The 60,122-nt window shown below is 44.3% G+C and overlaps 1 protein-coding gene across 1 annotated transcript; it reads left to right on the forward strand.

Annotated features, from left to right (window-relative positions):
• The first annotated feature begins 15,883 nt into the window (after positions 1-15,883).
• Positions 15,884-58,414, forward strand: scube3 (signal peptide, CUB domain, EGF-like 3). The gene is made up of 24 exons (XM_030781689.1): positions 15,884-15,941; positions 16,342-16,500; positions 23,670-23,792; positions 30,237-30,362; positions 33,957-34,091; positions 34,942-35,088; positions 35,357-35,473; positions 39,504-39,551; positions 42,965-43,081; positions 43,430-43,552; positions 44,794-44,910; positions 45,593-45,715; positions 48,338-48,454; positions 51,157-51,252; positions 51,372-51,488; positions 51,766-51,927; positions 52,340-52,543; positions 52,984-53,145; positions 55,526-55,693; positions 56,277-56,438; positions 56,592-56,789; positions 57,299-57,451; positions 57,920-57,999; positions 58,262-58,414. The coding sequence occupies exons 1-24, from the start codon at positions 15,884-15,886 to the stop codon at positions 58,412-58,414; spliced, it is 3,165 nt and encodes a 1,054-aa protein (XP_030637549.1).
• Positions 58,415-60,122: the final 1,708 nt, after the last annotated feature.

Below are 60,122 nucleotides of genomic sequence, written 5' to 3' on the forward strand. Positions count from 1 at the left end.
GGAAGGAAAAGCAGAAGAAGAGGAGAAAATGGACGAGTGGCATGTTTGAACAATGATTGAATAGAATCTTTTTTCTTTGTGATTCATCATGACTTAAATTCTTAAATGATGATACCTGTGTTGTATGTGTGCACCTGTTCTTGTGACAGTTTCAATAGTTTTGAGATTCCTATCTTGAGGACACGGGAGTGGATCTACTCCACACAATGCTGCTACTGCTAATGCTATTGCCCTGAACACAACGCTGCTACTGCTCTATAAACCAACGCTATTGCCGTGAAGATGGAGATGGGGAAACTGCAGCTAGCAAACTGTTTTGGATTTTAAATGGCTCTGTAATATTTTAAAGTTTAATGAAATAAACCATGCTCAAAATTAAATGAACATTTGTGCCAGTAATTAAAAATAATATAATTCCTGAATAAATTCTAAGCTTCCAGTAGGAGCTGTATTTTGATTGGACAATGTATAGTGCTGCGCTTGAATCCTCTCGTTTCGACCTCCTCGACAGACAGCGCTGCACGGTGCTTTGATACGAAATCGGGGTGTCAAATATTTGGACTTTATCCGTTTCGCAATTATGACACAGACAAACAAAATGCTTTGTTTCATAAAGAACCCATAACATTCCATTGCTGCATTACGTAACATAGCTTTGGGTTTGATCATTAAAACGGGGAGTGTCAAACCGCGAGTGTTCCATAAGCGCCAGGAGTGGTAATATTCGGCGTTCAAGTGCTCATTTTGCTATGAACTGTAACGTCGATGATCACGGTCGAATAAAATGTGTTGTAAAGTGGGCATGTGGAAAGAAACGGTGGTCTGCACGCACTGGTCTCCATCCTTACGAACTGACACGGAGACCGTTTTACGGCCGTAGTTACAGAGTACGGGGAATTAGCGATTTGAGGGTGGCCGTAAACGCGTGTGATGACCCAGAGTGAATGTAAACACAGTGTGCGCGCACAGGAAGAAGAAATGGCGTTTGGTACATGTGTCCCTGGCCAGACAGCACACGAATCTAGTATGTGCAGGTCTCTTCTATGCCCAGCTGTCAAACTATGTTGACGAATACAGATCATCCAAGAGAACTTAATTTATTGTTCAATAAAGTTTCAATTTGTGTGAATCACAACCTGTATATTGGCTCTTAATTCTTCCAAAGCAGAAGTTTCCTCAGCTCTGTTTCTTTGTCAGTGAACTGATTACTGTGGAGGTAGAATAGTTTGATGAGACATCGCACATATGGAAACTATGACACCCAAACTTGACATCAGATGTATCATTAGTCTAATTGTTGATCAATACTCAAACCATTAAATATTACAGTCAAATTGCTGTGATAAAACCTTGATATCTGTGTTATTGCATTGTGTTGAAGTTCCTACCTTATTCATCAAGGATATTTGTCTACTGTTTATAATATAATAACAAGCATATGTAATAATAATAATCTATTGGAATGTGGTTAATAAGTTTTTGCATTATGTAGAGGGCGTTTTATTACATAAACAGCAGATTAGTGCATTACACATTCTTATGAGTTCATCACATCGTGTTCAGTGATGACATTATGAGATGCTGCAGGTCTTTGAATATTAATGATTTGTCATAGCTCATGCATGCATCTGTCCTGATTAGACAGTAACACTGACTAATGAATGACATGAAGATCTGTGCAGAAAAGTGTCAGAGAAAAATGTTATCCTCACAGTTTATGTCTGTTATTCAAAAGTCCTGAAAACAGTTTCTTTTTCTGTTCAACATTCACTTTTTGTGTAATGACAGGGGTTTTCCGGTAGAGGGCGCCCTATGTTTGTTTGTTTTTTTACCCTTGTCTTTTTTTCCAAGGCTTAAGCTAGTTCTGCAGTTACATAAGATAGATGTGGTTGTTGGGGTGTGCAGGTAGTGCAGCGTTTTGCTCAGTGGACAGTGAGAGGGGAGGAAGAGGGGAGAAACAGAGAGAGATGCAGAGAGCAGACACAGTGTAGGGTGTGAATGGATGAGAGGGCAGGGGTATACAGTGTTTTTCACTCTGAGTGCTCTGTGTATTCCTACCCCTCTGGAAAAAAAAATCAACATTAAGTACACTACTGTCCTAACTTGACTAGATTTTACAACTGTTCTGGAACATTCTACAGACCTTGAGTTACTTATGCCTTGATTCTAACAGTGACTGAAGGAACAGTCAAATAAAAACAGCCCCTTAAATTAAAAACTATCAACAAGTATGCTACAGACTGGGTGCTTCATTTATGTCTTTGTTTGTTTTGCATGAATATCTAGCACTGGGCGCAGCACTAGCGTATGGTCCTCTGTCTTCATCTCATTTGACCAGAGCACCTCAAACTTCAGTCCGCTCTATTCAGTCAGTAAGGTCGTATATACAGGGTATTTATTTATTTATTAGTTTGCTAGATACATTGTTTTTCTTTTCTTCTTCTTCTTTGTTTGTTTGTTTGTTTGTTTTACCTTTTCCTAGGGTCTGGGAGATGGATGGGTTCTTAAGTATAAAACACAGTTCCTGACGTTGTGTAGCTGCAATACTGCAAGTCGCCACTAGGGTGGGCAAATCCTGCCTTCCCTTTGTGTGTTGTGGGCAAGAGAAAAGAGGAATATTCACAGACACAGTCTTTGATGTCATGTTGGCTCATGTTTCTAAGCAAGTTAATTAGCATGTCACTGTCAGGTACTTTAATTTATGAATCCATTACAACCAGGAGAGAACGGTTTATTCATTTATGAATCCATAACAAAAAGTTGAAAGATGAGCAGTTTATTAAAAAAAAAAAAAGTAGTATGCTCTACTTGCCAGCTCAAACCCAAATGAAATTAAATGAAATGAAATTAAGTGAGATAAAATTAATGAGCAACACTCACCTCATTTCTGAACTCACTCCAGTCCTGCATTTTAAACTGACCCCACACAGTACGGTTTTCCTCACTGACTTTCTCATGGGGGAGGAGGAGAAAGTCGATCGTAGGATTGAGCTTTAAAGGCCATCGGACTCTGAAGGCAGATGAATTAGGTCCAAGCTCAATCCAGTCTAACTGCCTTTTAGCTTTTAGCTTCTTAGCCTTTTAGCTTCTACCCACTGCCCAGACGCCATGAGCTGACACAAGCTATGACTGAATGTGCTGCTACATCACGGAGACAGTGGATTATTGTTTTAACATGTTATTTTACACATATGCTTCCCCGTTCACAGCATGGCACCTGTCCAGTCCTGGCACGGTGCAGTGTCGGACATCCAGAGCCCTGGGGTCTTAAGACACAGTGGAGTCATCTGTGACTGGAATATGACCGTACCAGTTAAGACACCAGACTGGACACAGGGGTTTGGTTGGTGCCCTGATGTGTGGTGTCTTTTCACACAGTGGGGTCTTGCTCCTGTTGCTATGAGAGGAGAGGACAGACAACCATTCTTTTTGTCTGGATTCAGCCAGGGATGAGAGATGAGGTGTGTGTGTGTGTGTGTGTGTGTGTGTGTGTGTGTGTGTGTGTGTGTGAGAGAGAGAGAGAGAGAGAGAGAGAGCAAGAGAAACTGAAAATAGACTACTCCCCCATTTTAAGGGCAGCACTGTGTGAAGAATTTCAGTGCTGATTTACAGTGGCAACTTAAGTGTTGTGTAATTACTGCCAACAAGTTAATGGACGACAAAGCCTCAGTCGTTAATTCTTTGTCTGAAGAATTAGCATGGGGTAGTCAACAGTACCTTAAATCATGGCCTTGAATGAGGGCACACCATATATACGCTATTTACTGCCAATGGAGCGCTGTTGTATGGGTTAATAAACTGTAATACTGAAACTCTGAATCATTTGTGAGCTATGCAAGACGCGCAGAGACACGCACGTCGCTGTCTAAAGCCCTTCAGCCGAACACGGTCCAGACGAAACGTCGAACCGAACTACAAAGGCCAAGGCAGCACGTCACCAGTGCCCCTTTCCTTGTCGGCACCAACAGAAGATTGAAAGCGGAGACATTTTCAGCATCCATATAAAACGTCTGTTGTCATTTAATCATTCTGTGCCTCGAGGTGAATTAGACATTTCAAGAGGTCTTTCGCTTTATGTCGCGCGCAGCTCACAGTGGTCCACTGATTGCTAATGGTCCCCGACTCTGACCCCTCGACCACGGAAGCCGTATCCACGGCAACTCTCCGCTTCTGTCCAACCGCAGCTGATTGTAAATTCCTAAGGAAAAAGCAACCCTCACACGTTCTGAGAGAGTGAGAGAAAGAGAGAGAGAGAGAGAGAGAGAGAGAGAGAGCTGGGGCACCGTGCGATTATTCATCTCTCCTCCCCTTTCCTCCCTTCGTCTTCACTTTCTCTCTGCCCTCCTTTAAATTGGAATTGGTTTAAGAAGGATATGTCCTTCTGCTGCGTGCAGCTTGGCACCCCACAAAACTCGGAACACTTTGGGTCGCCTGAGATATATTCACCACGACAACACAACCCCTTTCTTTGCGTTTTACTGTAAATAAATGAAAAGTTTGTTCGAAAATCCACAAATCGCTTTACTTTTTGTGTAGGCGTAGTGCTAATGGCGTTTTAGTCAAGCTAAATATTGATGTGTTCTTACACGTTATAATGCGTGCTAGCACTGGAATAGTTAGTTTCTGTCTAGTTGTCTTTGTACAACAGCCGTCTCGCTCTTCAGGAAGCAAATTCACACAAGGTAAGTGTTTCCACATTCGGATTTTCCTCACATGTGCACAAAAGATTACGAAAAGTATTCGAAAAAAATATCATGTCATTGTATTTTCTTTGATGTCACTTCTGGGTGTTCAGGAATCAGCAGTTTAGACCGTTAAACTATTTTGTAAAAACCAAGACAAAAACATTGATCTCTTTAGCATGTTTCAATTCAGTGTGTAACATCGTGAGATAACGTTAAACTGAATTGACCATTCGGTTTCAGCCACAGACCGGTCTGTTAGCTGCACATTTCCTCCAAATCAGTCTTGCTCTAGAAGTTTAAAATGTTTAAACTTGTATACTCCTGGTTTTCTTTGTATTTACGTATTTCTTGTGTATGCTGGTATAGACTCAAACATGAGATAATCTGACGCTTCTTAGCGGCATACTGTCAAGATTTCGATTCACCCGACAATTACCATGAATCAAGCGGGTTCCACACAGTTTGCAGTGTGCGTCCTGACTTGCATAGTCTAATAACTGTAACATCAAAGTTCAGTCTGAATATTTGGGCACGTAACTAACATCTGTGTTTGGTAAGAAAACGCTGAAATATGAGTTTGAAAATACAGACAAAATTGAAAAAAGGAGCTGAAATTAGTCTGTTTGACATGTTTGTTGTGCAGAGTGAGTTATAAAATAATACGACACTATCAGCATTTATCTCCAGCCAGCAATTTTTAAAGTGTTGCCTGAAATATTCCCCCAGTACCACTTGTAGCATTTCTTGCAAGTTGAATGAAATCAGCTCGAAAGATACCCAGAGTCTCTCTCTCTCTCTCTCTCTCCCCCTCTCCCTCTGTTAGTGTGTGTGTGTGTGTGTGTGTGTGTTTGGTGATTTTCCATCTTGGGTGGTCTGTCTCCCATTGTGGGAAAACTTAATATTTACACTCTGCAATTAGATGTATGTCTCCTGTAGCATGTATTTTGTGTTTTTGAGATGAATTTGTTACTTGTGTAAAGAACTGATTTTGAAACACAAGAACTGATATTGATGTTCTATAGATGCTGGCAAGACATTGCTTCTGTTTCATCTATGGCAATGTAATTTACTGGGTTCATTAATGTTAAAAGTGTGAAGACAGACATGTAGGTTTAGTACATAGACATGAAAGAGACAGAGAGAGAGAGAAAGAAAGGGAGAGTCAGATGGGGGGGGGGCAGACAGAGAGAGCGAGAGAGAGAGAGAAAGGGAGAGTCAGACAGGGAGAGAGAGAGAGAGGGAGAGTGAGGCAGGGAGAAAAGAGAGAGAGAGAGAGAGAGAGAGTGAGGCAGGGAGAAGAGAGAGAGAGTGAGGGAGAGTGAGCGAGAGAGAGAGGGAGAGTGAAGCAGGGAGAAAAGAGAGAGAGAGAGAGAGTGAGGCAGGGAGAAAAGAGAGAGAGAGAGAGTGAGGCAGGGAGAAAAGAGAGAGAGAGGCAGGGTCAGTGTTGCAGTCCACCTCTCTCATGTTGTCCGGGAATTCATTGCTAATGCGACACCACGGTAACGGGCTGTAGGGAGCAGACATGTCTCAGTGTGAAGTGTTGGTGTAACCTCTGCGCCCGCTCTCTAGCAGCGGGGAGACTGGTCCCACACTGGGCCCACACTGGTCCCACACTGGGCCCACACTGGTCCCACACTGGGCCAAAACTGGGCCCGGCATTTGGAACAGTGTCTCTGTGGGAATGACTGAACACAGTGTGCCAGTGAAGTCAAAGATGGTGGAGGTTAACACAGAAATGGAGCCTTCAGAAACACCGTCTGGAGGACGGAGAGGAGACACGGGTTCCCACCCCTGACCCCCCCATCCCTGACTCTGACGCGTGCCCCCACCACCACTGACCCTGGCGTTGTCTTCATGTGAAACAGCGGTGTGAACAGCCGTCTGTGGTCACTCTGCTGATGACTGTCTGATGAAAATCATTAAAGTGCTCTGAGCCGTTCACATTCCCCAGCCTGTTTATCTTCTGAACGACTGTCACTGAAACAGAGTAAACAAACATATTTTCATTTCTCTTTTTTTACCTGTTGTTTTCGTGCTTTTGTGAGTCTGTTTCAGTGGAGCACAGAGAGGTGGGATCTTTCCGTCAACCCACCCCCCCTCCCCCACCCCCCAAACATGAAATATATCTAATGTAGTCACTGGAGAGCATATTCTTCCTTTAATCACCGCTTAGTGGAAACATCTTCAGCAAAATGACTTTGACTTTGACTTTGGCATGGTGTTTGGTCTTATAAGTTTAACCATATTTCTCTCTGTCTTTCTTTCTTTTTATCTCATTTTCTCTGTATCTCTCTTTCTTTCTCTGTCATCTTACATATCTGGCTGTTGTCTTTTTGGAACGTTGTTATAGCTCTGTCATTTTCCCTGATGGGATCTGACAGATGAGAAGATGTTTGATTTTCGTTTGGGTTTTGGCCTGAGCTCTATTACCTCCCGGTGCAGATCTCACCGTGTGATTTTGGGCAGCGTCACACTGAAAAGATGGCCCACAAATTTTCCTCACTAACTCATCTGGATTTTTCCACGTTTGTTTTCATTATGGACAGACAAAGTGCCCCAGTTTCAGCCAATTAGTCTGTAACTTGACACAACTCTCATCGTTCTTCACAGAGTTCTGTGGGTAACATGCTTTGTGAGATTTATGCAAAATCAATTAGATTTAAGGCCAAAAAGCTACAATTTAGTTTCATAAGACCTCAAAATGTTTTTCCACATGGGTACAACGTTTCTTTAGAGTTTTTTCGAAGACTTCAGACAAGATTGAACAGGAGTTTCTTGAGAAATGACCTGTTTTCTCCCCACCGCGTTTGTCAGAACTTGGCCGGCGTTCTCCTGTGGACACTCTGACCGGGCCAGACCACCCTGGCCCGTGTGGCAGTACGCTTTGACTTGTTTTTGACTTTGCAAAACTCATTTAGAGGATCTTACATTACTTTTCTGATGCCTAATTTCTTTAGCAGCTGATAGTTCTGCAGGGCATGCGAGAGTACCATGGTACCCTTGTCCTGACTGTCTGTGTGAGAAGAGATGTGTTTTACATCTGTGATTCACAGCTAAGCCTTGGCTGTGACATACTTACTGTCATGTAAGAGGGTTTGTTGCTACTGCACATGTGCGACGCTGGTTGGTTATGCTCATGGTACTGTCTTGAAGAAAAGCTGCCTGTGTGAATCAGACAAATTAAGAGTCACTCATTGTTAGTCGGAATGGCTGATCATTTCAGTGTTTAATAAAGGCAATTAAACGCCACGCTCACCAACAGGAGCCAAGGAAGATCCAAGGAAATGCAGTCTATCTATCTATCTATCTATCTATCTATCTATCTATCTATCTATCTATCTATCTATCTCTGTCTATCTCAGTGTATCTATGTATACTGACATGAGAGATGGAAGGGATCGATGTTGATTAGAATTCACTGATGTAAAAATGTAAATTGAAACATAAATGAAATATCTTTGACATAACATATCTTTTTTTGGGGGGGGGGGGGTTCAGATTGTGGAACAGAAATTGGCAGTTGTTTTTTATTTTTATTTTTTTTAGCACTCTGTAGCTCTTGTAGGGCTTTGGAAGGTTTCGTTTTTCTTATTCCATTGAAGCGACTCTCCAGACAGTCAGAGATGAACTGGGCTCGTAGCAGACCATCAGTGCGGTCTGTTAAACCACTTACAGACCCTGCAGACGTTTAATTGTGTGTTTTGGACCTCTTTAACAGTCCTTAAATGATTATTTCCATTTTTAGGAAGTACTGTAATTTTTTAGGAAGTGCTGTAAAATGTTTGTAACCATGGTAGCTTGATGGACAGCACCTTCCCTAAGTTTATTTGATGGAGAAACATCAGCTGATGTCATCACTGTGAGAAAAGGCAAGTATGTGTTATTAACAGTGCCGGGAACAGCCTGTGTGGCCTTTTACATGTGGTGTAGACTTTGGCCATCTCATGGTCATCATCATATCCATGGCCTGACTACACACCATCCTTTTCTCTGTCCTGTTTGTCAGTTCACATTTGAGTGTGTTCCACAGCACCAGAGTGAACCATAGATGCAGCGCTTTAGAATTCAAAGTGAATCATAGATGCAGTGCTTTAGCATTTAGCATTAGCAAAGTGAATTTTTTATATTAATCCACACGCGTCTTTCTCCATCGTAAGGTCATTGTGTCGTCAGCCTGTTTGGTTGGGTGCAGTAATGTCAAAAGCATTCAGCACAAAGGAGAGACTGAAAACCCTGAAAAGCATCAGTGTTTCACTCACGTTACTGAACTTCATCTCAGATCACGTATTCACCACCCCATGTCACATATTGGCTGCCAGTCAAGACGAGCAGTCTTCTGATGTCTGTGATCACAGACAGGTTACAGTCTCTCAGCTGCTCACAGACCACCTTTCCACAGCTCTCATCAGGAGAGACATGTTTGATGTTGGTCTGTAATTGCCAAGAATGAACTCACAGAACACAGGATTCAGCGCAGCTGTTTGTCTGGGAAGATTCCCTTGAATTTTGTTTAACACGGAGGGGGGGGGGGTTCTGTCTGTGAGGTACTCTTGTGAGGTTGAGCCTCATTTAATGTAAAAAGGAGGTTGAAGTGACAGCCAAGGGAACAGTGGAGGGTTGTGACAGTGGACTGTGTGCTGTGGTTGGTAAGACATTTCTCTTGAAAAGGGCAGGCAGACACCTACTGCGTTTTCACATACGCCCCTGGACACACCACACATCTGCAGAGGCCAGATTCCGTTACTGTTCAGTGGTTAGAAACAGTGTTCTGGCTTTACGGCCATTTTAACTGATTGTTTTCGAAAGCTGAGTTTGTCTGTCTGTTTATTTTTATTACATAACCCCATGGATAAGGTGGCAGTGAAGCACACAGTGTTGTGATCTAAGACGGCAACCTCACAAATGAAAGGTTCGTCAGGATTTAGACTCACTGATTCAGTCAAATCTCATGTGACTGTTTTTAATATTAACACTTTAATATTAATTACTCTTCCGTCTCTACCTGTCACATTAGCTGTATGCAAATTAAACACAAACAGGAGAGAGAATTGAGATTTAGTCATTCCTTTGTTTGTTTGTTTGTTTGTTTGTATGTAAATGATTGAATGATATTCAGGTTTTTTGTACTCTCAGAGGGCTGAATCCCTGTCCGTCAACGAAACCGTTTAAAAAGAGCAACAGGCCGAGTAAAGCTTAACGCTCAGAGATGGAGCTGAGTAAAGCTTAACACTCAGAGATGGAGCTGAGTAAAGCTTAACGCTCAGAGATGGAGCAGAGTAAAGCTTAACGCTCAGAGATGGAGCTGAGTAAAGCTTAACACTCAGAGATGGAGCTGAGTAAAGCTTAATGCTCAGAGATGGAGCTGAGTAAAGCTTAACGCTCAGAGATGGAGCTGAAATGAAAGCATGGATATAAACAATATCAAACTCAGTACTTATAGAAAGCACATATGGACATGACTACATTAAAAATACAGTATTCTTTCTGTGTAAACTTCAGTGATTGTGTGATTTTCAGTCTAGATGAGTTTAGAACTGTGTAGGGATCTGAGTCAATGTTTTTCCCTCTCATCCTGTCACTGCCATTTATACACAGACTCACTATTCAGGTTACCGAATGAGAGAATATAACGATACAGTAAAATAAATTCTTTACTTTAAGTCTTCATTCTAAAGTGGTATAAACTCATTATGAATTTCTTTTCCCATTAGGTTCTTTATAAGCCTGTGTCGGTTAGATTTGTATTATTTCTGTCAAATTTGATAGTTCATAAAGTGAACAGAGGATTTCCCTAGATGACCAGTTTGTCCCTGTCCCAGTCAGTCTCAGAGGTCAGAGGTAAGACCATACCTGACATTAGAGGATTTTGGCACTGAATATGAAAAATATGAAATATATTCAAAAAAATGTTTTTAAAACATTGTCAGGGAAATGTTGTAAACTCTGTAAAAGCACAGTGCTGATTAATCAGGTGACGGAATCGTGTGTGTCACGCTACGTCTGCACCATCACCCCCCCCCCCCCCCCCCCCCCCCGGTCTCTCCCACATGTCTGTGCTCCTCCTCCCCGCCTGCTGTGTCCTGGCTGGACAGGCACTCCTTGTGGAGTAATCTTTAAATTGTTAAAGTGCTAACCTTCTCTCACACAGGGACCTGTTTACGCCTCACACTGACCTGCTGCAAATACATCTGCAAACTCTGCACAGTATCCTTGACTGCTTTGCACAGTATCCTTGACTGCTTTGTACAGTAACCTTGACTGCTTTGTGAATTCAGATCTTAAGAAAATCATGAATGCGTAACAGGAGGGATTAACTTTACTGAAGACTTACCGTAAACCCTAGCCCAGCGGCCCATGTAGCCTTACCATAAACGTTAGCCTAGTCTGTGTAGCCTTACCGTAAACGTTAGCCTAGTCTGTGTAGCCTTACCATAAACGTTAGCCTAGTCTGTGTAGCCTTAACGTAAACGTTAGCCTAGTCTGTGTAGCCTTACCATAAACGTTAGCCTAGTCTGTGTAGCCTTACCGTAAACGTTAGCCTAGTCTGTGTAGCCTTACCGTAAACGTTAGCCTAGTCTGTGCAGCCTAACCGTAAACGTTAGCCTAGTCTGTGTAGCCTAACCGTAAACGTTAGCCTAGTCTGTGTAGCCTTACCGTAAATGTTAGCCTAGTCTGTGTAGCCTAACCGTAAACGTTAGCCCAGTGATGCGTTTTGCCCAGTACGTGTCGTTTGGGATGATCCAGTCTCACTGTGTCTCAGTCATGGACTCGTTCCCCTGAGGATGTCCTGTCTTTCACCACGTTGACCTCATTTGTCCTAAACGACCTAATGCAGGACCTCTGTCCTCATCCTCTGACTACATCAGATTCATTACTCGTCTGTTAACAGCATATGACACATCAGATTCATCACTCGTCTATTAACAGCATATGAAACACAACTCATTTACATTCTGCATCATTTGTGGTCTCCACACAGATTCTGTGAACAGCTGGACGCCGGTGTTTACGGTTACGTTTTGAGTTTCCGTCCATGTTCGGGGGCTGCGCACAGGCTAGCATTCTGATTATACAAATACATGTGGATTAGTGCATGCCTAAACCTGGCCTCCCATTCACAGAGAACGGAAACCTTTTCAGCTTTTCCTCACAGCGCTGTGAGAGAGAAAACACTCTTTAATGTGCACGGAAAGCATTAAGCTGGACATTTGTGTCATGAGTGTCTTTTTAGACATGTCTTTACTGGTCTCATGATAAACCCGCGGTTTAATGAAGCTGAACTTTTTTTGTGTCTTCTGGAGTCTAATCTGTTGCGTTAGTTACAGCGTTAGTAAACCATTTTTGCTGTTTGAAAGATTGGTTCGTGTGATTTGCTAAAACAGTAATTTACTTGTTTTGACTGACTCACAAGAAAAGCAGTTTCATCAGAAAATGACGATTAAATGTTAATTATGTTGTGCTGCATTGATTGAGTTTTAGCATCAGGACACCTTTTGGTTCGTTCCAAACAACGAATACGTCCACCTTTTTTTTTTCTTATCATAACCACCCGAACACTTGGCAGAGAATCAGAAGGTCTAGACAAAAATGCCTTTCTCTCAGGCTAACCTTGGTTTAGGCATATGACATATTTCTAGGTGTGGCATTTGAACTCTCCCTTTTATGGCTGTGTTTTCTGATTTCTTATTGTGGCTGCACACACACCGTTCTCGCCCCCGGGGGAGAGAATCGGGTTTTAGATCCGTCTGAAGTCTGTCACTTCACAGTCTCATTTTCACCCAGAGCCCAAAAGAAGCACAATATCAGCAAATAGCATTGCAACAGAAATGTTCCAGAATGCTTCAGGGCATGCACACACACACACACACACAGATTATTACTGATTCAAAATGTAAACAACAATATGCTTTTCCTCAGGCTTCAGGTAGAGTGTTTGTTCCAGAGCAGAGAACCACAGCGGAGCCTCAGCTCCGAGGACAACAAAGGCTTTGGTGCATTTATTCCTCTCTGTGTTGACAAAAATCAATGACATACTGATTTTGTGGTTGAATGTCAGAGAGGAACATAAGGTTTGTTCATTGTGTGTGTGTGTGTGTGTGTGTGTGTGTGTGTGTGTGTGTGTGTGTGTGTCTGTGTGTGTGTGTGTGTGAGCGTGTGTGTGAGCGTGTGTGTGTGTGTGTGTTAAAGACAGAGCAGGAGAGAAGAGGGTTTTTGGTTTACACGCAGCCTGTGTTTACATTCCTTCAGGCTAATGCAAGCTTCAGTCTGTGTTATAAATGAAAAAAAACCCTTTGAGGAATCTAGCTGAAGAAAACAAAATGCTTCATTTTGGTGGAGCTTGTCTGGTATTGTCAGACATTAAGGCTATAGGGATGACACTGATCAAAACAGAGCCTCCTCTAGGGGAGGAGTTGTGAGAACAGCACCTCCTGCGGGGAGGAGTGATGTCTTGAAATCAGGCCCTTACTGTATTTACTGCTATAGTTATAATCTCAGCTGTATACACAAACCAATCCATCCAATTACATTTCTCCTTTTACTGTCTTTCACTGACCAGCCGAATAACCTCCCACCATATAGAACGTAAATATATGAATAGATCACTGTGTGGAACTTAAATAAATATATTAATATATTAATATCCTGTGTAGGGCGGCACGTTGGTGCAGTGGGTAGCGCTGTTGCCTCACAGCAAAAAGGTGTTGGGTTCGGTTCCCGGCCGGGTGGCCAGGGTCCTTTCTGTGTGGAGTTTGCGTGTTCTCCCCGTGTCTGTGTGGGTTTCCTCCCACAGTCCAAAGACATGCAGGTTAGGTGAATTGGAGACACTGAATTGCCCTTAGGTATGAATGTGAGTGTGTTTGTCTGTGTGTCTGCCCTGCGATGGACTGGCGACCTGTCCAGGGTGTTTCCCTGCCTTTCGCCCTATGAGCGCTGGGCTAGGCTCCGACTCCTGCGACCCTAATCAGGATAAGCGGCTTAGATAATGAGTGAGTGAATATCCTGTGTAGTGTCTGTTGCCAGCTATTTAAAAGGCAAAGACCTTTTTTGAGAAGGTAAGACCATTTTTAAAATGTAAAGGTGTAATAGCACCAGCTCATCTCCCCAGGGCAGTGGCACACAGAGGTTTGTTACTCTGAGAGCGTAACATGGGCCTCAGTGGTCATGTGGATCCACACGGCTGACTGGACAGCAGCATTAATGCCACGTGTGCCCAGTTGATGCTGTTGGTGAGGCCCAGTGAGACAGAGCTTGCTCTGCCCAGCAATATGCCCACTGCCAGAGAGTGCACCGCCAGGCCTCTGGAGGAGCCGACAGGCTACGTCAGACTGAGCTGAGAGGAGAAGCTAGTGGATCTGTGTGAAAAAGGGCCACAGGTAACAGGCAAGGAGGCCGAGCTGACGAGAAGTCTCTGTCTAAAACAGCGGAAGTCCCTGTGGTTCCATCTGGAGATACTTTGAGCTCACCAACAAAATCAAGAAGGCTCAGGAGGCTCTGAGTGTTCTAAATCAAGAAGGCTCTGAGTGTTCTAAATCAAGAAGGCTCAGGAGGCTCTGAGTGTTCTAAATCAAGAAGGCTCTGAGTGTTCTAAATCAAGAAGGCTCAGAAGGCTCTGAGTGCTCTAAATCAAGAAGGCTCAGGAGGCTCTGAGTGTTCTAAATCAAGAAGGCTCAGGAGGCTCTGAGTGTTCTAAATCAAGAAGGCTCTGAGTGTTCTAAATCAAGAAGGCTCAGGAGGCTCTGAGTGTTCTAAATCAAGAAGGCTCTGAGTGTTCTAAATCAAGAAGGCTCAGAAGGCTCTGAGTGTTCTAAATCAAGAAGGCTCAGGAGGCTCTGAGTGTTCTAAATCAAGAAGGCTCAGGAGGTCAAACCCTCAGTGTTCTAAATGCTCCGCCTTCTCCAAGATACTGTTTAAGGAATCAAGAGTTGTCCGATTACCTGTCTGTGGTTGGGAAATTTATCAACCTGTCATGTGTAACTGTTGTATCTACAGTCATACACTGCTGACATTATTTTCTTTTTTAGAATCTTCTCCTAGTGTTTACAAACATATATATATATATATACCTTTCTTAAAACTGCAACCATAAAATCAATGAAATTTTCTTTGTTCTCAGAATTACTGGCGGGTTGTTGGCCTACTTGTTTCCCAGTAGTGAACAACATTATGTTTGTTTTTATTGTTCATACCGTGTAACGTAACTGATGGTGCAGTACTAAAAAAACTACTGTAATTTGCTCCTCATGTTTCACAGTGCGATTCAACTGATGTCAGTCCAAAAAATCTGGCCAAAGAGGAGCAGTGACCCTCAGGAGAGAACACGGCTAACTGTTCCCTCTGACCCCAGACCGCAGATGGGAAATCCGTCTCACCCAGAATCCCAAACACGAACCCCAAACAGGGTAACGGTGCACCTCTGTACTCAGAGTGTGCTTTTCCCAATAGAAAGTAAACAATTAGTTTGAATACAGGTGAAGAAACGCTGCATACATTAGTTCTCCTTTACCTCACTACAGCCTTGGGTTGATCCTGGCTCTGACCCGGCCTTGATTTGGTTTGAATCATCCCAAATTGAAAGGTGATTTCTCACTGCAGTGGGAGTACAGTCCTCTGATTCACATGGCATGTGGTGTGCCCCAGGACTCTATGCTTGGTCCTTTGTCATTCTGTTTATACGTGATGCCATTAGGAGATATCATCTATAAACAAAGATTAGCGTCCACAGTTGAATCGCAACGATGAATCACAGCCTCCCCTGAGGATCTGAGCATTCTTATCAGCTGTAATTCTTTCAGAAATCTTTGGATAGCCCGGCATTTCCTGGAACTTGACAGAGATCGAACAGAGGTGCTTAATTTAGGAGTAGAGTCACATAGAGAAAATTTGGGCAAGTTTGTGGTCAGTTCCGTTTGACTCCAAGGGATCCAATAAAATAAACTGAGTGTTATCATGGGTTAGGAATTCAGTTTTAAAGTATCTATTAAAAAAACATTGGCAGCTTTTTATCACTTGAACAAGTTTTGATTTTGTAGAGAACGATACAGCAAAGCAGTTGAAAACTTGTATCTTTAGCAGATCAGTCCAGAGCAGCTCTGTTCTCTGTCATCGACCTGTAAAACTCTGATACAGGACTCAGCTGTTAGAGTCTCAAACAGAACTAAACCTAGAGATTGCTGCAGTCATATAATCAACGATTCCCAATGACTGGCCACTTTGCCTTTTGGAAGATAATCTGTGACGTCTCTAACGTTGAGGAAGGTGATCGGCTTTTATCAGATTAAACACAGATTAAACTCTGAGGTGTAAAATTTGCATGTGTGGGTAGACTGTACGTGTCTGTCTGCTGGAGACTGCATTCCCAGTTCTCATTATCGACTTGTTTGCCATGCTTGTTTCAAAAGGAGCAGTCTACCTGCCTTGACCTAGCTTACACCGTCACTCATTTTCGCTCTGATTGTTTCTTTCAGTGAAGAGACTGCAGTGCTGTGCTACAGAGAGCTGGTGATTAAAGGCACAGAGTCTGTGGGAGAGATGTGCAGTGAGACGGGTGCATGTGTTTACCGTAAGACACTGCAAAATGACATTGTAGGAATCAGGACCACATGACCCATGAACTTACTGTTTGTGTTTTTACTGTTGGTGTAACTGAACGGGACAGGGTGGCCACGCCACGGCCAGGCAGTGGATCTGAAGAGAACACAGCCGTGGGAATGCAGTTCCCTGCAGTTTCAAATCGTGTCAAGTCCCTGTGACCATGCCATGTCCCAGCAGATGGGCGAGGAGAAGGTTTTTATACAAACGGTTCCTGCTCTGGCTGGTTATTTTGAGCAGTTATATGGAATGCCATATGTCTGCCTTGTCTGTCTGCAGTGCTTTCTTTCTCTCATGCACTGAGAATACAAATAGATTATGACACTGTAAAAAGACAAAAGGAATGACAAACGACACCACGCGGCCTCGTCCTGCCACGGCCAGAAACTGCTAAAAACAAACCAGGCTGTTATGCCGTAATTACAGCGTTGGTCTCTCCTAAAGTCGGTTTGGTGACTCTAAAAAGCTGCAGTCAGTTAGTTAATTGCTACCTGCTGAGAGGATCGTGTCACACCATCAGTTCGGTGGGTAACGTCTGTAATGGCGCTAAGTGCTACCTTAAATAAATACAAACAGATTCAGGGCCTTTCAGGACCTTGTTAGTCTTTAATGTTGTTCAGCTGTCAAAAAATACAATTCATTTTTTCTTAGAGTCAAACTGTTTCATCACAGACAAGTGTTATAATGCAACCACCCAAGGCATTGGTCCATAAGAGAGGTTTCATTCGCTGATTTACCTCAGTGTCTGTGTGCGTGGTAATGGAAGGACGCCCTGCCCTAGCTCTGAGCGGAGTGAGAGAGTAAAGCTACGCTTGGCTGGCACTGAAATCTTCTCCTCACTCCAGCCGTGTGTGTACCGGCAGGGTAAACGCTGAGTCAATAGACTGGCATCTGAGACTAAAACCATGTAGCACAGGGTGCATGTGAACAGCCAATCAACAGGCAGTTTTAGTTTAATACAAAACAAAGATTTAGTTCACTGACATCTTAATGGGTTTGTTAAGTGCCTCCTGTAAGTCTTAATTTGCAAACAGTTTGTGGAGCCATTTGAAGTAAAATTGGTACACACTTACACAGAAACACACACAGACACACACACACACACTTACAGAGAAACACACACGCACAGAAACACACACACACACACACATGCACAGAAACACACACACACTTACACAGAAACACGCACACACACACTTACACAGAAACACTCACACACACACATGCACAGAAACACACACACACACTCATAGAGCAACATGGGTGCTACATGCTGGCTGACTGTTGTTTTTACCTCTTACAGTTCTTTTGTGGTGTAACAGATTTGATAAGAGACATGTTCAGTCACAGCTAATAGATTCTGTCTCTTTACTTTACCTTCCCACCAGAAAGCAATTACAAAAGTTACAGGAGCTGACGTGTGAGTCAGAATGGTGGGACAGACTTTTGAGTCCTCGACACGGAAACACTGATCCCCAGTCTGTCTCCATGGCCTGAGGAGCAAAAGTCTGCAACGCTTCCAGAGTTTAATTAGTTCATTTATTTAGAGTCCAAACAGAAAGTTTTTCAGCATAAAGTTTGTATTTTACAGTGTTTGCTTACCGGAGGCTTGTGCAGTGAATCAGACAGTTAGACTGAATTTAACAGAGTTTGGTTAAAGTGATCTTTCATTTCTGTTAAACTGAATTAAATTACAGTGATGGATTTGCCAGTGAGTACAGGATGAAGTTCAGAGACAGAACAGTGCATTTTTACATAGTTTATTCTACCAGCCTGGACTGTGAGGAAGACAAAACTGGGACATTTCATTTGAATGAATCAGCAGTTTAATGCACGTGTTTGGGTTGAGTTGAATGCATGGCTTTGGGTTGAGTTGAATGCACGGCTTTGGGTTGAGTTGAATGCATGGCTTTGGGTTGAGTTGAATGCACGGCTTTGGGTTGAGTTGAACGCATGGCTTTGGGTTGAGTTGAACGCACGGCTTTGGGTTGAGTTGAATGCACTGCTTTGTACATTGGGTTTTATACACTGGTTCTGAAGAGAAATACACATCTTTACTGATCTGCTCCAGTGGGTCTGAAGAGAAATACACATCTTTACTGAGGGGAAATGTTGGACTCAGAGAGCAGGATGGGAGTCAGGGGCAGAAAAAAAGAGCCCTGTTTCGATGGTGCACTTCACTTTAATGATGCGTTGGAAAAGAGCGAGTGGAAGAGGAATGACCCATCACTTGTTACAGTGGGAAGCTGCCAAGTCCTCTGAAGTCAGTCAAAAGCAGAAAGCAACAGCTCCGCACAAGACGAAGCCCCGACAAGCAGATAACGCTCTGGTACAAGGCCGTGAAAATGACAGGGCCTTTGGCGAATTTACCGGCAGTGGTTTAACCCTTCGATGGCCAGGTGGCCTGGTTAATATGACACACACTGTTCATTAAGAGTCTGAGGTGTTGTGTTTTATCAGTCAGAAGTGCTGGGGTTCTCCCTTCCGCAGTGAACGGCCTCAGAACATGCTACCACACTTAGACTCAGGGGGTCAGAGGAAACTGAAACCAAAAGTTTAACATTCTCTGGTTTTCATTCAGTCACAGATCAAACTGTGCTCATAACATGGCCATGTGTTTGAGATATGTCCCACTTTTTCAGGATACATCTCTTATCCTTAGTAATCTGATCTGATAAACAGGAGAAATGAGCCTCTTCTGTCATGCTTTCTGTTTGGGGTTAAGGCTTGTAAGCATCATGAGTAATGGCCTGTTTCTTGGCTGTATCTCTTGGTTTTCATCTAAAGCTCTTGTTCTGGGAAGAGCAGTGTCTATTGTACTGTGTCAGTAGGATGCCTGTCCGTGGCCCAGAATACAGCCTCAAATCCCCGCTCATCTCACACTGACGAGTCCACACACCATCAGCCTTTCATGTCCCTTCCTCTTTATCTTATTCTCTGGGCTCAGGTCTGTCCGTCCCAGAGGGGCTGAGACTGCTCTGCCATAGTTAGGGTTAGGGTTAGGGTTAGCATGATGGACTGTTCTGATGAAGTCATGTGGTCCCACGATGTGATGGACTGTTTTGGTGAAGTTCCGTGGATCTGTTGCGTGTTTGGTGGCTTTGGTGTTGATGAATGGCTTGGTAACATGGTTTTGGCTTTCGACAAATTGTCATTACAAATCTATTGCTGCATTTTACAGAAGAATTTTGCACACAAGGCTTTTTTTGACACATCACTCTAAAAATGCGTGTGTGTGTGTGTGTGTGAGAGAGAGAGAGAGAGAGAGAGAGAGAAAGAGAGAGAGTGAGAAGGAGATCTAGTTGAAATAGGGAAATCTTTGAAATCTTTTAACAGTGTAGCCTTCAACTACACTATCATAGTTTGTAAACATTTTAATTTAATGTGCTAACTCTTTAATCTAATAAGAAAAATGTGTTCAAGCAATCAAGGAAAACTTACTCTCCAAATCTTTATGTTTCCACCCTAAAAGCAAACAAAAGCTGCAATCCAAACCAAAGTAAGGTAAGCACAGAAAAGAGAATGAACAAAACCAAAGACAGGGAAGAGCTATAATTATCGGCTTTTTGCCCTGTATATATGTTTTCCTTTCAGAAAAACAAACCTTGGTAAATGTTCTGCCTGCTCAACTCTAAGCCTTCACATCATAGCAACTGTAGTACTAACAACTGTTGGTTGGAAAAGTTTTTTACCACCTGAAAGTCAAACGAAAATATCCCAAATGGAAGCAGGCAATATTTCTTTACGAGTCAAAGAGACAACACACACTGTGTTCCTTCATTAGCTGCGGGGGATTAGGGTGGAAACGGTGGAGATGCTAAATTTTGCCCTCACACTGACGTCTGCATTTCGTTAAGTTTCACTCTCTGCTCAGCCAGTCTGTGTGTCATGTCAGAGTGTGTGTGTAGTGTCAGAGTGTGTGTGTAGTGTCAGAGTGTGTGCGTAGTGTCAGAGTGTGTGTGTAGTGTCAGAGTGTGTGTGTAGTGTCAGAGTGTGTGTGTAGTGTCAGAGTCTGTGTGACTGCATGTTTTTGGACTTCAGATCCATCTCAGACATGACAGAGGATCTTCATGTTTTGATGACAGAGGTTTTTCTCTGTCACGTCTTTCTCAGATTGTCCTCACGGTTTTGGCCAGTTTCACTCAGCTACTACAAAAACTCAGTCAGCATCTTTTTTTACGTTATCAGTGTAGACAGTGTCACCGTGACCTGATGTAACTTAGGTCATAATAACGGAGTGGTTTTAGTAAGAAAAAAAAAACAAAAAAAAACAAGATTATTGTTCTTTTAAACATGTATCTGTCCTTTACGAAAGTGAGACTTCGCTGAGCTGAGAGAGTTGGTTCTCTGACGCCGTACGAGTTCTGTTCGAGTTGTAAAATATGGAACACTCTCAAAAGCTTTAACACCACAACAAAACAGCCATTCTGCCTTGACTGTGCACCAGCAGGGCTCCTTCCCTCTGAGAGAGGCTATTTCTGTGGCTGGGCTGGCGGAAGGGGGGAGAAGACCCAGTGAGGGGGGGGGGTTTGGGCAAACACAGAGCGATTCAGCTCACGCTGCAGCCCTGGTGTATGTTTGAACTGTGCACCTTGGGCCTCGCAAGCCACTTCCCTCACACCCCCCCCCCCCCCCCCCCCCCCCCCCCCCCGCTTCACTAAACATCACCACTTACCCCTGAATCTGCCCCTCACTAAATATACCATTTACCCCTCAATCTGCCCCTCACCAAATATACCACTTACCCCTGAATCTGTCCCTCACTAAATATACCATTTACCCCTCAATCTGCCCCTCACCAAATATACCACTTACCCCTGAATCTGCCCCTCACTAAATATACCACTTACCCCTCAATCTGCCCCTCACCAAAAATACCACTTACCCCTCAATCTGCCCCTCATCAAATATACCACTTCCCCCTCAATCTCCCCCTCACTAAATATACCACTTACCCCTCAATCTGCCCCTCACTAAATATACCACTTACCCCTCAATCTGCCCCTCACCAAATATACCACTTACCCCTCAATCTGCCCCTCACTAAATATACCACTTACCCCTGAATCTGCCCCTCGCTAAATATACCATTTACCCCTCAATCTGCCCCTCACCAAATATACCACTTACCCCTCAATCTGCCCCTCACCAAATATACCACTTACCCCTCAATCTGCCCCTCACTAAATATACCACTTACCCCTGAATCTGCCCCTCGCTAAATATACCATTTACCCCTCAATCTGCCCCTCACCAAATATACCACTTACCCCTCAATCTGCCCCTCACTAAATATACCACTTACCCCTCAATCTGCCCCTCATCAAATATACCACTTCCCCCTCAATCTCCCCCTCACTAAATATACCACTTACCCCTCAATCTGCCCCTCACCAAATATACCACTTACCCCTCAGTCCATCTGCCCCTCACCAAACATACCATTTACCCCTCAATCTGCCCCTCATCAAACATACCATTTACCCCTCAATCTGCCCCTCATCAAATATACCACTTACCCCTCAATCTGCCCCTCATCAAATATACCACTTACCCCTCAATCTGCCCCTCATCAAATATACCACTTCCCCCTCAATCTCCCCCTCACTAAATATACCACTTACCCCTCAATCTCCCCCTCACTAAATATACCACTTACCCCTCAATCTGCCCCTGACCAAACATACCATCTACCCCTCAATCTGCCCCTCATCAAACATACCATTTACCCCTCAGTCAGTCTGCCCTTGAACCCAGCTCAGGAAAAGCCCCCTCTGGCAGCCCCCTGTCCTGACACCAGCACCGTTTGGCATCAGTGTGGACTCCACAAAAGTCCGAATGGAAGAATCAGTAAAACCCATGATTCCACAGGAAAGGATATGTCCTGTCAATTAGTGTGAAATGTGAACTGTTGTCCCACGTGAGATGAGGGAGTCCTGTGTGTCCTGTGTGAGATGTGTGAGTCCTGTGTGAGATGAGGGAGTCCTGCGTGAGATGTGGGAGTCCTGTGTGAGATGAGGGAGTCCTGTGTGAGATGAGGGAGTCCTGTGTGAGTCCTGTGTGAGATGAAGGAGTCCTGTGTGAGATGTGGGAGTCTTGTGTGAGATGTGGGAGTCCTGTGTGAGTCCTGTGTGAGTTGAGGGAGTCCTGTGTGAGATGTGGGAGTCCTGTGTGAGATGAGGGAGTCCTGTGTGAGATGTGGGAGTCCTGTGTGAGATGAGGGAGTCCTGTGTGAGATGAGGGAGTCCTGTGTGAGTCCTGTGTGAGATGTGGGAGTCCTGTGTGAGATGAGGGAGTCCTGTGTGAGATGAGGGAGTCCTGTGTGAGTCCTGTGTGAGATGAAGGAGTCCTGTGTGAGATGTGGGAGTCTTGTGTGAGATGTGGGAGTCCTGTGTGAGTCCTGTGTGAGTTGAGGGAGTCCTGTGTGAGATGTGGGAGTCCTGTGTGAGATGAGGGAGTCCTGTGTGAGATGTGGGAGTCCTGTGTGAGTCCTGTGTGAGTCCTGTGTGAGTTGAGGGAGTCCTGTGTGAGATGTGGGAGTCCTGTGTGAGATGAGGGAGTCCTGTGTGAGATGAGGGAGTCCTGTGTGAGTCCTGTGTGAGATGAGGGAGTCCTGTGTGAGTCCTGTGTGAGATGAGGGAGTCCTGTGTGAGATGTGGGAGTCCTGTGTGAGTCCTGTGTGAGATGAAGGAGTCCTGTGTGAGATGTGTGAGTCCTGTGTGAGATGTGGGAGTCCTGTGTGAGATGTGGGAGTCCTGTATGAGATGTGGGAGTCTTGTGTGAGATGAGGGAGTCCTATGTGAGATGAGGGAGTCCTGTATTAGATGTGGGAGTCCTGTGTGAGATGAGGGAGTCCTGTGTGAGATGTGGGAGTCCTGTGTGAGATGTGGGAGTCCTGTATGAGATGTGGGAGTCTTGTGTGAGATGAGGGAGTCCTATGTGAGATGAGGGAGTCCTGTGTTAGATGTGGGAGTCCTGTGTGAGATGAGGGAGTCCTGTGTGACACAGCCACTTCTCATTCTTCACACACCAGTCAGGCGGTGCGTCTGCTTTAAACGGTTTTTGTTTTGGCTCTGCTCTTGTGGAATGTATGATCTGGCCGTTGTCCTGATTGACAATGATGAACTTTGTTACAGACAATGAAAAGACTTTCTGAATCATGTTTGCAGTGCCTTCATATTTTGTGACGTGTTTAGTCTCAGTGACTAAAGTAAAGACTTAAAAAAATTACAGACAGCTTCTTTTTTAAGAATGAAAACTAATCATCACTCCATAACCCAGACAAATTGGTCAGTGAATAAATCTTGTCTAGTCTTAGACCATCACTCACATCTGTGAACACAGAGGTGTAAAGCCATAACAAGGTTGGTCTTTCTTTGTGGTCTTTCCACACAGATGTGGATGAGTGTGCAGAAGCATTGGACACCTGCAGTATTGATGCCATCTGTCAGAACACAGCCAAGTCTTACAAATGCATCTGCAAGTCAGGCTACAAAGGAGACGGACACCACTGTGAAGGTACTGTGTCTGCTTTACCTGGAATGACCTGAGACCTCACACTCACATCAGATCTCATCACATCTATCAGATACAAACACACAGACCTCAGAAAGTCCATCAGATACAAACACACAGACCTCACATAAACTCCATCAGATACAAACACACAGACCTCACATTAACTCCATCAGACACAAACACACAGACCTCAGATAAACTCCATCAGATACAAACGCATAGACCTCAGATAAACTCCATCAGATACAAACACACAGACCTCACATAAACTCCATCAGATACAAACGCACAGACCTCACATAAACTCCATCAGATACAAACGCACAGACCTCAGGTAAACTCCATCAGATACAAACGCATAGACCTCAGATAAACTCCATCAGATACAAACACACAGACCTCACATAAACTCCATCAGATACAAACGCACAGACCTCAGATAAACTCCATCAGATACAAACGCACAGACCTCAGGTAAACTCCATCAGATACAAACACACAGACCTCACATAAACTCCATCAGATACAAACACACAGACCTCACATAAACTCCATCAGACACAAACACACAGACCTCACATAAACTCCATCAGACACAAACACACAGACCTCACATAAACTCCATCAGACACAAACACACAGACCTCAGATAAACTCCATCAGATACAAACACACAGACCTCACATAAACTCCATCAGACACAAACACACAGACCTCACATAAACTCCATCAGATACAAACGCACAGACCTCACATAAACTCCATCAGATACAAACACACAGACCTCACATAAACTCCATCAGACACAAACACACAGACCTCAGATGAAGGGGGAAGGGAACAGTGTTGACAAAAATGTCAAACTCTCTGTACAGTTCTCTCTCTGCTCTATTTAACATCACACAGTCTCTACCAAAAAATATAAAAATCTCTTTCTCTTTGTGTACTGATGAAAGAGAGAGTTGAGTAAACTTGACTGATTTGATTTGATTACTGATTTATATGAGATGATAATTGATTTATTCAGTTTGCAGTAAAGGACTACAGCAGGAACTTTAACTTTTGGGAAAATCTGCAGTCTGGCTCAGACAAATCCAGTAATAATAGTTTGCTGTATTTTTTGAACTGCCACATTTAAAATGCTACCCAGACTCAGAGGAATGGTATTTTTCCAAACTAAGCAGGAGTGGGTTTCCCAAAAGCACCTTACCACCGACAGTCTCATAATTTCCATACGAGGATCATTCTCAGATGCATGAATGTTCCCCAAAACCCTTCCTAGTTAACAAGGGACAGCTCCGCCGGTGTTAATTAATCTGCTGTGTTAATCTGCTGTCTGACCCACTCATTAGTCATAGCAAATTTCTGTACGTCTGTAGGCAGCTCTTACCTTTCATTGCCCATTGTGAGTCACCATAACCAGTTTATTAAACCAGTAATGTCTTATCAAACCTACAGTGTCTTATTAAGCCAATAATGTCTTATCAAACCAATAGTGTCTTATTAAACCAATAGTGTCTTATTAAACCAGTAGTGTCTTATCAAACCAGTAGTGTCTTATTAAACCAGTAATGTCTTATTAAACCAGTAATGTCTTATTAAACCCATAATGTCTTATTAAACCAGTAATGTCTTATTAAACCAGTAATGTCTTATTAAACCCATAATGTCTTATTAAACCCATAATGTCTTATTAAACCAGTAATGTCTTATTAAACCCATAGTGTCTTATTAAACCCATAATGTCTTATTAAACCAGTAGAGTCTCATTAAACCAGTAGAGTCTCATTAAACCCATAATGTCTTATTAAACCAGTAGAGTCTCATTAAACCAGTAGAGTCTCATTAAACCTACTAGGGCTGTCCACTGAAAGTCAACGAGTCGAATCATCTGTTGGAGACCCGTTAGTCGACTGAGATTCTTCAAGTCGAGCTGCTGTTTGTTTGTTTGTTTGTTTGTTTTTTTGTCAGTCTGTCAGTGTGCGTTACAATAACAGATAGAAGCTTATAAAAATGCACAGGGATAACATTTCAATGAGGAGTTATAAATGAAGGGGAATCATAAATATATTTTTATATTCTAGCAGGGCTAGCTGGCACGCTTGCTAAAAAAACCCCACATGACAACATGTCTTATAGACAAAAGTCTATAAGTGCTTGATTTAAACAGAAATACATGTGTGCTGCCTGTCTCAGTATTCCGACAAATCCATACGGTAGCTCGACATTATGCAATTCAAACAGGCCGCAGTTCAAATCTTGCTTCATATGCAGGTGTCTTTTATTGATTTTTAAATGCTCAAAAACTAAACTATTTGCCAAAACTAAAATAAAATTTGGGCTTTTTTGTCTAGAAGCAGGTGTAAATAATTATTTTGGCCATTTAGCTCCATTCACTCCCATTCATTGAGGCCTCTAGGTGAACTGCAGCCAGTTTCGGTACAGTGGTATTAATAGGGTGTAGTCTCTATGTAGATGAGTTCTGCTGCTATCTGGATCTGCTGTTGTGTTGATGCGTGACATAGTCACATAGACAGGTCCTGGCAGATAGCTATGTATGTCCTTGCAGGTATGTAGCCTTTCTTTGCAATAATGAAGGGTTATCATGTTTAGGAACCGATAAGCAGAACTGAAATTCAGTTTTTTTACAGGTACCTGGTACTTGGCATTTTCGATTCAGTTCTAATTTGGAACCGAGTTTCGGTTCCCAACCCTATCAATAGTGTCTTATTAAACCAATAATGACTTATTAAACCTACAGTGGGCAGCCGTGCTCTAAAGGTTAGAGAACCGGGCTTGTGACTGGAGGGTTGCCGATTCGATTCCCAGGCCCAACATCCATGGCTGTGTGCCCTTGAGCAAGGCACTTAACCCTAATGCTCCCCGGGCGCGGAGGAATGCTGCCCACTGCTCCCGCGTCTGTTGTGTGTTGTATGGATGGGTTAAATGCAGAGGACCAATTCACTGCTCGCTGTTCGCAGTGTGTGTGTGTAATCACTGAAACTTAACAGTATCTTGTTAAACCAATAATGTCATATTAAACCAACATGTCTGTGAAGATTCTCAGTCATCCAGGTCATGGTTATCCAAGAAAGGCTGAATCAACAGCAACTGGACTTGGTTTTAGATACTTGAAGACGTTTCACCTCTCAGTGGACAGTAACACCAAGTTCACACGAAAGGACTCCAGGAACGAGAACTTGGCTTTCTTGGACTGTGCCGTACACATTCAAGAAGACAAGAACTGAAGAAGCCTCTTGGATGAGAGGTGAAACATCTTCCAGTATCTACAAACGAAGTCCAGCTGCCCTCGATTCAACCCTTCTTGAATCAAACCTACAGTGTCTTATTAAACCAATAATGTCTTAATAAACCAATAATGTCTTATTAAACCAATAATGTCTTAATAAACCAGTAGTGTCTTATTAAACCTGCAGTGTCTTATTAAACCAATAATGTCTTAATAAACCAGTAGTGTCTTATTAAACCTGCAGTGTCTTATTAAACCAGTTGTGTCCTATTAAACCAGTAATGTCTTATCAAACCAATAATGTCTTATTAAATCAGTAGTGTCTTATTAAACCAACAATGTATTATTAAACCAGTAATGTCTTAATAAACCTACAGTGTCTTAGTAAACCAGTAACGTCTTATTAAACCTACAGTGTCTTATTAAACCAGTAACGTCTTATTAAACCAGTAATGTCTTATTAAACCAATAATGTCTTATTAAATCAGTAGTGTCTTATTAAACCTACAGTGTCTTATTAAACCAGTAATGTCTTATTAAACCTACAGTGTCTTATCAGTAGCCATGCCAAAGGTTTAATACAAAAGAACAAAAATGTGTTTATAAATGACACAGCACATTTTCATCACATGGAAAATATGTTTTTCTCCATGTTAGCTTTTATGTGTAGAAGGATGGATAAATAGATTAAATAAGTAGAATAAATAAATAGATTAAATAAATAGAATAAATAAATAGATTAAATAGATAAATAAATAGTCAATAAAACAAATAGTTGCATTTACATTTAGAGCCTTTCTTCCTGAGAAACTGCGTCATTTGGCTGCGTCACCCTGGAAACGACCGCTCCCATAAGGCTGGAAACGCTTCAGTGCAGAATGAGTGTGATTATTCAGAATGGCTTTTTGTTTACTGTCGTTCACATTACACTCTGAGGGGCTGATTTGACCCAGACCACACCCTGGAAGAAGAAGCTGTCTTGTCTGTAGGGTTCTTCCACACATGTGCTGCTCTGCTTGTTGAGAACAGACGGAGGGTTGAGTCGTCTGACTGTATGACTGGTCTCCTTAGCTTTGCCTGTTCACCGCTGTCCTGTGTCTGTAGGTTTAATAAAGCATGGCTAAGGCAGATCAGTGCTTTAATGTGCAGCTCAGATCGGTGAATCGGCTTTGGTTCTTTTGACCAGTACAGTTGACCAGAGCGGATGAACTGTGTTGCCAGTGTCTTGAATGCAGTGACTGGAATGTGTTTGTAAATGTGTCATTAAATCGATAAGGTTTACTATGGTAGAGAGATCACCTGTTTTAACTGGCTTAACCATTACTGTGTGTTTACAGTGGGGTGTGTGTGTGTGTGTGTGTGTGAGAGAGAGAGAGAGAGAGAGAGAGAGAGAGAAGGAGAGGCAGTTTTAATACCTTGGGTGTTGCAGAATGGTTGCTATGGCAATGTGTTCACAGTGTTCTGTCATTAAAGCATATGTTGCTTTGTCTCATGACAAATGTGTTTGGTTTTTCAAGCCAACTTAATAATGTTAAAAAACCATAGAAATTTGCCATTGGAATGGAAAGTGATATGAAAGGAAATGAAAATTTTATAAAAACTCTGATATGTCTGTAGGACTGTATGGTGGCCTGTAAACTTGTTCAGGCTGGTGAACAGCATGACTGATATGTGACCAGTGGTGAACAGTGTGAGTGATATGTGGTGCATGGTGAACAGTGTGAGTGATGTGTGATCAGTGGTGAACAGTGTGAGTGATGTGTGATCAGTGGTGAACAGTGTGAGTGATATGTGATCAGTGGTGAACAGTGTGAGTGATGTGTGATCAGTGGTGAACAGTGTGAGTGATATGTGATCAGTGGTGAGCAGTGTGAGTGATGTGTGATCAGTGGTGAACAGTGTGAGTGATGTGTGATCAGTGGTGAACAGTGTGACTGATATGTGACCAGTGGTGAACAGTGTGAGTGATCAGTGGTGAATGGTGAACAGTGTGAGTGATGTGAGATCAGTGGTGAACAGTGTGAGTGATATGTGATCAGTGGTGAACAGTGTGACTGATATGTGACCAGTGGTGAACAGTGTGAGTGATCAGTGGTGAATGGTGAACAGTGTGAGTGATGTGTGATCAGTGGTGAACAGTGTGAGTGATATGTGATCAGTGGTGAACAGTGTGACTGATATGTGACCAGTGGTGAACAGTGTGAGTGATCAGTGGTGAATGGTGAACAGTGTGAGTGATGTGTGATCAGTTGTGAACAGTGTGAGTGATGTGTGATCAGTGGTGAACAGTGTGACTGATATGTGACCAGTGGTGAACAGTGTGAGTGATATGTGATCAGTGGTGAGCAGTGTGAGTGATATGTGATCAGTGGTGAACAGTGTGAGTGATCAGTGGTGAATGGTGAACAGTGTGAGTGATATGTGATCAGTGGTGAACAGTGTGACTGATATGGGACCAGTGGTGAACAGTGTGAGGTGAACAGTGTGAGTGATCAGTGGTGAATGGTGAACAGTGTGAGTGATATGTGATCAGTGGTGAACAGTGTGACTGATATGTGACCAGTGGTGAACAGTGTGAGTGATCAGTGGTGAATGGTGAACAGTGTGAGTGATGTGAGATCAGTGGTGAACAGTGTGAGTGATATGTGATCAGTGGTGAAGAGTGTGACTGATATGTGACCAGTGGTGAACAGTGTGAGTGATCAGTGGTGAATGGTGAACAGTGTGAGTGATATGTGATCAGTGGTGAACAGTGTGACTGATATGTGATCAGTGGTGAACAGTGTGAGTGATCAGTGGTGAATGGTGAAAGCATGTCTGTTGATGAGAGACAGCAGGGGCTGTTCCTTTTCACGGTGCTGCAGAGAATTCAAAGGGAAGCAGGGCGGCTACACGCTCATTTACGTTAAATGATGTGGGAAGCGAAATGGTTTGACCTGCATCCCCTGGACGCGGTCCATCTCTGCAGCGCGTTCGATCGACACGCTCTGCTCTAAGGCCCTGTTGTTTCAGCTGGTCGCCTGAGAGTCTCTCGCAAGCCGATTTCAGTGCAAAGTGTCTGTGTTTAACTACTGAGTACCGCATCCTGAACCTGTCCGTTTTGACCTCATTGTGAGCCCTGATGTTACTATGATTCATCCAGATAAACATGCTGTCCCTCACTCTTCATGTCGTCCCCTCTCCTTCTCCCACAGACATTGACGAGTGTGCGAGTGAGTATAACGGTGGATGTGTTCACGAGTGCATCAACATCCCTGGAAATTACAGGTGCACGTGTTACGATGGCTTCCACCTGGCACACGATGGGCATAACTGTTTAGGTGAGTACCGCGTGTGTGTGTGTATGAGTGTGTGTGCGCATGTTTGTGTGTGTATTTAGGTGAACATGATGTGTGTGTATATGTATGTATGTGTATGTGTGTGTATATGTATGTATGTGTATGTGTGTGTATATGTAGGTGAATATGATGGGTGTGGTTGTGTGTTAAGATGAATAGAATGTTAGTGTGTACTGTGTATGTTATGTAATGAAATAAATTCAGCTTACAGTTTAGTGGTTTCCAGATAAACCAGTGAAAAACATGTAGCCTTCTGTCTCCTGTGTCTTCTGTTCCAGTGCTAATGCAAAGTTCTCAAAAGCAGTCACGATCTGATTGTCATGCACAATGAAAACAAATAAATAAACAGGCATTTTACTCAGTTGTTGACAAAGGGAATGTTGATGTTGTGTAATAAGGGCAGAGGTGTTTCTGTGGTCTCACAAAGCCACGCACACACTGCGCTCACACACACACACACACTGCGCTCACACACACACACACACGCACACACGCACGTGCGCATGCACACACGCACACATACATAAACACACACACACAGAAGCACACGCACACACACACACACACACTGAAGCACACGCACACACACACACACAGAAGTATTTGGGATTTGGGAGGAAGGAAGCCAGTGGTGGTGGAAGTTAGTCATGTTATTGTTTAGTCCAAAGGGAATAATTAATAATGCTGATAACAGACTGTTTATGTTTTTAATGATCTTAATGACAACAAGCCTTGTCCCCCGTCACTCATTAAAACATATCTGTCAAAGAATCTCTCTCTCTCTCTCTTTCTCTCACCCCCCACACCCCTCCCTACTGCCTTTATCTCTACCCGTGCTACACACACACACGCACACACACACACACACACACACACAAATGTAATTATAGGGTTCTGTCCTAAGCCATTTAGCATAAACTGCTTGGTTTTTAATGGCTCATTTGCAGAGCCATGTACACAGGTGTTTCTCTGTATTCAGGGATTTCATGCGTGTCAAACAGGCTGGGCTCAGCCTCTCTGTTAGATAGAGACTTACACACCGTGTGTCTGTTAGACAGAGACTTACACACCGTGTGTCTGTTAGACAGAGACTTACACACCGTGTGTCTGTTAGATAGAGACTTACACACCGTGTGTCTGTTAGATAGAGACTTACACACCGTGTGTCTGTTAGATAGAGACCTACACACCGTGTGTCTGTTAGATAGAGACTTACACACCGTGTGTCTGTTAGATAGAGACTTACTCACCATGTGTCTGTGTGTCTGTTAGATAGAGACTTACACACCGTGTGTCTGTTAGAGAGAGACTTACACACCGTGTGTCTGTTAGATAGAGACTTACACACCGTGTGTCTGTTAGATAGAGACTTACTCACCATGTGTCTGTGTGTCTGTTAGATAGAGACTTACACACCGTGTGTCTGTTAGATAGAGACTTACACACCGTGTGTCTGTTAGATAGAGACTTACACACCGTGTGTCTGTTAGATAGAGACTTACTCACCACGTGTCTGTGTGTCTGTTAGATAGAGACTTAAACACCGTGTTTCTGTTAGATAGAGACTTACTCACCACGTGTCTGTGTTTGTTAGACTGAGACTTATACACCATGTGTCTGCGTGTCTGTTAGATAGAGACTTACACACTGTGTGTTTGTGTGTCCCTCTCCCAAACTGAGAAATGGGTACAACCCCTAGCAACAACCAGCCAGCCAACACCTGCCTATCAAGGACATGGAAGCTGCTCTCTGGAATAACTGCAGACGTCGTCATTGAGTACCTGCAGTGGAAGAACTTCCTCTCCCATGAGCAGGAAGGAGCAAGGCAAACAGAAGATCAGCAGATGAAATCAACTCCCTTATCAACTCCCTTATCAACTCCCTTATCAACTCCCTTATCCAGACAGTTTGGACCTTCTCAAATGGCATCAGGATGAAGTTCAGGCTCCATAGATGTGCTAGACTCAGCCAGCATGGCAAGATCACTAGTACTGAGGGAATTAATCTGAACAAAGGATACATCAACCCTGCAGGTGTCAGGTACCTCGGAATATGGCAACATCAGGGGAACCTGTCAGAGGAGACCAAAAAAACAGACACAAGCGCTTACAAACATAGACTGATGAAGTCCAAGCTCAATGGATTGAACAAGGTCCAAGTGATTAACAGCTATGACCCCCCCCCAGTAATAAGCTACAGTGGAGGAATCATCTGATGAGCAGTGGAATACGAACAGGGATTGGACTGAGTGACAAGGGAACTGATGACCATGTAAGGAGCCCTCCATACAAGGGCAGACATCCACTGCCTCTATGTGACCCAGGACCAAGGAAGAGGAGGCCTCTGAAACATCTAAAAACAGCCATCAGAGCAGAGGAACTCAGTCTGGCTGAGTACACATGGTCCCCCAAGAAAGGCTGGGGCACAACCGTCCAGGCAATCGGCCTGAGAGGGCGGTATGAGAAACCCCACGAAGGAGCCAAGGCCTGGGGGACAGATGGAGGACAACATTAGGACTTGGAGACAGAAGACCCTGCACGGTCAGTTCCGAAAACAGGTAGAAGAACAAACCAGTGTGGAAGAGACACACAGATGGATGATGGAGGCGGGTCTCAAGGCATCAACAGAGGCTCTCATCACCTCAGCACAGGACCAGGCACTGAACACCATGTGACATACAGCAAGAACACTGAACGTCAGTAATGACACAGAGTGTACACTGCACAAGGAACAGGATGAGACAGTCACACATCTACTGACTTGATGCCAGAAGGTTACCAACCCTGAGAACCTAAAGAGGCAGAACAAAGACATAGCACCACTGGTACATAGGACCATCTGTGAGCACTGCCAGATCACAGTGCATCTGGAGGCCATGGCTGCATAAACCTGAGGGTAAAAATCATGTCAGACATGGAAATCAGAGCCAACAGGAAGATCCCAGAAGATCCCAGAAGAGCAGTGATCATCGACATCACAGTTCCAGATGACAAGAGTGTCACAGAAGAAAACCAGCATATACCAGGACCTGCAACCTGAAGTGCAAAAGATCTGAAATGTGAAGGACTAGGACATCCCAGTAGTGAACAGGGCCCTGGACACCCAATGGTCAGCTGTTCCACAGAACTGAACAAACAGCAAGGATCCTGATAGGAACTCCAAGATCCAGAAGAACAACAAACAGCCCAAGGAAGTCATGATGAATGAATGAAGAAGAAGAAGAAGAAGAGGAAGAAGAAGAAGAAGAAGAGGAAGAGAAAGGTGTGGCTCTTCATGCATGGAGGAGACAACAAGGCCAAAATAAAGAATCATTTGTATTAAATAAATAAATAAATAAATAAATGAGTATAATGAAAAATACAAAGTGAATGCGTGCATGAATATGTAAACACGTTTGGGGAAAAGTCATAATTTTAGTATGTATGAATAAATGTACATATGTTTTCATTCATTTAATAAAGGGTAAGAGTCACGGAGCCCAAAGGCCTAGTCATGTTCTCCGTGTGTGCATGGCCCTAATGTAATATCTGACTGCAGCGTGACGCATGCCTGGGGCTGTGTGTTGTTCTGCGGCAGATGTGGACGAGTGTTCTGAAGGGAATGGAGGCTGTCAGCAGGTCTGTGTGAATATGATGGGGAGTTACGAGTGCCGCTGTACGGAGGGGTTTCTCCTCAGTGACAACCAGCACACCTGCATACAGAGGCCCAAAGGTGAGCTCTGCTCCCCAACACGCACATAAAACATCGGAATGCATCTACGCACTAATCACCGAAACATAGACTACTCTGCAGTCCACAGAGCAGCAGACAGACGCTGACTGCCCACCTGTACAGCAGAAAACATGTCCCTTTTTCCAGGGTCCAGGGCAGCTGTCAGTCATCACACTGTCCTTGCTGTGTTGATGGGATAGGGAGGTTTTGGTCCTCACAATTAGATTGGCATGTGTTGCCAGTAAACATTTAAAACTTTAAGATTTTTTGATAATTATTGAAGTTGGAACCACTGATACTATATTCAGACTAATTTGGTGATGTTGGAGAAATGGCCTGGTTTGCAAATGTCCTTTTTGTTAAAAACAGAATAGGAAAAAATGAAAACGATGGCTGTTATGGGTTCTTGAAGGAAAAGTAATGTATTATAAGGGCCATGGATAAAAATCTGAGGCTATAAAGTAAAGACAGTGAGTGGCCAAACTTCGTTACAGGATAATTCCATTACAAAACAATTCCTTTATAAATAATTCCATTGTAGAACAACTCCGTTATAAAACAATTCCATTATAGATAATGCTATTATAAAACAGTTCTGTTACAGAACAATTCCATTATGAAACATTCAGACTGAGCCTTGAGCACCTACAGTTGCCCTGTCAGCCACATCCAATGTCACACACGTATTATATACAGATACAATTGCCATGAGCAAAACTTAATGACGCTGAAGTTGGTTTTGGACGTTGTTCTGGCATCAGTGTTAACATGTGCTCCTTTGCTGAGGGCGTAGGAGTGGCCTGACTGAAGCATTCCTCTCGTTTTCCCTCTCTGTGTCTGACACACTCAGTGCGTTTCGATGGAGCCAAGGACGGGCCGACATGCATGGTTAAAAACCACGGCTGTGCCCATATCTGTCGGGAAAACCCCAAGGGCGGCATCTCCTGTGAGTGCCGCCCAGGATTTCAGCTCACCCGAAACAACAGGGACTGCAAGCGTGAGTATTACCCTCACCTTCCTCCTCCTCTTCCTCCTCCTCATCTTCATCATCCTCATCTTCACTCATCCCCAACCTCCAGATTCACATCAGTGTCTGAATATTTTATCTGCACTATTTCATCTGCTTCATTATGCATTACAACATCTTCCCTCGCGTTGCCGTGGGATTCAGGAAGGAGAGTTATGGTTCAGCTGTGGAAACAAATCATCCAGGCAGGATGTGATGCGCTAACAGTTTGTACCTGTCATTAAACCTTCTTCAACAGTGACGTGTAACTATGGAAACGGCGGGTGTCAGCACATCTGTGAGGAGACCGACTTTGGGCCGCGCTGTGCGTGCCACATGAAGTTTGCTCTGAACTCTGACGGCAAGACGTGTGTGGGTGAGTCTCAGCTGATATAACACAACACAACACAACATAACACAACATAACACACAACGCAACGCAACGCAACACAGCACAGCACAGCACAACATAACACAACATGACACACAACGCAACACAACCCAACGCAACACAACACAACATAACACAACATAACACACAACGCAACACAACACAACATAACACAACATGACACAACACAACGCAACCCAACGCAACACAACACAACATAACACAACCCAACGCAACACAACACAACACACAACGCAACACAACACAACATAACACAACATGACACAACACAACGCAACCCAACGCAACACAACACAACATAACACAACCCAACGCAACACAACACAACACAGCACAACATGACACACAACGCAACGCAACCCAACGCAACACAGCACAACACAACACAACATGACAAACAACGGAACACAACACAGCACAGCACAACATAACACAACATGACACACAACACAACACAACCCAACGCAACACAACACAGCACAGCACAACATAACACAACACCACGCAGCACAACACAATGCAACCCAACGCAACACAGCACAGCACAATATGACACACAACGCAACACAACACAACATAACACAACACAACATAACACAACATGACACACAACGCACCACAACCCAACGCAACACAACACAACATAACACAACACAACGCAACACAACACAACATAACACAACACCACGCAGCACAACACAACGCAGCGCAACCCAACGCAACACAGCACAGCACAATATGACACACAACGCAACACAACACAACATAACACAACACAACATAACACAACATGACACACAACACAACCCAACGCAACACAACACAACATAACACAACACAACGCAACACAAAGCAACATAACACTACCCAACATAACACAACATGACACAACACAACATAACACAACATGACACACAACGCAACACAACCCAACGCAACACAACACAACATGACACACAACGCAACACAACCCAACGCAACATAACACAACATGACACAACACAACATAACACAACATGACACACAACGCAACACAACCCAACGCAACATAACACAACATGACACAACACAACATAACACAACACAACACAACATAACACAGCACAACATAACACAACATGACACACAACGCAACGCAACCCAACGCAACACAGCACAGCACAACATAACACAACATGACACACAACGCAATGCAACCCAACGCAACACAACATAACACAACACAACATAACACAACATGACACACAACGCAAGGCAACGCAACACAGCACAGCACAATATGACACACAACCCAAAACAACCCAACGCAACACAACACAACACAACACAACACAACACAACACAGCATAACACACAACACAACCCAACGCAACGTAACACAACACAACATAACACACAACACAACCCAACGCAACACAACACAACACAGCACAACATGACACACAACACAACCCAACGCAACACAACACAACACAGCACAACATGACACACAACACAACCCAACGCAACGCAACACAGCACAACACAACATAACACAACACCACGCAACACAACATAACACAGCACAACATAACACAACATGACACACAACGCAACGCAACCCAACGCAACACAGCACAGCACAACATAACACAACATGACACACAACGCAATGCAACCCAACGCAACACAACATAACACAACACAACATAACACAACATGACACACAACGCAAGGCAACGCAACACAGCACAGCACAATATGACACACAACCCAAAACAACACAACGCAACACAACACAACACAACACAACACAACACAGCATAACACACAACACAACCCAACGCAACGTAACACAACACAACATAACACACAACACAACCCAACGCAACACAACACAACACAGCACAACATGACACACAACACAACCCAACGCAACACAACACAACACAGCACAACATGACACACAACACAACCCAACGCAACGCAACACAGCACAACACAACACAACACCACGCAACACAACCCAGCACAGCACAGCACAGCATAACACACAACGCAACGCAATGCAACACAACATAACCCGCAACACAGCACAACACCACACAGCACAACACAACACAACACACAACACAACCCAACGCAACGCAACACAACACAGCACAACATAGCACGAAACGCAACACAACACCACGCAACGCAACACAACACCAATGCAACGCAACACAACATAACACAACACAGCACAGCACAACACAACACCACGCAATGCAATGTAACGCAACACAGCACAACACAACACAGCACAGCACAGCACAGCACAGCACAGCACAGCACAGCACAACACACAACAAAGCACAACACAACACAACACAGCACAGCACAACACAACACACAGCACAGCACAGCACAGCACAGCACAGCACAGCACAGCACAGCACAACAACAATTCTGTTAAAAGCCATAATATGAGTAGTGCACTCCGTGCTTTCATTCTTCCCTTAGCCTTTTAGCAGAATTTCTCCTCAGTCCCCTGGCACAGCGAGCACTGGGCTGCCTGTGCTTACATACCTGACCTGTGCTTACATACCTGACCTGACCTTGTGCTTACACACCTGACCTTTCACTGGCTCTGATAACTTTAGTGTTTGCTCATAAAGACAGTGTCATCCACTCCACCTAAATGCTGTGACTCCTTCAGTGACTCCCCTGATGTGACTCCTCCAGTGGGGAAACAGTAGCGAGCCTTTGTATTGAATGGAAAGAGTGCTCTGTTTTGGGGAGCTCCACTCTGACTGACACTTCAGGTTTATTTCTGTCGCTGTTTTTGCAAAATCAAAAACTCTCTCAAAGCAGCTTTACAACGATCGGTGCCTAGACCCCCAGTGAGCAAGCCCAGGGTGTCAGTGTCGGGGAAAAACTCCCTGATACAGTCACTCCTATATTACAGAAGAACATTTCTGACGGTCCCATTGTACATCAGTAGGAAACTGACAGAAAATGTTTTGATAGAACATTTTAAATAACCTTGTTTTAGTGTAGTTTCATCTCCAAGCAACAGAGAACATTCTAAGATGTAAAGCGAAATCTGTTTCTGCAGTCAGAATATCAGCCTCACTCAGCCCTAATCCACTCAAATCTGATTTTCCACACGTGGGCGTTTCTGTCCGTCGGCTGAAGTGATGCTTTCACGGTGGATCACCATCAGAGATCTTAATGGGAGAGAAATGCCCTGGTTAGTTTGACACATGGCAGAGAGAGAGAGTGTGTTTGGCTCACATGGCCTCTCCGAGGTGCCAGACGGAGGCAGAGAACCGTGTGTGTAACTGCTCGTGCCATGTCAGCGGGGAGGAGAGGCTGAAAAATTCATTAAAATTTAGGAAAAATCTCTGCAAATGAAAAAAAGACGAATATTAAACTCAAAAGAAAAAACTAGGCAATGGATGATAGTAGATGAAAGTGAACATTAACTGTGTTTACTCTTTTGTGTGTCTGTGTGTGTGTGTGTGTCTGTGTGTGTGTGTCTGTGCGATCTGTGTGTGTGTATGTGTGTGTGTGTGTGTGTGTCTCTGCGTGTGTGTGTGTGTATGTGTATGTGTGTATATGTGTGCATGTGTGTGTATGTGTCTGTGTGTGTGTATGTGTATGTGTGTGTGTGTGTCTCTGTGTGTATGTGTGTGTGTGTGTGTGTCTGTGTGTGTGTCTGTGTGTGTGTGTGTCTGTGTGTCTGTGTGTCTGTGTGTGTGTGTGTGTGTGTGTGTGTGTGTGTGTGTGTCTCTGTGTGTATGTGTGTGTGTGTGTGTGTCTGTCTCTCTGTGTGTGTATGTGTGTGTGTGTGTCTGTGTGTGTGTGTGTGTGTCTGTGTGTGTGTGTGTGTCTGTCTCTCTGTGTGTGTATGTGTGTGTGTGTGTCTGTGTGTGTGTGTGTGTGTCTGTGTGTGTGTGTGTGTCTGTCTCTCTGTGTGTGTGTATGTGTGTGTGTCTGTGTGTGTGTGTGTGTGTGTGTGTGTGTACAGGGGAGAGAAGTGTCCAGAAGCAGCCACCCCCACAGCTCTTACCTAACGGTAAATATGACACTCACCTGTACTGGTCCCATACACTCACCTGTACTGGTCCCATACACTCACCTTTACTGGTCCCATACACTCACCTTTACTGGTCCCATACACTCACCTGTACTGGTCCCATACACTCACCTGTACTGGTCCCATACCCTCACCTCTACTGGTCTCATACACTCACCTGTACTGGTCCCATACACTCACCTGTACTGGTCTCGTACACTCACCTGTACTGGTCCCATACCCTCACCTGTACTGGTCTTATACACTCACCTGTACTGGTCTCATAACCTCAGCTGTACTGGTCTTATACACTCACCTCTACTGGTCTCATACCCTCACCTGTACTGGTCTCATATACTCACCTGTACTGGTCTTATACACTCACCTGTACTGGTCTCATAACCTCACCCGTACTGGTATTATACACTCACCTGTGCTGGTCCCATAAACTCACTTGTACTGGTCTTATACACTCATCTATACTGGTTTTATACCCTCACCTGTACTAGGCTTATAATCTCACCTGTACTGGTCCTAAACACTCACCTGTACTGGTCTTATATACTCACCTATACTGGTCTTATACACTCACCTGTACTGGTCTCATACCCTCACCTGTACTAGTCTTATAATCTCACCTATACTGGTCTTAAACACTCACCTGTGCCAGTCTTATACCTTCATCTGTACTGGACATATGCACTCAGCTGTGTTGATGGTATAGTCTCCCGTGTCCTGGGCCTGTAAACTCAGTTGTACAAGTTACAATAGTGTTTTCTTTGACCATACATAGTATTGGCGGTCTATTTGGATTTATAATGCGGATTGAGTTTTCTGGCCATGTGACAGACACAGGGCATGACCAGTGCAACAGGCTAATGTACACAGAGAGCATCACCAATGGAACAGAGTAATGTATACACAAGGTAATGTATACACAGGGTAATGTATAGACAGGGTAATGAAGACACAGGGTAATGTATACACAAGGTAATGTATACACAGGGTAATGTATACACAGGGTAATGTAGACACAGGGTAATGTATACACAGGGTATCGTATACACAGGGTAATGTAGACACAGGGTAATGTATACACAGGGTAAATTAGACACAGGGTAATGTATACACAGGGTAATGTAGACACAGGGTAATGTATACACAGGGTATTGTATACACAGGGTAAATTAGACACAGGGTAATGTATACATAGGGTATTGTATACACAGGGTAAATTAGACACAGGGTAATGTATACACAGGGTATTGTATACACAGGGTAATGTAGACACAGGGTAATGTATACACAGGGTATTGTATACACAGGATGATTTAGACACTGGGTAATGTATAAACAGAGTAATGTGTACACTGGTTAATGCATACACAGGGTCGTGTATACACCGAAGATGACCAGTGAAATAGAGTAATGTGTCTCACATAGACATCTATGTGTGATTGTATTAAGACATAAAGGTCTGACAGATGGAGAGTCTCAGCAGAGTGTAGGGACAGTATGCGGTACAGCTTTTCACCACATTGTACCAACTGCACTGGCATCCCGTGACACTGCACAAACAGACTAGACTAGACTAGACAAGATGAGACTAGACTAGACTAGACTAAACTAGACTAGACAAGATGAGACCAGACTAGACTAGACTAAAGTTGAATTGTACAGAATTGAATTGAATCAAATTGAATTGAAAATTGTTACATCAGGTTTGTAGACCTAACACAGGTGGAAGTTGATTTAAACACTCACTATCTAAGCTGCTTATCCTGATTAGGGTCACGGGGGGTGCTGGAGCCTATCCCAGCGCTCATAGGGCGAAAGGCGAGAAACACTCTGTGTATACATTACCCTGTGTCTAATTTACCCCAGTGTATACCTTACCCTGTGTGTCTGCCATCACAGGGCAGACGCACAGACAAACACACTCAGGCACACATTCATACCTAGGGGCAATTTAGTGTCTCCAATTCACCTAACCTGCATGTCTTTGGACTGTGGGAGGAAACCGGAGCTCCCGGAGGAAACCCACGCAGACATGGGGAGAACATGCAAACTCCACACAGAAAGGACCCTGGCCGCCCGGCCGGGAATCGAACCCGAGACCTTCTTGCTGTGAGGCGACAGCACTGCGCCACTGTACCGCCTTTAATTTAAACAGTGGACCATAAAGCTCTTGGTTTTCATGCTTTGTGATTGGAGGAGCTGTTGGTATGACCTGAGATGTTTTGTCTGTAGAGACTTTGTGATTGGAGGATCTGTTGGTATGACCTGAGATGTTTTGTTTGTAGAGACTTTGTGATTGGAGGAGCTGTTGGTATGACCTGAGATGTTTTGTTTGTAGAGACTTTGTGATTGGAGGAGCTGTTGGTATGACCTGAGATGTTTGTAGAGACTTTGTGATTGGAGGAGCTGTTGGTATGACCTGAGATGTTTGTAGAGACTGTGATTGGAGGAGCTGTTGGTATGACCTGAGATGTTTTGTTTGTAGAGACTTTGTGATTGGAGGAGCTGTTGGTATGACCTGAGATGTTTGTAGAGACTGTGATTGGAGGAGCTGTTGGTATGACCTGAGATGTTTTGTTTGTAGAGACTTTGTGATTGGAGGAGCTGTTGGTATGACCTGAGATGTTTTGTTTGTAGAGACTTTGTGATTGGAGGAGCTGTTGGTATGACCTGAGATGTTTGTAGAGACTTTGTGATTGGAGGAGCTGTTGGTATGACCTGAGATGTTTGTAGAGACTGTGATTGGAGGAGCTGTTGGTATGACCTGAGATGTTTTGTTTGTAGAGACTTTGTGATTGGAGGAGCTGTTGGTATGACCTGAGATGTTTGTAGAGACTGTGATTGGAGGAGCTGTTGGTATGACCTGAGATGTTTTGTTTGTAGAGACTTTGTGATTGGAGGAGCTGTTGGTATGACCTGAGATGTTTGTAGAGACTTTGTGATTGGAGGAGCTGTTGGTATGACCTGAGATGTTTGTAGATACTTTGTGATTGGAGGAGCTGTTGGTATGACCTGAGATGTTTTGTTTGTAGAGACTTTGTGATTGGAGGAGCTGTTGGTATGACCTGAGATGTTTTGTTTGTAGAGACTTTGTGATTGGAGGAGCTGTTGGTATGACCTGAGATGTTTTTGTTTGTAGATACTTTGTGATTGGAGGAGCTGTTGGTATGACCTGAGATGTTTTGTTTGTAGAGACTTTGTGATTGGAGGAGCTGTTGGTATGACCTGAGATGTTTGTAGAGACTTTGTGATTGGAGGAGCTGTTGGTATGACCTGAGATGTTTGTAGATACTTTGTGATTGGAGGAGCTGTTGGTATGACCTGAGATGTTTTTGTTTGTAGAGACTTTGTGATTGGAGGATCTGTTGGTATGACCTGAGATGTTTTGTTTATAGAGACGTGTGCGGTGAATAACGGTGGTTGCGACAGCACATGTCACGACTCTGTGATGGGAGTTCGCTGTAGCTGTCCTGTCGGCTTCACACTGCAGCCAGACCGCAAGACATGCAAAGGTACAGAACCCACACACACTTTACCATAAACCACAAACGCACTTTACCATAAAGCACACACACACTTTACCATAAAGCACACACACACTTTACCATAAAGCACACACACACTTTACTGTAAACCACCACACACTTTACTGTAAACCCCACACACACTTTACCATAAACCACACACACACTTTACCATAAATCACACACACACACTTTACTGTAAACCACCACACACTTTACCATAAACCCCACACACACTTTACCATAAATCACACACACACACTTTACTGTAAACCACACACACACTTTACTGTAAACCACACACACACGCGTTACCATTGACGTTCTGTGCCCCAGACATTGACGAGTGCCGTCTGAATAATGGAGGCTGTGACCACGTGTGCAGGAACACCATGGGCAGCTTTGAGTGCAGCTGCAGGAAAGGCTACAAACTACTGACCAATGAGAGGACATGCCAAGGTTTGTCCATCCACTGACTCCGCCTTCTGTAAAAAAAAAAAAATTCACAGACTGTTTACTATGTTTACTGTTTACTGTAACTTTGACTGTTTACTATGTTTACTGTTTACTGTAACTTTGACTGTTTACTATGTTTACTGTTTACTGTAAATTGCAGCCTCTGTGACCACAACTTTTTAACAGGGTTTTAACACTCATGGAGTCAACACAAATCAGTTTTATTTTCAGACTGGTATTTTCAGATCGCCAATGGCAAAATGGCCCCAGAGAAGCAGAGTGTGAGGCCTGATGTCCTGAGAGAGCGTCAGGAGGGAGAAACCATCTTAGGCATTGTCAGCACATATTTACATAAGACAATGGCTCTCAGAATAGAATGGAAGGGGTGGACAGTGAAACATGTTTGACAAACAAGGAGGGAAAGACTAAGAAAAGACTGAGAGGATGTCTGTGTAATGAGAAATCTGACTAAGGCTGTAACCCAGGGAGAGAGATGCTGGATTAATGCCAGATGCCCAGGGATGGGTTGGCGGATGGGTTAGGTTGTGACGTTATGTTTCTACACAGTGGCACGAAACCTTTTACTGAAACAAACCACTGCAGCCAATCAGCTCAGGCCAACAGACCACACCTACACGGTCCACCTCAAACCATTAGACCACACCCACAGGGTCCACCTCAAACTATTAGACCACACCCACAGGGTCCACCTCAAACCATTAGACCACACCCACAGGGTCCACCTCAGACCATTAGACCACACCCACAGGGTCCACCTCAGACCATTAGACCACACCCACAGGGTCCACCTCAGACCATTAGACCACACCCACATGGTCCACAGACAAACCTGTGGACAACACGGATCTCTGCTCTGTGTGTGAAGAATGAGTGAGTGAAGAATATCAGGGAGTCTTGTGAAAGGGTTGACTGTATAAATTACTGCAGAAATTGTACTGTAATCCTTCCCTTAAAGAATTCATGAAATTAGTCTTTGTTTGCGTGTGACCTGTTTTGGAGAACACAGAAGCTGTTGATTGGGACCAAGAGGGAAATTATTTTATGTCTTTATAATGTCATTGTAACAAGCTGAAAGGTTTATATGGTTAAATGTCTGTTGATTTCTATGTTCATGTGTCTGGTCCTCTCTGTCTTTCCTTCTCTCACTCCCACTCTCTTTGTCTCCTTCTATCTCACTCTTTCTCTCCATCTCTCTCTCTCTCTCTCTCTCTCTCTCTCTCTAGATAAAGATGAGTGTTCCTTTGACCGGGCCTGTGACCACAGCTGTGTGAACTCTCCGGGCAGTTTTCAGTGTTTCTGTCAGAAGGGTTATGTTCTGTATGGACTCACACACTGTGGAGGTCAGATAATCACACAAACACATCAACGCATCAGCATCATTTTACCCACCATGCACCACGGGCGTCTCCTCACCGTGTCACACACACACAGACCGTAAACCCTCCCTGTACCCTCAGTCTGTCCGCACTGTCTGTGGAAGAGTGAAGACGTGCCTGATGTTTAGTCTCTCTCTGTTTTTAGTTAGCTGACAGTAGTCAGACATACACGTATTAAGCAGCGTGAATCATAACTGGAGTCATTACCAGGACATTTTCACTTGTGGGGGGGTGGGGTGAGGGGGTGGCATTAAAGGAAAATATGGAGGAATTGCAAAATAATCAGAGGTGGAGGTGAAGCAACGAGCAGCGTGTCCCTGGGCCTGAGGAGAAACTCCAGGCAGAGGAGGAGAGAGCCCTCTGGTGGTGACAGTGAGGGAGGGCAGGAGGAACAGTATGCTCCCGACACAGAGAAATAAGTTCATTTTCTCCAGGTTCTCTTCTCACTAACCAACCTCCTCAAAGCCTTCTGTGTTGACCCTCTGATCGTTTAGACTCATTTGCTCTGTAGTGACACTGGGCACAGACCAGCTGTCACACACGTAAAGGACTGTGTGTCTTACATTAACACATTCATTCGTTCATTCATTCATTGATTCATGGATTTGATCAGTGATGATGTGTTGTCTGACGACTCCGTTTTCAGATATGGATGAGTGCAGTGTGAACCAGGGGGGGTGTAAGTATGGCTGTGTTAACACACAAGGCAGCTATGAGTGCACCTGTCCACCTGGTCAAAGACTCCACTGGAACAAGAAAGACTGCATTGGTATGTGAACAGTGCTTTGACTATAAGGCTACACAGTTAAAACTGTGCCATATTGACTGTGCCATATAGTCCTGAGTTATTTGACCTGTGTTGAGTGTAAATGGCTGTAGTCCTGAGTTATTCGGCCTGTGTTGAGTGTAAATGGCTGTAGTACTGAGTTATTTGGCCTGTGTTGAGTGTAAATGGCTGTAGTCCTGAGTTATTTGGCCTGTGTTGAGTGTAAATGGCTGTAGTCCTGAGTTATTCGGCCTGTGTTGAGTGTAAATGGCTGTAGTACTGAGTTATTCGGCCTGTGTTGAGTGTAAATGGCTGTAGTCCTGAGTTATTCGGCCTGTGTTGAGTGTAAATGGCTGTAGTCCTGAGTTATTTGACCTGTGTTGAGTGTAAATGGCTGTAGTCCTGAGTTATTCGGCCTGTGTTGAGTGTAAATGGCTGTAGTACTGAGTTATTTGACCTGTGTTGAGTGTAAATGGCTGTAGTCCTGAGTTATTCGGCCTGTGTTGAGTGTAAATGGCTGTAGTACTGAGTTATTTGACCTGTGTTGAGTGTAAATGGCTGTAGTCCTGAGTTATTTGGCCTGTGTTGAGTGTAAATGGCTGTAGTCCTGAGTTATTCGGCCTGTGTTGAGTGTAAATGGCTGTAGTCCTGAGTTATTCGGCCTGTGTTGAGTGTAAATGGCTGTAGTCCTGAGTTATTCGGCCTGTGTTGAGTGTAAATGGCTGTAGTCCTGAGTTATTCGGCCTGTGTTGAGTGTAAATGGCTGTAGTCCTGAGTTATTTGACCTGTGTTGAGTGTAAATGGCTGTAGTCCTGAGTTATTTGGCCTGTGTTGAGTGTAAATGGCTGTAGTCCTGAGTTATTCGACCTGTGTTGAGTGTAAATGGCTGTAGTCCTGAGTTATTTGACCTGTGTTGAGTGTAAATGGCTGTAGTCCTGAGTTATTTGGCCTGTGTTGAGTGTAAATGGCTGTAGTCCTGAGTTATTTGGCCTGTGTTGAGTGTAAATGGCTGTAGTCCTGAGTTATTCGGCCTGTGTTGAGTGTAAATGGCTGTAGTCCTGAGTTATTCGGCCTGTGTTGAGTGTAAATGGCTGTAGTCCTGAGTTATTTGGCCTGTGTTGAGTGTAAATGGCTGTAGTCCTGAGTTATTCGACCTGTGTTGAGTGTAAATGGCTGTAGTCCTGAGTTATTTGGCCTGTGTTGAGTGTAAATGGCTGTAGTCCTGAGTTATTTGACCTGTGTTGAGTGTAAATGGCTGTAGTTCTGAGTTATTTGGCCTGTGTTGAGTGTAAACGGCTGTAGTCCTGAGTTATTTGACCTGTGTTGAGTTTTCAGCTGATTCTTCCCACACACTGTTATTTGACCAGTAAATAAAACCAGATATTTAATGGCCCTTTACTGGGGCAAATGATAGTGTGTGATCTGATAGCATGTGTGATGTATTTCTGTATAATCTAGTGATGTGTGATCTGATAGCATGCGTGATGTATTTCTGTATAATCTAGTGATGTGTGACCTGATAGCATGTGTGATGTATTTCTGTATAATCTAGTGATGTGTGATCTGATAGCATGTGTGATGTATTTGTGGTGTGTGATCAGTTTGCGTGTGATCCGTTAGTCTGTTGATGTGATCTATTAATTTGTGATCTGTTGGTGTGTGATCTGTTAATTTGTGAACTGTTGGTGTGTGATCTGTTAATTTGTGAACTGTTGGTGTGTGATCTGTTTTGTGTGTGATCTGTTGGTGTGTGATCTGTTAATTTGTGAACTGTTGGTGTGTGATCTGTTAATTTGTGAACTGTTGGTGTGTGATCTGTTTTGTGTGTGATCTGTTGGTGTGTGATCTGTTGGTGTGTGATCTGTTTTGTGTGTGATCTGTTTTGTGTGTGATCTGTTTTGTGTGTGAACTGTTGGTGTGTGATCTGTTAATTTGTGATCTGTTGGTGTGTGATCTGTTGGTGTGTGATCTGTTTTGTGTGATCTGTTTTGTGTGTGATCTGTTGGTGTGTGATCTGTTGGTGTGTGAACTGTTGGTGTGTGATCTGTTTTGTGTGTGATCTGTTGGTGTGTGATCTGTTTTGTGTGTGATCTGTTTTGTGTGTGATCTGTTTTGTGTGTGATCTGTTGGTGTGTGATCTGTTGGTGTGTGATCTGTTTTGTGTGTGATCTGTTTTGTGTGTGATCTGTTTTGTGTGTGATCTGTTGGTGTGTGATCTGTTGGTGTGTGATCTGTTGGTGTGTGATCTGTTTTGTGTGTGATCTGTTGGTGTGTGATCTGTTTTGTGCGTGATCTGTTTTGTGTGTGATCTGTTGGTGTGTGATCTGTTGGTGTGTGATCTGTTGGTGTGTGATCTGTTTTGTGTGTGATCTGTTGGTGTGTGATCTGTTGGTGTGTGATCTGTTTTGTGTGTGATCTGTTTTGTGTGTGATCTGTTTTGTGTGTGATCTGTTGGTGTGTGATCTGTTGGTGTGTGATCTGTTGGTGTGTGATCTGTTTTGTGTGTGATCTGTTGGTGTGTGATCTGTTGGTGTGTGATCTGTTTTGTGTGTGATCTGTTGGTGTGTGATCTGTTTTGTGTGTGATCTGTTTTGTGTGTGATCTGTTTTGTGTGTGATCCTTTAGAGGCTGTGAAGTGTCTGCCCAGTCTGCCGGGGCCCAAGGCCACCCTGTCCTGTAACAAAGTGGGGAAAAAAGAGAACTGTTACCTCACCTGCTCCTCTAAGACTCACTTCCACACAGGTACAGAGCCAACAGCGCCATGTTTCCACAACCACATGCACCCAGAACCAGGCTCCAGAGGTAGACATGTAGAACCACGCGGTCTGGTAACCTGCTCTTAGCTCTTTTTCCATCACAAATTCCAGTCTGGAACAGGAGGCTTGTTTGGGAGCTGTTTCCCAGACATGGGCTAGTATATCTTATATAATATGTTACAGTTTCCCAGGCATGGGCCAGTATATCTTATATAATATGTTACAGTCTCCCAGACATGGGCCAGTATATCTTATATAATATGTTATAGTCTCCCAGACATGGGCCAGTATATCTTATATAATATATTACAGTTTCCCAGGCATGGGCCAGTATATCTTATATAATATGTTACAGTCTCCCAGATATGGGCCAGTATATCTTATATAATATGTTACAGTTTCCCAGACATGGGCCAGTATATCTTATATAATATATTACAGTTTCCCAGGCATGGGCCAGTATATCTTATATAATATATTACAGTTTCCCAGGCATGGGCCAGTATATCTTATATAATATATTACAGTTTCCCAGGCATGGGCCAGTATATCTTATATAATATGTTACAGTCTCCCAGACATGGGCCAGTATATCTTATATAATATGTTACAGTTTCCCAGACATGGGCCAGTATATCTTATATAATATGTTACAGTCTCCCAGACATGGGCTAGTATATCTTATATAATATATTACACTCTCCCAGACATGGGCCAGTATATCCTATATAATATATTACAGTTTCCCAGGCATGGGCCAGTATATCTTATATAATATGTTACAGTTTCCCAGACATGGGCCAGTATATCTTATATAATATGTTACAGTCTCCCAGACATGGGCCAGTATATCTTATATAATATGTTACAGTTTCCCAGACATGGGCCAGTATATCTTATATAATATGTTACAGTCTCCCAGACATGGGCCAGTATATCTTATATAATATGTTACAGTTTCCCAGGCATGGGCCAGTATATCTTATATAATATATTACACTCTCCCAGACATGGGCCAGTATATCCTATATAATATATTACACTCTCCCAGACATGGGCCAGTATATCTTATATAATATATTACAGTTTCCCAGGCATGGGCCAGTATATCTTATATAATATGTTACAGTTTCCCGGACATGGGCCAGTATATCTTATATAATATATTACAGTTTCCCAGACATGGGCCAGTATATCTTATATAATATGTTACAGTTTCCCAGGCATGGGCCAGTATATCTTATATAATATATTACAGTTTCCCAGGCATGGGCCAGTATATCTTATATAATATATTACAGTTTCCCAGGCATGGGCCAGTATATCTTATATAATATGTTACAGTTTCCCGGACATGGGCCAGTATATCTTATATAATATATTACAGTTTCCCGGACATGGGCCAGTATATCTTATATAATATGTTGCATTCGTTACTGCTAATGTTCACATCCACTTCACTGATGTCCGTCACAGTGAAGCGGTTCCAGGTTTTTACCAGAGCCCTAATGGGGCTGTCACAAAAGGGTCTGAAATAAAGAAAAGTCAAACTTTGCCTGGTTCTGTTTGGTTCCGTTTGAGTTGTCTGAGAAACATGAAAGACACTGAGAGGAATAAAACATTAAATGTGATACATACACATTCAAGACACATCTTTTTTTTTGGTTTTTGACACATTCTTGTTTGGTGATGTCACGGTGGCTGCGTTATGAGATTATGCAATCAAAATAATAATTGGTTCAAACAACAGAGGACGGTTGTCCCAGCATCCTGAATGGAACAATATTGTGATATTTCACATGATAGCCTGGCTAACTGACAGCATTCAGTCCTTAGCCATGTGTAACTGTGCCACTGTAAATTTAATATGTGTTATTGTAATGAGTTTTGGGAGAGGCCTTTCTTTAATGTTGGGAACTGAGACGAGGTTTTAGAAGTTTTATTTCCATATATGGAATCACCAGATTTGATTTTCTTTTTTCCGCCCTGACATGTGAGGTCATTATAATCCTTACCTCTGCGTTTTCAGGCATCTGACACTTCGTTTTGATCAAATGCTTGAACTTGTAGCATTTTTCATCAGTACCATTCAGTCTCTTCACTGACCTGAACCGACTCAGATCTGTGTGGAGATGTCCGTTCTGGATTCTGGCCCAGTCCATTTCCACATGGCTGTGTGAACAGTGACGGTTTCCAGTTAAATTCGATTTAGGCTTGTGTGACTCGGTCAGTCTGAAAACGTTGACGTACTTACTGAACTTCAAATGTTAACAGTAGAAAACGTTGGCAAATATTAGTGTATCAGAATAAAATGAGTGGGGCAGTTAAATTACAAAGAGGCAGAAGTGAAAATGGATCCATATGTCCACATCTGTATGTCAGTCACAGTGAAATTCTCCTTCACGCACTTACACAGTCACACGACACAACTGGTATGACAGTGAGGGCCATTAAGGGTTATTTAGACTTCAGTGAATGAGCCCTAAACCAAAATGCACAGTGTATAGTGCAGCTGGACCCAGTCAGACTCTGACGCATGTTTTGATTGGTCTGATCTGGACCCAGTCAGACTCTGACGCATGTTCTGATTGGTCTGATCTGGACCCAGTCAGGCTCAAACGCATGTTCTGATTGGTCTGTTCTGGACACAGTCGGATTTTGACACATACTCTGATTGGCCTGTTTCAGAGTCTGATAGCAGTTTTACTGTTGGCTGTGGAGCAGCAGGCCTCAAAGGAAAGACCCACAACAGGCAGAACTCCAGTCAGATCCAGAACTGCCCAGGTACTCATATGAACATGGTACTGACACTGTCTTATGATAGGCACTGAGCAGAATGTAATAGTCGAGTCCAGCATTAGAGTCAAATGTGTCTGCTCACTTGTGTTTCTGGGTTGTCATAGAAACCCAGGGTCCTCTGGTCAAACACACAGAGTCTTTCAAGATCAAAAACGGCAAATGCAGCCTCCACCCTAAATCCAGAGGCCGAGCGGAGGAGGGGGGGCGAGCACAGGGATCAGGTGAGGGGGTGTTTGGGTGACTGATGTGCTTAGTGTGTAAACGTGCCTGTGTGTGAGTGATTCCTGGTTCGTTCTGTGTGTGAGTGATTCCTGGTTCGTTCTGTGTGTGAGTGATTCCTGGTTCGTTCTGTGTGTGAGTGATTCCTGGTTTGTTCTGTGTGAGTGATTCCTGGTTCATTCTGTGTGTGAGTGATTCCTGGTTCGTTCTGTGTGTGAATGATTCCTGATTCGTTCTGTGTGAGTGATGGTAATATCCGTGATGTCTGAATAAAAACAGGAGGAAGACAAACCTGCAACAACTGCCAGATTTCATTCCTCAGCCTAAAGTGTGACTCCTCGGTGAAGGCCAAAGGTCATCGCACACGGAGTGCCACTGGAAAAGAAGTTACACGCATCACTTTAGAACTGGAGGCAGAGGTGAAACCAGGAGATGCAACTGGTCAGTGTGAGCTCACTTCTGAAATGTTTTGACTGAATGATGTGTAAAAGTATGAAATATTTTGATAGATGGGGAGAGAGAGGGAGCGAGAGGGGGAGAGGGGGGGAGAGAGAAAGAGAGATGAGAGAGCGGGAGAGAGAGAGAGCGGGAGAGAGAGAGAGAGAGGGCGCGAGAGAGAGAGAGGGAGCGAGAGAGAGAGAAAGAGAGGGTATGGAGGTTACGGAGCTGTGTCATGGTTGAGGAGCTTTGTAAACCAGTCCTTACATGAATTATTAATGATTTAATTAATATGGTAAAGTGTATGAGGGCTGAGTGAATCCAGAGGGCGTTAGTGTGTATGTCATATTTCATATTTCATGTTTCACATATTTCATGACCTCGTCCTGACCCTGGGCGTGTCTAACTCTGACAGGAAATTGTAATCTGAGCTGTTTACGGCAGCGAATGGAGCGTCAGCTGAAGTCATACGTCAAAGCGCTGAAGAAGTCCATCAACCAGGAGCGTTTCCTGATCCGACTGGCCGGTCTGGAGTACGCAGTGACCCAGAAACTGCCCCAGGCTGCGGAGAGTCCGGACAGCTGCGGGCCCGGCTTGGAGAGAGACGGCGGTCGCTGTGGTAAGACTGGGAACAGCTGCCGTGCACACACAGACAGGTCACGGTGTGGGATCGGGTTAAGTGGTTTAACTGGATTTTTTCAACTCCCCTCAGCTCAGAGGAACCATCCAGTTTACTGACTGGAACTGTTACTAATGAAAGACATGCACTTCACTATATAATTCAGTGGTTGTGTATGATTTTAAGATGCATGATAAATGTTAAAACCAGTTTGGTGCTTAAGCTTAAAACTCTGGTACAGTGTCTCAGAAATCACACTTTGTCTCAGTCATGTGTAATTTTTACCTCACAGATCATTATCTCATTAACATCTAAATGAGAACTTAATTTCATTATTTTTCTTCATGTTCAAAGTTCAGAGAATTTTACTGTTGGTAATTGGATGGATGGTGGGCATTTGTCCTACAGAGTGAAAAACAGTGACCTCTTAACCTTCTCAGGCAGATGTCCTCCGGGCTCTTATTATCAGGGTGACCAGGAACGCTGCACTCAGTGTCCGTCCGGAACTTTCCAGGAGCGAGAAGGTCAACTGGCCTGTGACCTTTGCCCTGGCGGTGATAAGCATGGTCCGGCTGGGGCCCGTAACATCACGTCTTGTGCAGGTGCGTTGCCATGGTAACTTATCTGACCGTGTATTAAAATCGCCATTAGCGTGACACCTTGTACCTCAGTTAATCGATGCTTCAGTAGAATTACTGAGATAATCTTGAGATACAGTCTGCAGAACTGAACGTGGGGACAGCTCTCCTCAAACCCCACGAGTGCACACTACACCCTCTCCTCAAACCCCACGAGTGCACACTACACCCTCTACTGAAACCCCACGAGTACACACTACACCCTCTCCTCAAACCCCACGAGTGCACACTACACCCTCTACTGAAACCCCACGAGTGCACACTACACCCTCTACTGAAACCCCACGAGTGCACACTACTCCCTCTACTGAAACCCCACGAGTGCACACTACACCCTCTCCTCAAACCCCATGAGTACACACTACTCCCTCTACTGAAACCCCACGAGTGCACACTACACCCTCTACTGAAACCCCACGAGTGTACACTACTCCCTCTACTGAAACCCCACGAGTGCACACTACTCCCTCTCCTCAAACCCCATGAGTACACACTACACCCTCTACTGAAACCCCACGAGTACACACTACACCCCCTCCTCAAACCCCACGAGTGCACACTACACCCTCTCCTCAAACCCCACGAGTGCACACTACACCCTCTACTGAAACCCCACGAGTGCACACTACACCCTCTACTGAAACCCCACGAGTGCACACTACACCCTCTCCTCAAACCCCACGAGTGCACACTACACCCTGTACTGAAACCCCACAAGTGCACACTACACCCTGTACTGAAACCCCACGAGTGCACACTACACCCTCTACTGAAACCCCACGAGTGCACACTACTCCCTCTCCTCAAACCCCACGAGTGCACACTACTCCCTCTCCTCAAACCCCACGAGTGCACACTACTCCCTCTACTGAAACCCCACGAGTGCACACTACACCCTCTCCTCAAACCCCACGAGTGCACACTACTCCCTCTACTGAAACCCCACGAATGCACACTACACCCTCTCCTCATACCCCACGAGTACACACTACACCCTCTCCTCAAACCCCACGAGTGCACACTACACCCTCTCCTCAAACCCCACGAGTGCACACTACTCCCTCTCCTCAAACCCCACGAGTACACACTACACCCTCTACTGAAACCCCACGAGTGCACACTACACCCTCTACTGAAACCCCACGAGTGCACACTACACCCTCTCCTCAAACCCCACGAGTGCACACTACTCCCTCTCCTCAAACCCCACGAGTGCACACTACTCCCTCTCCTCAAACCCCACGAGTGCACACTACTCCCTCTCCTCAAACCCCACGAGTACACACTACACCCTCTCCTCAAACCCCACGAGTACACACTACTCCCTCTCCTCAAACCCCACGAGTGCACACTACACCCTCTCCTCAAACCCCACGAGTGCACACTACTCCCTCTCCTCAAACCCCACGAGTGCACACTACACCCTCTCCTCAAACCCCACGAGTACACACTACACCCTCTACTGAAACCCCACGAGTGCACACTACTCCCTCTACTGAAACCCCACGAGTGCACACTACACCCTCTCCTCAAACCCCACGAGTACACACTACTCCCTCTCCTCAAACCCCACGAGTGCACACTACACCCTCTCCTCAAACCCCACGAGTGCACACTACACCCTCTCCTCAAACCCCACGAGTACACACTACTCCCTCTCCTCAAACCCCACGAGTACACACTACACCCTGTACTGAAACCCCACGAGTGCACACTACACCCTCTCCTCAAACCCCACGAGTGCACATTACACACTCTCCTCAAACCCCACGAGTGCACACTACACCCTCTCCTCAAACCCCACGAGTGCACACTACTCCCTCTACTGAAACCCCACGAGTGCACACTACACCCTCTCCTCAAACCCCACGAGTGCACACTACACCCTCTCCTCAAACCCCACGAGTACACACTACACCCTGTACTGAAACCCCACGAGTGCACACTACACCCTCTCCTCAAACCCCACGAGTGCACATTACACACTCTCCTCAAACCCCACGAGTGCACACTACACCCTCTCCTCAAACCCCACGAGTACACACTACACCCTTTACTGAAACCCCACGAGTGCACACTACACCCTCTCCTCAAACCCCACGAGTGCACACTACTCCCTCTCCTCAAACCCCACGAGTGCACACTACACCCTCTACTGAAACCCCACGAGTGCACACTACACCCTCTCCTCAAACCCCATGAGTACACACTACACCCTCTACTGAAACCCCACGAGTGCACACTACACCCTCTCCTCAAACCCCACGAGTGCACACTACACCCTCTACTGAAACTTGTCACACTGTATTTGGATCTCAGATTAAAGTTGACCGTGTTTGTGCAGGTCAGTGCCCACCTGGGCAGTATTCATCTGATGGGTTCAAACCATGCCATCCATGCCCTCTGGGCACCTACCAGCCAGACACTGGGAGAACATTGTGTTTCTCCTGTGGGGGGGGGCTCAGCACCAAGAGGGAGGGGGCCAGCTCTTTCAACGACTGTGAGGTTAAAGGTTTGTACCTCAGCATCTCACAAGTGTATCCAACTGCACCATACACATGTCACCAAGTATGTCATCACCAAGAAATGGACCAGTGAAATGGACTTTCTGTAGAAAATAAACCCTTCGAATGATGTTTTCAACTCAGAAAATAATCTGCTTCTATAATGACTCTGGAGAAACTCTCTTAATGACCTGAAAAAGTGACCACACCCTTTCTCAGCCTGTCCAAGTGAACTCAGCCTTGTTTCCGTCCATAGTGCTGTCCAAGGTGCTGAACAATCTAACCTGACTGATGTTATCATGCACAAGGAGAACAGTTCACATCTGCAGAGTTCAGCTTCCGCTGGACAGCCCCATTTCAAAATAAAAGTTTCCCTCTAAACTGACACACTGTCCTCCCTTTCACATGATGGAGGCTGTTATTTCACTCTAAATCAAAAACAGAGTAATTCTCACTCAGTCCCTAAACTCCCTTTCCTTTCAGTTCAGCTGTAAGCCCAGACCCTTTATCCACCGGGTCACTGTTTTACAGTTCTGTGTCCACCGGGTCTCTGTTTTACAGTTCTGTGTCCACCGGGTCTCTGTTTTACAGTTCTGTGTCCACCTGGTCATTACTACAACACCACGTTTCACCGCTGTATCCGATGTCCGCTGGGAACCTACCAGACTGAGTTTCGCCAGAACCACTGTGTCGCCTGCCCAGGCAACACCACCACAGACTTTGATGGAGCCACCAGTGTTTCCCAGTGTAAAAGTTAGTCTGATACTGAAGTTATCATTTCATCATTAAAACAAAACATCATAACCATGCTTTCCCTGTGCTTTCCACGTTGTCCGTGAACGTTTTAATGATTCTGACCGTATATGATGCTATTTGGCTGAAAACGAGGGCGTGATTATTTTTCAGACCGTGAATGTGGAGGTCAAATGGGTGAATATATAGGATACATTGAGTCTCCTAATTACCCTGGTAACTACCCAGCTAACGTGGAGTGTATCTGGAATATCAACCCCCCGCCAAAGCGCAAAATACTGGTCATAGTGCCGGAGATCTTCCTCCCGTCTGAGGATGAGTGTGGAGATGTCCTGGTCATGAGGAAGAACTGTGAGATTCCACTCTCTCGCTCTCTCTCTCTCTCACTCTCTCTCTCTCTCTCTCTCCCTCTCTCTCTCTCACTCTCTCTCTCTCTCTCTCTCTCTCTCTCTCTCCCTCTCTCTCTCTCGCTCTCTCTCTCTCTCTCTCTCTCTCTCTCTCTTTCTCTCTCTCTCTCTTTTGCTGCTGATTAAACAGAGAAGAACAAGCATAGTTTCCTCTCTTTAATAGTCCAAACGCAGCCAGAATCACTGAAGCCTGGGCTCAACGTAGAACAGTGGCTGTTTCTTACAGGCGGGATCATCATAACAGGAGAGAATCGCTTTAGAGGGCCACAGCGCCTGCATTATGTATAATGTGATTATGATGTGTAATGTTATGGTTTATGGTTTATTGTTTACAATGTTATGTGTAATGTTATGGTTTATTGCATGCAATGTTATGTGTAATATTATTATTGTGTGTAATATCATGGTTTATGACATGTTCTCATGATCTGTGTCATACTGGTGTAACCGTAGGGTCAGCCACCTCCATCACGACCTATGAGACATGTCAGACATACGAAAGGCCCATTGCTTTCACAGCCCGGTCCCGCCGCCTCTGGATCAGTTTCAAATCCAACGATGTCAACACGGCCAGGGGATTCCAAATCCCTTATGTCACTTATGACGGTACGGGTTCATTCAGGTTGCTTTGGAAACCAGCCTGTTCTTTTCGGCGTCCCCCTTATGACTGAGCAGTTTTAATGCATGTGAACCCTGCAGCCTCTTGTCCAGGCCCAGTAAACACGGCCAGGGTTTCACGGCCGGTTCAGGCCCAGTAAACACGGCCAGGGTTTCACGGCCGGTTCAGGCCCAGTAAACACGGCCAGAGTTTACTGGGTGAACCTCCCTGAGTGTCTGATGAACGTTAGGTACAACCATGTCCTCTGGTGTACTAACTGTGCCCTCTGTCCGATGTGTGTTTGTTGTAGAGGCCTGTCATATGGTGTACTAACTGTGCCCTCTTTCTGATGTGTTTGTTGTAGAGGCCTGTCATATGGTGTACTAACTGTGCCCTCTGTCCGATGTGTGTTTGTTGTAGAGGCCTGTCATATGGTGTACTAACCGTGCCCTCTGTCCGATGTGTGTTTGTTACAGAGGATTACGAGCAGCTGGTGGAGGACATAGTCAGGGACGGACGACTTTATGCATCAGAAAATCATCAGGAAATCCTGAAGGTCAGTTTGTCACGGATCACTACAGAATCTGAGGTTTAAAGAGAACGCGTTAGAGAAAATATCCAAGAAAAGCGATGCACTGTTCCACTTGTTTGCAGTTTGCCATTCACAGCCTGAAATCCTGTGTATTCTAATGTTAATGCATTTTCTCACATTGATGATAATTACATGTGATGAAATCATTCGGTGTTGAATCTTCAGTCCAACCGGATGTACAATAATCCTTACTCTGTAAACGATGTTGTGTTTTCCTCTCCAACAGGATGAAAAGCTAATCAAAACTCTCTTCGACGTACTTGCCAATCCAAGCAACTATTATAACTACACCACCCGAGATTCTGATGCCATGTTGCCTCGCTCCTTCACACGTCTGATCAGGAGCAAAGTCTATGCGTTCTTACGACCGTACAAGTAGATTCCCGACCTGTCGCTGATCACACAACACGGTCCTGTTGCCAGATCAAGCAGTCGTTCACCGCGTCCTTCTCCTGATCACACTTCACCTAAACATTTAGTTCTCATTACATTCTGTCAACTGGGAAACTTTTAGCACTTCACTCTTCATTTCTGAACAGGGTTTTCACTGTCAAACAGGTCATGTTGGGAAACCATCCTCTGCTTGAGAGCCTGAGGTGGGGGATGGGTGGGGCAGTAACGGGGCGGAACAAGGGGCGGGGCAGGGGTGGGGGGTTGGACTACTTTGTAAAATCATTTTTATGTGCAGTGGTAACGCAGTTCTAAAAATGGTCTGTCCAAAAACATGATGGAGATAGTTGGTCATGTTTTGGTGAGACTGCAGCCCCCCGTGGGACAGTGTGTTGAGTGAGTGAGTACTGATGCATCAGGCAGCCACTGGAGCCTCCTCCAGAGACACAGACAGATATACAAGACTGTGTGGCTCTCATGTGTTTCAGACAGAGAACTACCGTCCATCTTCATGCCTTTCTCTTAACCCAACACTATTCTCCAAGCTCTGAAAACTAGTCAAATCTAGACTCATTTACTTAGCCTGGTTTAGCCAGAGGTGTCCAGCACGTGGCCAGGACCAGTATGACTACTGCCCCCGAGTGGCCATGACCTGTCTTTTCGGACAGACTTTTTGAGGTCTTTTTTTCTTTAATTATTATTTCAGTGATATCCATACATCGGTTTCCTTTTTCGGTTTGTTCATACTCAGTTCCTGAAAATATTTTCTTTAAGTCCAATGTAGCATTTATAGATCTTCATTGTCATCTTCTAAAAACTCATGTTTTTTTTTTTTTTAAATATGAATATGAACACATTTCACATCTATGAGTGTCAAAGCAACATGCCTGAGAGTGAGCCAGGATCACACCTGTGATGCATCGGGAATGCCACGCCTGTGATGCATCAGGAATGCACCTGTGATGCATCAGGAATGCATCTGTGATGCATTAGGAATGCCATACCTGTGATGCATCGGGAATGCCACACCTGTGATGCATCGGGAATGCCACGTCTGTGATGCAGACGTGTAATGTGCTTGTCATAGCTCAGGTACTGTCAGGGCACAGGTAGCTCACTCAGATTGTTTTCTGTGTCTCTGTGGACGTCACCCCCTCACCCCATTGGACATGCCTGACTGTTCTGTAGAATCTAACAGCCAATCATTTTCTTTGCTGGCACTTCATAGGGTGGCTCATGGACTGCTGTGCAGGTGAACACGGAGCAGGCAAACGCTCCAGCTGTGATCACATGACACCACAAAGAGTCCTGCTCAGGAGGAAGTGCCCCACCCCGGGGTGTGATTGTCACTGTGTGGCGTTACTCAGTAGAGGGTATTTTTGTTATGGTGGTTCAGTTTTAAGGTCAGTGAGAGTATTGTCAGATATAGCACTGAAGCTCTGAGTCTGAGTCCGTTTCCAAACTTCACATGTATTACTTCCCATTATATGTGATTAGAGGGTGGAAATCTGACACTGAGCAGGATGTCTTACTGCTGGAATGACATGTTTGCGTTAAGCATCAATGTTAGCTTTGGCGCCATCTGGTGGTTAGTATGCTTCATGGGCACTAAATGTCTCAGCTGCTAAAGTGTTACTCTTCTCTTAGTTCAGATTATAATCTCTGAGGGTCCAAGTAACTGTAAGGTCTCTGAGACC

The sequence above is a fragment of the Chanos chanos genome, chromosome 8 (assembly GCF_902362185.1).
Source record: "Chanos chanos chromosome 8, fChaCha1.1, whole genome shotgun sequence".
Taxonomy (NCBI): Eukaryota; Metazoa; Chordata; class Actinopteri; order Gonorynchiformes; family Chanidae; genus Chanos; species Chanos chanos.

Coding starts and splice junctions, on each gene's coding strand:
- scube3 (XM_030781689.1), top strand. CDS start 15,884: ATGACTGGCCACTTTGCCTTTTGGAAGATAATCTGTGACGTCTCTAAC. Junction 55,694..56,276: donor CAACGACTGTGAGGTTAAAG/GTTTGTACCTCA, acceptor TCTGTTTTACAG/TTCTGTGTCCACCTGGTCAT. Junction 58,000..58,261: donor ATCATCAGGAAATCCTGAAG/GTCAGTTTGTCA, acceptor CCTCTCCAACAG/GATGAAAAGCTAATCAAAAC.